Source organism: Megalops cyprinoides, chromosome 19 (assembly GCF_013368585.1).
Source record: "Megalops cyprinoides isolate fMegCyp1 chromosome 19, fMegCyp1.pri, whole genome shotgun sequence".
Lineage (NCBI taxonomy): Eukaryota > Metazoa > Chordata > Actinopteri > Elopiformes > Megalopidae > Megalops > Megalops cyprinoides.
In genome coordinates this window covers 1,586,222-1,655,762 of record NC_050601.1, presented here as the reverse complement: position 1 = coordinate 1,655,762, position 69,541 = coordinate 1,586,222, and the positions used below count along the sequence as shown (strand labels likewise).

The following is a 69,541-nucleotide window of genomic DNA, read 5'->3' as shown; positions in this document are numbered from 1 at the left end:
AAACGAATCATGAGAAATCATTGATTTTGTATGTTTCGCTTATCAGGTTTTAGCGATCGTCAATCTCTCACCAGCAGGTAGCGCCCAGCGAAGGTCTGTGTCTGCCAGCAGGATAACGTTAAATTAAAAATGATCTAAACCTTTTGACATGATTGCCCGTAGAAGAAAGAAAGTATAGGATTCTGGGCCTGCTAAGTACAATAGACTGGCTGTGGAGGAGGAGGTATGCGGTGTACCGAGTGCCGCTGTAGTAACTTCTCGTGTTTCCAAGTTGAATATCCGCTATGTGGTGATCGCTGTAGCCTTTAGGTATGCGTGCGCTTATACGACTTTCCAGTCACATTGCAACCAGTGCTCTAGTTTAACTCACTGTCTAGTGAACCGAAGCGTGGATCATTCTAATCGCCAAAGTGCCTGAGTTGAGGGAGTGGCTGAGTCTCTGAAGAGAAGCTCACACCTGCAGAATTGAGCCTTTTGAGAGAGACTTGCAGGGCTTGTGTAATAGGCGTGCACTTAAACAGGTCCAGAGAGCTGGAGAGCCCCTGGGCTACACTTGAACGGATACACTTCTGTTCTCTTGTGCTGGAAGTCGCTCTAGATAAGAACGTCTACTCAGCAAAAGTAATGCACCGCACAGAGAGGGCCGCCGCCCTGCCTTTGGGGAGGTGACCCTCCAGTCAAGCCCCAAAACCCAAATGGCCGACACGGCTAACAATGAACCGGTGCATACCGTACAGGTTTGAAGCAGGGCCATGCAGTGCATGCACTATCAGCATTTTAACAGGCCTAACAGTCAACCCGTGTGTGTTTGTGTAAGAGAGAGGGGAGAGAGTGATTTCATCAGGCAGAGGGTGAACGAGTAAACAGATGCATTCAGAGATAAAGCACAGAGTGTGAAATCAACACATCACAATTAACTAAGACTGACAAGACCAGACACAAAGCTGAACTTTACACACCACTGTGGATCTGTGCGTGAGTGTGTGAGAGAGCGTGTGTGTGTGTGTGTGTGTGTGTGTGTGAGAGCATGTGTGTGTGAGCGTGTGTGTGTGTGTGTGTGAGAGAGCGTGTGTGTGTGTGTGTGTGAGAGAGAGCATGTGTGTGTGTGTGTGTGTGAGAGAGAGCGTGTGTGTGAGCCTGTGTGTGTGTGTGAGAGCGTGTGTGTGTGAGAGGACACTGAGGACAAGCTTGGCTGTGGAAACAGGTCGCAGTGTTCGGGGCATTGTGGGGATTTAATTGACTGATTGTCAGATGAGGACAGGCCATTCATCAGCTGCCCGGCTGTGTGAAAGTCTTCCTGTTTTTACTGGTCTTTACTGGTCTGTTTCATCTTCCTGACCTCCCTGATATGTGGTTTACCTAAATGAACCTTTTTCCTCTCCTCTCTCCCTCTCTCTCAGGCTTATCTACCATGGACACTGAGATGATCCCTAAATTCTCTTCAAAAGACGAGGAAATTGATTACTGGAAGACTCTTTCCCTCAAGTACAAGAAGAGGTACGGGCAGTCTCCTCGGGCTGACAGAGCCAGGGTGCAGAAACAGGGCTACGAGAGAAGCAGTGGCCCAGTGCGTGCAGGTGTCAGACACCATCCAATCAGAATCGCCATTCAGATTCAGCTGCTGTGTTTTTAAAATGTCTGCAGAGGAGCGCTGAAACTGCAGAGGTTAGGGAGCTCTGTGCTGAGGATTGGAGCTGCCTCTCCTGGAAAGGGGGGGCTTTTTGGCAAATGGTGTTTCTCAGCAGTGGGGTGAATGAGTGGGGGGGTTAGAGGCAGGGCGGTCAGGCGTGGGAAAGGTGAGGAGATAGCGATTTGGCGCGGAATGCGCCAGATTTGGTGCGGAATGTGCCGGATTCCATCTCTGGGTGTGAGGCTGGCTCCTCACCCCGCACGGCATCACGTTCCGCTGGGTCCACCAACACACCGAAAACAGCAGAACTGATTATTTCAGACAAGAAAAGATGATGATGATGATGAGGCTGGTCACGATTTAACATGTTGTCTTCAATGAGTGTGTGTGTATATGTGTGAGGGAGTATGTGTCTGTGTGAGTGTGTGTGTGAGAGAGTGAGTATATGTCTGCGTGTGTGTATGTGTCTGATTGTCAGAGTGTGTCTGTGCGTGTCTGTGTTTCAGTGTGAGTAACAGATGGCTGGGGTGGGCCGTCTTCTGATCCAAAAACTGCACCACAGGTGATGGCACTGCTCCTGATGGCACTGATGGAGTTTGTTCAGCTGGTCCCCCAGCGTCTGAAAAGGAGACCCTGTAGGACACTGAAACGTGGGCAGTGCTGTGCTAGCCGCTAGCGCTGTAGCGCTACACGCTCATTAAACACTGTGCTGATGGTATCTGAGCTGTAGAGGTCTGTTCGGTGTCAGCCTGGCTGACGTGTTGTCTGGTGTCCTGTGCAGTGTGAGAACGCTCAGCACTGGTCTGTGTGGCTCAGCACTGCTGCAGCGCGTTCATTAAGCGAGGTCCGAACGCCGTTTAGTGCAGCTGTTGTGTGTGTTCGTTAACAGTGTTTCAGCTGTTGACCGTTGATTACAGCACCATCTGTTCGTTAAAATGAGCTTTCAGACTGTTTAGGCGTTCAGTGCTTTCCCCACAAGCTTTTCCCCGTCAGTGAGCAGTGGGACACTTGGTGCTGTTATACAGGGCGATCATTAACAGCGGCTTACCTTCTGGAGCCTGTTGCTGTAAGGTGTTACGACACAGCGCGTTAATGAAGGTGTCAGTGAACGGTGTGTTCATTGATGTTGTGTGTGGCGCTGAATGCAACATCGGGTTATTTGATGTTCAGTTTTTTTTTTTTGCCTAGACTGTGTTATGTGAATGCTGTACGCTGTTGGCTCTCAGTGTGAGTGGGAATGCTCACTCCAGGTTTGGGCTGGGTAGTTTGAAGAGAGGAGATCTCAGATGATTTGACCTCTCTCCTGACCTTTCGCTGCTTAACGTGTTTACAGGCAGCAGACCCCCTGTGACCTCTGACCCCTTCTGATCATACGCCTGTAGGGACATTCCAAGCAGAGACAGCAGGCTGTTGCTGTTTTTAGAGTTGCTTGTACCCTCCGATTCGGCAGGTCACTGACGGGACTCTGACCTCCCTGGGCATGTTGACCACAGTTCACAGAGTTTTCCCCCATCAGTCTGTACACACATTCTGAACTGTCCACTGTGTAACACGGTGCACAGGCGGAGATAGGAGGGCTGGATAAACTCAGGAGGGGCTGATTATGTCACTGTTACCTCACAGACATCCACTGCAGGGTTGTAACATTCTCTGTGGTTGCTGTAAATGGTTGTGGTTGGATGTGATTGATTGTGATTGGCTGTGATTTTGTTTGGATTGGCTGTAATTGGCTGTGGTTTTGTTTGGATTGGCTGTAATTGGCTGTGATTTTGTTTGGATTGGCTGTGATTGGCAGTGATTTTCTTTGGATTGGCTGTGATTGGCTGTGACTGTAGTTCCCAGGATGCCCGGGATGAGCTGCTGGAGTTCCAGGAGGGCAGCCGGGAGTTGGAGGCGGAGCTGGAGGCCCAGCTGGGTCAGGCGGAGAACCGGATCCGAGACCTGCAGGCTGAGAACCAGAGACTGAGGAGCGAGGTGGACACCCTGAAGGTAGGAGAGACGCACCGCCTCACCTGGCTGGCGCTACCTGAGCACAGGTGTGGAGCAGTGACCTGGGCAGCAGTGTGGAGTGCACAAGTGGAGTTCTATAGCTGGAGATTAACATGTATTTTCATGGAAGTTTAGTTGCTGCTGGGGCGGCAGTGTAGCATAGTGGTAAGGAGCAGGACTCGTAGGAGGACAGAGTTTTTGGGCTCTGAGAGTGTTGAAAATAGGCTGTCAGGATCAAGTGGTGAAAAACAGAGCGTCAGAAGGGCCTTGAGTGTTCACCTCATAAACACCAGTGTTGGGTCAGACTTCACCCCAGTACTGCGATCAGCTCATCCCACTTCTTACACCACAGGCCTCCTCTGGCTAGTGCCTACGCTTCCTGTGCCGTCCCAACCACACAGTCTGTACACCCTGATTGCATCATCTCGATGGAAGGTTCTGATTGGCTCCAGGAGCCCTAGGCGGAGCATTAGACATGTCCAACTGTGTAGGGCTAACTGGCCTTTCTTTAACCCTCATGTTTGTGCCTCTGGCTCTCTGAGGTGATTGCTGGAATGAGAAAGTGCGCTGGGGAAGCAGGGTTCAGTCCTGCAGTTTCACAGCTCATACACGCGTTCGTGCCTGAGCACTTTCCCCGTCTGTTTTCGCACGAGTAGCAGGCAGCGGCCGTGTTTCCGCTCCCAGCAGATCAGGCTGTTCTGAGGACAGACCGTTGGGCCATTGATCATGCAGGGGGTTGAAGGGCTTGTTTGAGGAGAGGGTGTTGGGGTCACGGCTCCCGCCTTCAGACGAATGTTTGAGTGAGCGGCTGTCACGTCCTGTCCTGTGCCACCCCAGGAGAAGCTGGAGCAGCAGTACGCACAGAGCTACAAGCAGATCTCCCTGCTGGAGGACGACCTGGGCCAGACCCGCAGCATCAAGGAGCAGCTGCTGAAATACGTGCGGGAGCTGGAGCAGGCCAACGACGACCTGGAGAGGGCCAAGAGGTCAGAGTCAGAGCTGCTGCAGCCAGAGCACAGTGTGTGTGTGTGCGCCTGTGTGCGTGTGTGCGCGCACGTGTGTGTGTGTTTGTGCACGTGCGTCCGCATGTGTGTGTGTGTGTGTGTGTGTGTGTGTGTGTGTGTGTGTGCATGCATGCGTGTGTGTGTGTGTGTGTCTGACAGCCCCTCTGTGCTCTTCCCTCCCCCCAGGGCGACGATTGTGTCCCTGGAGGACTTTGAGGGCCGGTTGAACCAGGCCATCGAGCGGAACGCCTTTCTGGAGAGTGAGCTGGACGAGAAGGAGTCCCTCCTGGTGTCTGTGCAGAGACTAAAGGATGAAGCCAGAGGTGCAATAATATCCCTCAATATCAAGGAGGAAATTATGGCTTTGATGATACTGTGTATGATGATACTCTGTGGGTCTGAATACAGAGGTGAGTGTGGATGGCTGTAGCAGACATGACACACTAAAGTTCATCTGAAGCATTGCGTTCATATTCTCAAGTTGGTGTTGAGGTTGAGAAGCCAGCAGAGGCCAGCAGGGGGCAGTATTCAGCTGAAAGAGTCCTCTTGGATCCTGTTTTGTTTTGGTGCATCAGTGAAGTTGGTAGAGCTGAACACCCAGTTAAACACATCTGATGTGTGATTGCAAATGCAGATGTTTAAAATTTCCTAGTTTGCTAATGAGTGTATTTAGAGCCTTAGAATATGATTTACATAGAAGAAAATATTACATATATGATGAAACGGAGGAAAGTATGTTCATACATTAATATTGGAAGGTTGCTCACAAGGCGGAGTACAGATATAAAAGAGAAGGTGTGAGTGTTTTTGCGCTCTGAGCCACAGACTGTGGTGGAGCCGCACAGCACGGCGTGTCGGGGAGTGTGTGAGGGGGGTGGGCGGAAACCGGGCTGTAACCGGGAGGAAACCGGACTGTAACCGGGAGGAAAACGGGCTGTAACCGGGCTGTAACCGGGCTGTAACCGGGCTGAAACCGGGCTGTAACCGGGCTGAAACCGGGAGGAAAACGGGCTGTAACCGGGCTGTAACCGGGCTGTAACCGGGCTGAAACCGGGCTGAAACCGGGCTGTAACCGGGCTGTAACCGGGCTGAAACCGGGCTGTAACCGGGCTGTAACCAGGCGTTCTCCCGGCAGACCTCCGGCAGGAGCTGGCTGTGAGGGAGAGAAACGTGGACAGCAGCAGGATGTCGGTCCCTAGCTCGCCCACGCTGGACCTCGACAGGACGGACTCGGCCGTGCAGGCCTCCCTGTCCCTTCCTGCCACGCCCGTGGGCAAGGGTGTGGAGAACGCCTTCCTCAGCCCCAAAGGTGACCCTTCTCTCTCTCTCTCTGTTCTCTGTCTCTCTCTCACTGTCCCTCCCTCTTTCGAGCATACTTTTTTCAGTCTTTCATTGTGTCCTTCTGCGTCATCCTTCTTTCCCTCCTCCCTCCCCTTCTCTGGCCCTCACTTTCTCTTGTGGATCTGTCTCTCTCTCTCTCTGTCTCTCTCTCTCTCTCTCTCTCTCTCCCTCCCCCCCCCCCCCTCCATATCTCTTACTCTTCCCCCCCCCCCCTCTCTCCCCCATATCTCTCACTCTCTCCCTCTCCCCCCAGCCCCCCCCCCTCTCCATCTCTCTCTCTCTCATGCATCTTTCTCTGTTCCTCTCACTTGGTTGCTACCTGGCTGCAGGCCGTGTGACCCCATCTTTGTGCTTTGATTGGGCAGCTCTGGCCGGTGGCACCGGGAGCTCTCCACTGACGCCATCAGCGAGGATATCCGCTCTCAACATCGTGGGCGACCTGCTGAGGAAAGTCGGGGTGAGTGTTTGCCCCCCCCCCCCCCCCCCGATGGAGCCGGAAGCATAGCAAAATTCTCGCTGGAACACTAAACTGTGTGGAGTCTCTGTGTCCCAGAGTGACCGTGAGACTCGCAGCAGATTGCACACGTTGTGTTGTTGTCGGTGTTGTCATGGCGACCTGGAACCAGGCCAGGCAGCTGGGAGAGCCATGTCACAGGCGTTCCTGTACAGTTAGGCTCATTCACTGTATCTGCAGTCTAGAGTGTTTTTAGGGCTTCAGGCCTGGCAACCTGTTCCTGGTATTTATAATCTCTTAGAAAAAAACCTCCTAGAATATCGGTATAAAATTGACCATTGTTGTCCAGCTCTGCCGACAGAACTACGCAAAAAATATTTTCTTTGGTCCACTTTATTCATCTCTTTTAAATCTTAATTTTGATTTGAAAACCTCAGTTAAATCTTTAAGGGTGGTAAAGATGCTGGTGGAAGCAGACAGTCAGGGTGGTAAAGATGCTGGTGGAAGCAGACAGTCAGGGTGGTAAAGATGCTGGTGGAAGCAGACAGTCAGGGTGGTAAAGATGCTGGTGGAAGCAGACAGTCAGGGTGGTAAAGATGCTGGTGGAAGCAGACAGTCAGGGTGGTAAAGATGCTGGTGCTGTGTGTGCTCACAGGCCCTGGAGTCCAAGCTGGCGGCCTGCAGGAACCTGGCGAAGGACCAGGCGGCGAGGAGGTGCCACAGCGCTGGGAACGGGGGCCTGGTTAACGGCAGCATGGCCACCTTCTCCCACACGCTCCACACCACCTACTTCGACAAAGCGTGAGTCCGCTCCCCCACGCCCGTCTCGCGTTTAACGAGGAGGTGCGAGTGGGAGACGGGTGGCTGTTTTAATGTTGCTCTGTGTCTTTGTGTTGTCCTGTTTGGCTGGTTCCTGTCTCTCACTCTCCCTCCCTCTGTGTGTGGGACAGGACTGTGAATGGCTTGGGTCCTGGAGCGCTGACAGCTATCACATCACCCCGGACTGTGTCCCCTCCTGGCATGCTGCCACTCAGCGTGTGACAACAACCCCCCCCCCGCCCCGGCCACCAACCACCAAACCGAGACAAGGGACCAGGGAGGACACCTGATGGACCATGCTCTGCGTGTGTATGGATGAGAATGGACTGGACCACACCAGCCAATTGCAGGCCCCTCACTGACACACTCACCCGTCCACAGACGAGCTGTCTCCTCCTGTGAGAGAGGGGGCGCACCTGAGCTCCGCCCCACAACTATCCCTGACAAAACAGTCTTCGGCATACCGTAGCTTCCTCTGTGTGTGTGTGTGTTGGGTTGTTTTTGTTTTAAAATTAATTGCACAATTAAATTATTTTTTCTTTTTTAATACTGTGAAAGAAACTGAACTGTTTTATTTAACTGCTTTAATATGTAATGTCGTCTGGCATGCTCAAAGCTCCATTTGTGCATGTGTGCATGTGCATGCATGTGTGCGGTGTGCGTACATATGCGTGTCCATTATTGCATGCCTGCGTGTGTGAGTGCGTGCGTGTGTGTGCGCATGTGTGGGTGTGTGTGTGTGCGTGTGTGTGCGCGTGGGTGGGTGTGTGTGTGTGCGTGCGTGGATGCGCGTGTGTGCGTGCGTGTGTGTGTGTGTGCGCGCGTGTGTGGATGTGTGTGCATTTGTGGGTGTGTGTGTGCGCGCACGTGCGTGTGTGGGTGTGTGTGCGTACATGTGTGTGTGCGTGGATGCGTGTCCTGACCGTGCATTGTGGTGGAGGTGTGGACTGCGGGTGGAGGTATGGACGGAGTGAAGTGTCCGAGTTCATGCTGTGGAAGGAGCCGTGTCCTTCCTCTCTCCCGGGAGCCCTGCTCTTCCTCAAGAGGGCAGCATCCCAGCAGCCGTCCCACAATTCCCTGATTTCCCAAATCCACAGCTGGAACTGAGCATGCAGCCAATCATTTCCAACTTCAGATCATAGGTGGGGTAACTAAACCAGAGCTGCTTCAGTAAGTATTTGTTCAAGGATAATACCTAAGTATTTCTAGGTATTATCTACCAGTACTTAAAATGTCAGCTCACCCTGGGTGATGGGGGTCTGCTAAAATGGTGATTGGCTGGATTAGACCACACCTCTGTCTGCTCACTGGCCGTCAGGCACCCCGCTGGTGACCTCACAGCCTGAGCTCTGAATGCTTCCGTTTGCACATTGTTTTGAGTGTATTCCTATAGTTCATTCGTGTGTGGGCGTGCGGAATGACCACTACAGCTTGCTGCTACACGTTAACACGTACGAGAACGGTGATGACTGAGAGGCCTGTTAGACAAACCTACGGTTTCAGAAGAACGGCAGCAGTAGCTGTACTGCTCACTTTGACCATTCTCTGACTATTTTGACCTGTGAATATGAATGTTTCACCCTTCAGAACTCGTGTTGGTAAGGTCTTGGTGACTGTGAGAACTCTGGTAGTGTTTGTGTGCCTCTCTTTTAGTTTCTTTGAGTTTTGTGGATTTGGCGTGTGGCGTATTTGTTTAGTTTTATTGGATTTCCGTTGTCTGCGTCGTACAGCTTCCCGTTCAACAGCTGCCGCTGTGGAACGGCAGGTCAAGCCCTTGTCAGCCCCAGCAGCAGTCACACGCATTTCAGAGGGGTTACATCACACTGCAGCCCTCGCTCAATCTAACCGCAAAGCGATTCGTCCTCACCTTTGAGTATCGATTATAAAAGGGGTGCTTTTTTAATGTTAGATGAACACAGATTGTGACATAAAAGGGAAATAAAGAAAGGCATATATCTGTTTCTTACCGACGATTATGAACTCAAAGTTCATTGTACTCATTTTACTGAAAGTTTTACTGAAACCGGGACCTCGATTATGTACACTTTGGACATTCATTTTGTCCACTGATACCCGCCTGTATGTCACAGTGTACAGAGCATTGGTTTATACGCATTGTTTAAGACTGTATATATTCACCTGCTATGTGGAGACTGACTTACCTGATATTTATGGCATGTATTGATTTGTGTATATTATAAATTATACATGGTTTAAAGGTCATTTATTATGATGTGGAACTGGTTGTGTATTCTGTTGACATCTGACAATAAAATAAATTTAAACCCAAGGTATTGTCCCTGGATTTCCCCATCAAATGCAGTAATACAGAACCAATACTCACAATGGGTGACAAAGCAGGACCGCACAGCTTTAATGAATGCTTTTCAGAAAGATATATATGAACACATTCACACCAATAGAATTTTTCCCCAGAGGGCACTGATCTATTGATCCATAATTTCATTTTTAAAGACTTTGTGCTCCTAAGAACAACTTCATTGGACACATTGGACCTTTTCTACCAATTTTGCAGTGGATCCAATGGGTGCAGTACCTGTTTTCTGCCACCAGGGGTCACAGTGTGTACACCGATGGGGTGAAAGTGGGCGTCGTCATTTCAGGAAGCCAGATTGTCACGACTAGACGGTCATGCTGGGATTGGGGGGGGGGTTGGGGCATATCTCTTCGCCACTCTGTGAGCTGTAAGGAGGGCTGTTTTGGGCTGTGTTTTTAATAGAGCAGGCTAGTGATATAGATACATGCTACTGAGTCAAATGCAGCATGTGGAAAAGATCAGGTCTTGTTGACAAAAGTTTCCAAGCTCACAGGGCTGAACTGTTTATCCCTCTGGTTTCGCACAGCTGGTCACCCAGACAGTCTGTGTGCCGTGCTGCTCGTCACTGAAACTGTTTTATTTTACCGTGTTTTATTTGTAGGACATATGTTAGGGAATAGGAGGTCTGCTTCACTAGTTTGGTTTGGCAGAACTGGCGCATCTTTGAGGGATACTGAGACATGCACGTATTTCCTGCAAATCCATTTTGTAACATTTCTGTCTGCAACCCAGCGAAGGAACAGAGCATAAATTCTATTATAATATAATAAGGTGATAATGATGACACAGCCTTTCCTCTAAGCCTGGGGAACTGGCCACACTGTGTGGGCACAACCTCACCTGACGCAAACCCCTCTTACCTGCACCTCACCTGGCCTATAACACCCACCCAACATGTCTGACAGATTCCAGTCAGCAAAGACATGCATCTCTATATAAGAGACTACATGTACACAATTTCATAAAGTACGTGATTTAATAAAGAAAACATTCATAATCATGACTGTAAATCATGCTGTAAAATGGTCTGTCATCTCTGGTTCAGATTCATACACTATAATGTAATGAAAAACACCTGGCAAAAACGACAATTCATTCTGGGTAAAAGACGCACACACACACATCGCCTCTCTCTCTCTCTCTCTCTCTCTGTCTCTCACACACACACAAACTGCTCATCATATGCCCAGCTTCTTCTCAATCTCTGCTCGCAGTTTATTCTTCTGGATCTGAGAAGGGGACAGAGAGAAGACGCCGTGGGGTTAACCCCTGCCCTGCTCTCAAGAGACAGGAAGCTCGCACAGGAGCGGAGGCCTTACCTTCCCCGAGACAGTGAGCGGGAATCCCTTCACAAATGTGACGTAGCGGGGAATCTTGAAATGGGCGATCTGCAGGGAGGGCGTGACAGGAGAGAAGCTCACAGTAAAGACAGGTGCTATGCTGACGACAGGACAGCACAGGTGTGTCAGTGCAGGTACAGGTGTTAGTCTGAGGTGGCTGGTGCCTCCTGCCTTACCTGGCCCTTGCAGTAGGCTTTGAGCTCCTCAGCAGAGCACTCCTGCCCCTCTTTCAGCTTGATGCAGGCACACACCTCCTCCCCCATACGCTCGTCCCGCACCCCGATCACCTGCGGGGGGCGACGGAGAGCGACAGGGGGGAGGGGGGTGGGGGGGAGGAGAGGGAAAGAGGCAGGGTCAGGGTAACAGAGAGAAAGAAAAGACCACAAATACCCATTACAAATCTACACGCCCATTCTCCAGACCTCCATCCCCCCATAAAACCACATCGTCATGGAGCTGCTAGACTGTTGTGTGTGTATTAAACCAAACGTGTTGCCTTTTGATTGGTTCGCGTCAGTCCATGGTGGAGAGCACACTGTTCTGGCTGCCACCCTAAATTTCCTATTGCTACCACTAACACCATCACCCCCCCCCATGTCTTCCTCACCTGTATCCCCTGACTCACCTGTGCCTCCAGCACCTTGGGGTGGGTGTGCAAGAACTGCTCAATTTCAGCAGGGTAGATGTTCTCACCCCCCCTGATAATCATGTCTTTGATCCGGCCTTCGATTCGGCAGTATCCATACTGATCGAGGCTGGCTATGTCTCTGTGTCAGGGTGAGAATATTGAAAGGAGCATGTCAATGTCTGCTTTGGGTAGAATTTCTCTTTACAATACACGACAGGCACACATGCATGTATGTATGCACACACTTAAGCAGTGTTAAAAGGAGTCAACACCTATGCAAAGTATGCACACACAGTATGCACACACAGTATGCACACACACACCTACCCGGTCCTGTACCAGCGGTCCTTGGCGATGCACTCCTCCGTTTTTTTGGGGTCGTCCCAGTACTCCAGCATCACACAGTACCCCCTGATCATCAGCTCTCCTGACACCCCCAAGGGTACTATCTCCCCTGAGGAGGGGTCCACCACCTTAGCCTGCAATCAGCCCCACCTTCATCATCATCGTCATCATCATCGCCATCAGCAGAACGATCATTACCATCACCACCACTGCCAACATCATCATCATCATCTTCACCTGCACACAGGTGTAGGTAGGTACACACAGCTGTGCATTGATGCAGACAGGTGTAATCAGACACAGACAGGTGTACATGTACAGGTGTAAACGTGTAGGTACTCAGACACACCTCAGTATGGTTCATGATGCAGCCCACAGTCTCAGTCTTCTTCTCCAGGTTGTCCAGAGGGTACCCTAGGAAGGTGACCGGGCTGTTCTCTGTGGTGCCGTACCCTATCTGAGCCATAACCAGGGGCACAGAAGACATGAGACAACCGCAGAGTCCGTCAGGAGCTCCTCGACCCAAACCACAGCGTGTCTCAGCTCTGTCTACGGTCCACATATCCGATGTACCTGAGCTATACCTGAGCTGTTTCCAGTCCTCCGCTCCAGGGCAGCTATATCTCAATCAAACAGCTGTTTCTACAGCAAACTGATCCTGGGTTTAATCGATATTCTGTATGAGGTTCACCACACACCCAGAGGAGCCGAACACAGTGAGCCTGTTGATCACGTAAAAACAACAAACACAGCAATGCTCACTCCCGGATGATGGGATGCAAAATGGGTGGAGCAATCACAGGTCATCACAGTGACTGTGAGAGTGTGTGTGTGTGTGTGTGCGTGCGTGCATGCATATGTGTGTGTGTGTATTTGTGTGTGTGTGTTGTGTGTCAGGGAGGTGAGCAGGACTGTAGCAGGACTTACCATCAGCTCCTTAATGTTCATGGCAGTAATAGTTTTCTTCATGATCTCAGGTGGACATGGAGACCCAGCCATGATTCCTACAGCACAACACATACATATCACACACACACACACGCATCAGAAAACACATGCTCTCATCCTGCATACACACATACACACACACACAGGCCCTCTCACCTGCCTCTACAGATGACAGGTCATACTTGTCCAGGTCTGGCTGCCCCAGCATGTCAATGTACATGGTGGGAGTGCCGTAAACAAAGGTGCACCTGGGACAGGTGGGACAGGTGAGACAGGTGAGACTTGGGACAGGTGTGACAGGTGAGAGGTGAGACATGGAAGAGGTGAGAAAGGTGAGACAGGTGAGACTTGGGACAGGTGAGACAGGTGAGACTTGGGACAGGTGTGACAGGTGAGAGGTGAGACATGGAAGAGGTGAGAAAGGTGAGACAGGTGAGACTTGGGACAGGTGAGACAGGTGAGACTTGGGACAGGTGTGACAGGTGAGAGGTGAGAGACAGGTATCAGGGGCTACCTCTCTTTCTGTATAGCCTCCAGGTTGGCCCGGCCGTCGTAGGCGGTGGAGGGAAAGACAAGCGTGACTCCATGCAGAGCCATGTTCATACCTCCTCCCACCGAACCAAAGCAGTGATACAGGGGTACAGGCAGGCACACTCGAACCTGCGGCTGGGGTCAGAGGTCAGGGGTCAGGGGTCAGAGCCGCCCCTCCCCCTACATCTACAGAGATGCACGTGTGTGTGTGTGTGTGTGTGTGTGTGTCTGTGTATGAGCGTGTCCGTGTGTGTGTATGTGTGCGCGTGAGCGTGTGTGTGCATGAGCGTGTATGTGTGCGTGTGTGTGTATGAGTGTGTCCGTGTGTGTGTGTGTGTGTGTGTGTATGTGTGCGTGTGTATGTGTATGTGTCCGTGTGTGTGTGTGTGTGTGTGTGTATGAGTGTGTCCGTGTGTGTGTGTATGAGTGTGTCCGTGTGTGTGTGTGTGTGTGTATGAGTGTGTCCGTGTGTGTGTGTGTGTGTGTGTATGAGTGTGTCCGTGTGTGTGTGTGTGTGTGTGTGTGTGTGTCCCCGTGTGTGTGTGTGTGTGTGTGTATGAGTGTGTCCGTGTGTGTGTGTGTGTGTGTGTATGAGTGTGTGTGTGTGTGTATGAGTGTGTGTGTGTGTGTGTGTGTGTGTGTGTGTGTGTGTGTGTGTGTGTGTGTGTGTGTGTGTGCAGACTCACCCTCCAGGCATAGCCCACACGCAGCCCTATGAAGTAGGCGTTGTTGACGATGTTGTGATGAGATAAAGTGGCCCCTTTCGGACTCCCTGTTGTCCCCTGCAGACAGACAGAGAGACAGAGAGATGGACACACAGACAGATCAGCTGCATGCATGTTGATGCTGTGTATTAACAGATACACACAAAGCTGTAAAGTCAACAGTGTAAACGGGATGACAATACGGTCATTACTGATATACAAGAAATCCATGTATGAGTCTATGAGTATGATGTGACTGACTTACTGGCATTGTTCATGAATGGTTTCATAATATGAATGATAAATGATGACGATGGTGTGTGTGTGTGTGTGTGTGTGTGTGTGTGTGTGGGAGCAGGGTACCGATGTGAACTGGATGTTGATGGGGTCGTCGAAGGACAGCTTCCTCTGCAGTGCCTGCAGCTCCTGCAGATGCTGGCTGCCTCCCGCCTGCATGACGTCGTCCATGTGGAGCATCCCTGGCTGCCGGCTGTCTGTCACGATCACCATCCGCAGGTCTGGCAACCTGGAGACACGGACTGCATTAGGGACGTCTGTGTGTGTGCACGTGTACTCTACATCTGAGCTTTGTATGTGTATGTATGTGTGTGTGTGTTTGTGCATGTATGTACGTACTGTATGTGTGTTTGTGTGTGTATGTATGTGTGTGTGTCTATATATGTCTGTGTGTGACATTACATTACATTATGTTACCACAATTTAGCAGACGCTCTTATCCAGAGCAACTTACATCAGTTACAGGTTCTTACAATGTTATCCATTTATACAGCTGGATATTTACTGAGACAGTTCTGGGGTAAGTACCTTGCCCAAGGGTACAGCAGCAGTGCCCCTGTGGGGAATCAAACTGGCAACCTTTCAGTTCAGAGTCCTGTTCCTTAACCACTGTGCTACACTGCTGCTGCATGTGGTGGTTGTGATACACTGAGTCAGTGTGTCAGCGGGTCAGTGCGTAGATGCCCGAGTGTGTTTGTTAGCGCTCAGGTGTGTGATCGCGGCACGGTACCTGGCGCTCTGGAAGCCGTTGGGCCCGGCCGTCTCCATCTCCGGGCAAATCTGCCGCAGCATGTCGCAGTAACTCTGCGTCTTAAACTGCGTGGGGCACACCACCGCGTTGCACTGCACCTGCAGACACAACCGCAGATCTGTGTGTGTGGTACTGTACTGAGGTCTGCGCTTGTCATGTTCCACCGGGATCTGTGTGTGTTGTACTGTACTGGGGTCAGTGTGTTGGTGCACTGTAGTGGGATCTCCGTGTTTAATTATATTGTGTATCTGCATATCGTGTGCCATATACACACTCTCTCTAACATACACATACAGTACATACACACTGTACACTGTCTCACACACACTCTCTCTAACATACACATACAGTACATACACACTGTATACTGTCTCACACACATACAGACAGTCTCTGTATCACACACATACACACACTCACACACACACAGTCTCTGTATCACACACACACACACACACACACACACACACACACAGTCTCTGTATCACACACACACACACACACACACACACATAAAGTCTCTGTATGGCATGCTCAGGTGGATGCCTCATTAGCTCCAGCTGCAGACCACCTCACTCTTACCCACCTTCCTCAAGGCAAACTCCAGCTCCTGCAGCTGATAGGCTGGGTTCACAGACACCTGCAGAGAGACACAACAGGACGATACAGCAGGTGAGTGTGTGTGTGTGTGTGTGTGTGTGTGTGTGTGTGTGTGTGTGTGTGTGTGTGTGTGTGTGTGTGTGTGTGTGTGTGTGTGTGTGTGTGTGCACACGTGTGTGTGTGTGTGCGTGTGCGTGTGTGTGAGTCCACATGCCCACTTCCAAGCCTGAACATGCCTGTCATCTACACTGCACTGTATGAGAGTCTGGGGTTTGCCCTCCAAACTGGCTATATGAAATGCTCCATTCCGTTACCTGTTCTGACAAGTGTGATCATTACTGAAGTAACAGCGTGGAAAACAAACACCCTGCCACACATACAGCCACTCCCCTCCCCTTCTCCAGGCCGCTTCCCTGAAGATAAGACATGTTCAATTCCCAATAGATTAACATTGTCATCACATTAGCACACATACTGCCCTGCTCTCCTGAGTTTCCTCTGGGAGGTGTGTGCCTGGCCTCCTGCCAGCAGAGGGCGCTCACCAGTATGATGCCAGCCTTGGCTGTGGCGAACTGGAACAGGATCCACTCGTAGATGTTGGGCCCCCACATTCCCAGCCTGTCCCCTCTCTTCATTCCCAGCGCCAGCAAGCCTGCAGCTGCCTGGTCCACCTGCAACACCACAGAACCCAGGTCAGCAGCACAGCGTACAACTAAACCCACATTAGTGCTGATCATGCACCAGAAGCCTCGTGTACCTGAACCCAGGTCAGCAATGAAATGCACCTCACACAACACACACACGCATGTACACACACCAGAAGGTGGGTAGGTTACCACATAAGCAACTAAATACTAACACACACACTCACACACACACACACACACACACACACACACACACACGCTCCTCAGTCAGCCTTGTCATGGGTCTGTATGTCAGTATGCCGTGTGTAAGAGATATTCATGTGAGGATGTCAGTGTGCCGCTGACAGCAAAAAAGGGGCAATACACAGTATACAGCTATATATGTATATACTGAGGGAAAGACTCAATAAGCCAGCTATGGAGAGAGAGAAAGAAGAAGAGAGGACGAGACAGAGAGAGACAGGGGGAGAACAGGGATGAGTAAAAAAGGCGGTAGAGAAGAGACAGATCAGAGGAGATTTAATGACCTAAATAAAACACTCAAGCATACAGTTATTGTGTAAGAGATGTGTGTTCCAATGAATGTTTAACTGGTACAATAACAGCAGCTACCAGTTATGAAGGTCTGAAGTCCAAACGCAGTCATGCACAAGCTGTACCTGCAAATCTGATCTGGTCTGTCTACGGCATCTCCCTTAGTGGGAACCAACACATGGAAATTCATTTTCAGTATGTGAAAATCCTCCATAGGGCTGCTTTAGCTGTTGTTCCCAAACTAAACAGGCTATTTCATGCACACGTTGCAAAATGACAGAGTTTTTCAAATATATTCTACAACAGTCTATTCTACAACTGCATATATAAAAGTGAAAATAACATAACAAAACACACTATAGAATCTAAATATTTTGCAGTTTTTTCAGACCACAAGATGCTCCCTTAACACACACACACCACACATACACACACACAAACATATGGATGCTTCTTTGTTCTGATCAATGATAAAGACAAGCTTCTTAGTGAGGAACTTTAGCCTGCACTGTAATGACCTTTTCTACAGCACTGTACATAGTGATGAAACAGTACCGTCATGTATGGTGTCCCTAGCTCTAACAGTCCACTATCCTTTTAAGGTTCCTTGAGTTTGGAAATTTTAAGTACATTCAACATCACCAATTATGACCTTAGATGTATATCTTCCCTGGTGTGTACCCACTTGTACATCCATGCAAATGTGTGTGCGTGTGCGCATCTGTGTGTGTGGTGTGCGTCTGCGTGTGTATGTGCATGTGTGTGAGTGCATCTGTGTGTGTGCATGTGCGTGTGTGTGAGTGTGTGAGTGTGTGTGTGTGTGTGCGTGCGTGCGTGCGTGCGTGCGTGTATATGGGACCCATGACGGTATAATTCTTGCATGTATGTCAGCATTTCATTGCTGTCCTCTGGTGAAAGTACAGTCTGCCAGGATGTGCAGCTCCACGGCAAAACTGCTTACTCTTCCCCTCAGGTCAGTGTCATCCTGTTCTCCACATTGGACTTCCTGTTTTCACGCTTCCTGTTTCTTTGTGTGAGTGTGTGTGTGTGTGTGTGCGTGCGTGCGAGCGTGTGTGTGTGTGTGTGTGTGTGTATGTTTGTAGTGCTGAGTGCTCTTGCTCTGACAGGGTCAAGGTAGTCTGAACCTCCCGCGCGTTTGGCAAGCCCCGGCGTGAAGCGTACAGCGCCGTGTGAGCGTGTTTGTGTAGGCAGACCAGTGACTCAGAGTCACAGCCACGGAATCAGGATCTCAGCCATTGAAGGGGGCGAACGAGGGGCACAGTTTGAGGATGAAAAGGAGGAGTAGGAACAGAGGTGAGGAGGAGCAACGAAGTTAGACAGAAATGATATAAGAAAAGACTGAGGCTGAGGAGGAGCAACGAAGTTAGACAGAAATGATATAAGAAAAGACTGAGGCTCAGGTGCAGGTGCAGAGTAATAAAGGTGCAGATCTGCAGGCCCCAGGTGCAGGTACGGAATAGTGACATGGGCGGGGGGGCTCACGTCTTGCTGAAACTGTGCGAAGCTCTTGCGCAGGCCGTCCTGCAGGAAGACGACGGCCTCGCGGTCCGGCCAGCGCTCCACGGCGCTCTGCAGGGTCTGCCCCACCGTGGAGGACTTCAGCGGCAGCGAGGACGTGCCGTGGACATAGCTGGTGGTGACAGACGGCACGTTGGGGGAGCTGTCCACATGGAGTGCACTGGGGGGGGGAGGGAGAGAGGGGGGGTGGGAAGGAGAGAGAAATGTGTCTGAATTGAGGAAAACTGAAAGGTTAAGGGCTGGGCAAGTTAAAATCGCAGCATTACCACATTTTTGGCCCATGTTATTACCCCCTTTCATCTAAGCTCTGAAGAATGACAGAATTATTTTATTACACAGGAAAGTGCCAGAACAAACACAAGCTTCAATCCACCAGTGGACTTACACCAGAGACAAAAACATTTGGCCATGTATCAAATTAAGCCATGAAAGCAGACTCCTTCCCCCGGAGGCACGGCTCCAGTCATTGTTGGTGTAATCTGTGTCACATTGACAGAGCCACGCCCTAAGCACAATGACCTGAGAGAGAACCAATACCCACAATGCACCTGGGGAGACACGCTGGGGCAGTGCCACCGGTATACAACTGTAAGAGCCCCACGTCAGCGCTGTTCTCAGCCCCCGAGAGATGCACTACTGTACGGTCAGTGGAAGCTCTGCGCAAACTCTGCGGTTTAAAAATTACTTGCTCAGGAACAGGGGGTCCAGAAATCAAAAAGCCACCTGACCCACATGAAAACATATATCATATATTACATGAGCATCTTACCATTTTTATTTTATTTAATTTATTTTTTATTTTTATCTTTTTTATTTTTATTTTATTTTATCCTTTATGTCCTTGATGATGATTGAGCTTTTCTGCTGGCTGTGAAACAAATTGCCCCCTTGGGGATAATAAAGATACTTTGACCTTGATCATATTTTTGCCATTTAACAGACACTCATACCCAGCATGACTTACATTACAGTCTTTCATGCTATCCATGTTACCCATTCACCCATTTATACAGCTGGCTATTTACCGAGGCAGTTGTGGGTTAAGTACCTTACCCAAGAGTACAGCAGCACCGCAGTATCTGATTCGATTCCCCAGCGGGGAATCAAACCAGCAAACTTTTGGTTACGTTTCCTGCACCTTACCCACCATGCCACACTGCTATCTGGGTTCAGAGTTGGTGGTTACTTCACTTAACTGCGGCCCGGTCAGGCAGCCCTGACATGCAATGCCTGCAGTGTTACGCGAATCAGCAGACTCCCGTAATCTCGCCTCGCTGTGGGAGGACTCGTGAGGACAAGCGGGCCTATCTGCTCGAGTCCACTGGGGGAGGCCCAGGAGGAAACACATTGCTCAGGGCGGGGAAATGATAACAGAGCTGGTAATATAGGACGTGCCAGCAGGACTGAACTCTGCTCAGCTGGACAGATATGGAGGGGGAAAAAAAAGAAACCTGGCCTCTCACCTGGTCAAATACCAGCGTGTTCTCACTGCTGTCTCACTGCCCGAAGCCACCCGTTTTACAACCAAAATCCTCTACATTCTCCTCCCTGTTCAGCCAAGGGTCGGCGCCAGGACAAAATACACAGGGTTGCACTTGCAATCGACGGAGGTGCACAAAAAGTCATAAACGCAATGTACCCCTAAGCAAGCCCATAGCGCCAGGCCTGGTTCACCCCCTGTTGATAAGACGGTCATTAAACAATCAGCCAACTATACAGCTACAAAAAGACTCTTGTCTTTTCAGACCTGGCATACAGCTGGATGTGCAGTGTCATCCATCAAATATGGATGACATAATAACACATATATTTAAATGTTATAATTTAATCCAAATGGAATTGTGTAGGGCAAAGTGGTATTGTTCACAAATGATAGCGATGGACCACCAGTAACCACGGGAGGCGTACAGTGGCATTTATTAAAGACCCGTCGTTCAATGGTCCAATCCTAATAATGATAAAAATGTGTCGGGGAAAAATATAATAAGCGGGATTGCAAGAGGAAGAGCACACAGATGGGGTGCTGTTGATGTGCCGGGCGGTTACGCATTCTGCGGGGAAGACGAACGCGGGTGCAGGTGTCTTCCGGAAAAATGAATACAGGTGTTTCGCTGGATTCTCCCTCTCGCGGTGCCTCCTTCCCTGGAAAGAAAGGCTCATGCACGGTTTTATTTGCTGCGCTCTCACGGGTCATTTTCAAAAAAAGAAAACCCCATTGCCTCGTTGGCTTTCATGATGACCTCTTTCAAAACTTAAGGTGCATCAGGCCACACCTGATCAGTAGTCAGTAGCCGATCGTCGTTGAATGATGATCACTTGGGCGTTAATGCAATTCTTTTCGGACTTCTCATATTTAGCCGTGATTATAGATTTTCATACTCAGGAAGAGATTGATCAGAGTTCGCGTCAGCGCAGGGTTAGGCTTTTACCCACATTTGACATGCGCGTCAAATGTGGGTAAAAACTTGGTGGAAACTCTGATCCCCCCACTTCTGCACATACTGCAATCACGCCATTCTGGGTAACTGCTCCCGACTGTGATGTTAAAAGGCACGTTTAACGGCGGCGCTTTTTAACACTCCTCCGCCCCTCATTTCATCGGAACCTTGATTGACTGCTTGGTAATAGCACTTCTGTGGAAGAGACCCCTTGCGTGACGGCTTGGGGAACTGTCTCTAGAGGGCTGTGAGTAGTAGAACTGCCACTTTACTGAATCGTCACAATGAAGGCACGCTGCTTGCTTTTCAATGGTTAAGTGTTTAGAATATACGTAAACATGATGGAAAATGCAGTGGACATCGTATTAGTCTACTCTTCTCAACTGATTAATTGCATTTTTAAAACAATAAGCACGTCGCTGGGCCTTTCATATACATATACATAAACATATATAAACATATACATATACATAGGCCTATACAGCGACTCAGCTGCGCCCACCTGAAAATTATCCAGAGCGTCGTCAAGCTATCTTTAAAATCCACAAGAATGTTTTTTTCTTTTCAAATTTTTTGCCTTTTCCGCAGCTCCACCCCAACCCCCACAACAGTCGGTAAGAATTCCTTTGGAATATTTTGTTCGAAAGCAAGAAGTAGTAAGCAAAGGGGCGTTTTCAAACTTTTCAATACTTCAATGTACTTAAGTCTTCACGTCGCTCATGTTGGTTTTTATCCACAAAATAATTACGACTATTCACAACTAGAAAATCAAGTAAACATTGCCAGCTCGCTCGTGTCTCAGCCCTGCGATTTAAATTACAGTCGTTCACTTTTCACGCTTACCGACCACCGAGGCACTCCAAGCTTGTGGGCTGGGACTTCCAATGGGTCTGCAAAACTTGTGCACACTTGGAGAACCGCGCACTGGACCGGACATGCCTTAAAAGTATCCTGGAGGACATTGTTCGAAGATTTATTTATTTTCAGTCCGACAAAACGCCAAAATTCAGATCAGGGGAGATCACACTGCAAAATATGTGGAACAAATCAGAGGTACTTCCAGCTGATTAGTTGCAAGTCAGATCCTTCCAGAACAGCCCCGTGCCTTTTGGAACCTTTCCAGGGGAAAGCAAAATGAACAAGGTAGCGACGTAGTTGCTTACCACCCGTGTTCCTTCTCTCTTATCACCCTCGATTTGGGGACAAGACTCACTGGTAAAGTGCTCATTCGCGCTACGACGTAAACGTAACCAAGAGGCGTGTTTTTAGAGTTTTCGTCATACTGGCTCGTTATCGTGCAAAATCTAGTATCCTTAAAAACTCCTGATTGGATCTTACAAGCCTCGTTAAACGCCCAGCTTGCTCTAATGGCATATATATAAAACACATATAGACAGATATCAGATGAACGTCAGTTTTTGTTTCGCTTTGAGAGGACACGTTTTAGTAAAACTTTGCAGGTTCTGATAGAAAACCCTCTTAGAAATGGTCCCTAAAGCCGACTGCGTAATTTTATATTTTAGGACTGAAAGCTTGAATGGTACACAATGCTCACTCACTGGTGTGGGAGTGTTGTTAGCCTGGTCTGACACTGTTGCTCGTTTAAACTGAATGGATACACTTAGGTTCTATTGTGCTGGAATTCGCTCTAGATAACAGCGTCTGCTAAATGAATGTAATGTAATATAATGTAATGGGAATGACGCGATCGTGAGCAGCTTACGTCCACATTAGGAAAATTAGTTCAATAGACTGTCTCAATGTCGCTTATCTTTAGGATATTGAAGGTGTGGAAAAGGGCCACAGTCCCTGTTTGTGTACACAACCCCCACCTCTCACAGACCCTTTGTTTACGACTTAGTTGTAACCTGCCCAGACCAGTCCTGCTGCTCCCCTTATCAGCAGGACCCCCACAGGTAACCTGAACGCTGACTAGCCTGAACCTAGTTCATGGGTGAAACTGCCCCCTCAGTTTCAGAAGGAGTCATGGTGATGTGAAGCACTTCCTGTTGGATATGTCAGGGAAGTACAGTTACTTAGATTCCAATAACCACAAGGCTGTTGAACTTTCGATCTCAGCAGAAGTCCAGTGATGGCCTCGCTAGATCTAATGAAGAGGAAGATATACAGAATACTGACTACAGGAAAGTGTATAAAGGTGAAGCTGGTGTTTTCTGAAATAAAACTCATTATTTTTTAACAATTTGACTTTGCTCATGATCAATCCTTTGTCCCCGGCACTAGTCTAGCTGGTTCCCCCGAGGAGCCATAACTCTGGTCTCTGGTTACATGCCTGCCACGGTCTCTCAAGGAACCCCCCACCTGCCCATCACTTCACCCCGGGCTCACTTGTCACATCCGCCTCATGCATTGACCCTCTCAAGGAGATCCTGAACGGGCCGCTTTTTCCTTTGGCCTGGCCCTCCGTGTCCAGGAGTCTGCAGTCGCCTGAGAGCAACTGTAACTTATGCAAGTTGCTCTGGACAAGAATGCCTGCTAAGTGACAATAATGTAATGTAATGTAGCTGTAGAGAGGCTGTCTGGGCCCCTGCTTGGTGGAAACTGCTCAGAACGTACATTCAGGTGTTAGGATCCTGTACGTGCTTGTCCACACCCTGTGGTGACCACCCCAGAGAACCACAGGCTCAGGGACCCGAGAGGGCGAGGAAAGGGGAGGTTAGACCCCCACGTACCTGCATTCCTGCTCACCTGCACAACATTCTCAGTGCTTGGCTTCGTGCTGGCATTTCTGCTCATTGGGCTATGTTTAGACATTTTAACTGCGTGGATGATATGTGATCATGGGCAGGTCAAGAAAGCTGCACAAAGTTTGAAACGACTTAATGATTTGGCCCCAAGCTACGCCTCAGCAGAAAAACAGACAGTTTCTGACAGAGCATGTTCAGAAAGAAAATGTTTCCCACTGAAAAACAATGGCTTGGAAATTGTGGGATGACCCACAGACATGCAGGAATTCACCGCATTCCTACGTTTCATATTCTTTCGATGTATATTTCTGGTGCCGTTCACGTTAAAGATTGTCAAAAGTTGGCCAACATGACATGTTTTGCTTCGTGCTCCTTACGTAAGGCCTGAGCTGAACTCGTGCACTGTTTCAGCCGTGGTGAAGGCAGAGTCTCTGACACCGAGGCCGTTACAGGACAGATATGCTATGCAACAGCTGTAATCTAGCACAGCCAACGTTTTTTTCTTTTCTAATTTTGCCCCGGGAGCTCCTGAGTATGCGGCTCAACTCATGACGATAACGATCTTTTAAAAAATCTAACACTAAGTATATACCGCCATCTAGCGCGCCCAGCAGTGATCTGAACCATATGGTCTCGACTATTTTTCAGGTTTTCTTGCAGTCCGTACTAAACATTGCGGGACTTTTTCTGGTTAAAGACAAGGCTGAGGGTCACTGGATACACAGGCGTCATTTACGCTGGGGACATGTCCCCACCACTTTTTCGTCGTGGCCCATTTCGTCTCCACCGCTTTAAAAAGGTTTGAACAAGTCGAACCCGTCATTGTTCCCAGCACTTTTCAGAACTCGTACGTGTTATTAGACAGAGAAATAACAATGCATTACACTCACATCTCATTAGTATATCTGAATTAAAAAAAAAAAAAACTTTTAGATGTTAAGCATCCTACGAGAACGCAAATCACCAGGAAAAGAAAGGAAATCAATTTCACCCAGAAACTGTGGCGTGTTAATGCTGGACTGTTCTAGAGGTAAATGAGTTTCACGTTGCCGCTGGAAATCCGACTCTTGGCACGCGCTCGGCCCCTGAACTATTTGGCACGGGCTGGGAACACGAGCCCGACGAGGCCCGTGCGGACCAAACAGATGTTGCAATACTACCATGACGTCACAAGACGGCGCACTTTGACCGTATGACGCAAGGCTGCATACAGGGGCCTGCAGAAAAGCCGAGTGTAGCGGCTTTATGATGTTTGCGTTATTGCAGTGATGACGGGACACTTTCTCTCTCTGGATATGCGGCTGCAAAACATATGTCCTCACACTCCGGTGATTAAACTGTGGTTGTTGGTACAACAATCATGTGCTTTTGATGTGAAAAGAATAACAACAGCTGAATTAAATCACAACTTTAATACAAAACTCAGTGTTACATAAATAAACCATTGATGTTAAAACTATTTTCATCCGGTGTAATAAAAATCACTATTAAAATATATTTTAAAATATGTTCTCTTCACTTCTGTTAAGGCATCTAAAAAACATCTCGCACAGAGGAAAGCGTAAAATATGCCATTTACAGGGTAAATCCTCACATTGTGGAAGGGTTTGCCCCACGGGAAGTCCTCACATTCACGCAGCGTAGTTACCACCCGCGTAACTTAGCCTTACAGTACTGCTACGATGCGGCGAGCCTGGAAAAAATACAGCAATGTCACCGAAGCGATATGCGGTAACTCATGAGGCACAGAAGTAAACCGCGTTAGAAACTTTTGAATAGATTCAAGTGAGTAACAGAATCTGTGTTTTAAATCGTTTTAGACATAGGTTTGTCAAAGATGCAATTTCATATCTCACATCTAGTCAAGACAAGACAAAGCATACCACATATGGTTGACTTTTGCAACCGAATTGGGTGATATTTTCGATTTATAATTCCGTGAAAGGCTACTTACTCAATGTGTATGAGCTTGGCTATAATTCTTCATGACACTGCAACCTATTCCTGTGACTAGTTCATATCATGACATGAAAAGAGCCATTTTGAAAATAGGTCTGTTTAAACCAAAATACACGAAGACCTGCCAGACCAACATGTTGAACCAGTTTAAGTTTAACCAGCTGAAGCACATTTAAGATGGTCCTCTCACTGCGCTGAGCAGGAACCCTTTTCCAGCAGAACCGGCCTGTCTCCCAACACCACCTGCTCTTCAAACAACAGCAGCTACGTCTTTGGACAGAGAAATGGAGGGAGAGACAGTGGGGGAGGAATTCTAACACAATGAATGTACAAGTGCACAACACATACCGTGTGAATGTGGGTATGTGTGTGAGCGTGCACCACCTGTGTTTAAAACAACAGTGGATGTGTCTTCAGACTCTGTGAACATATGTGGTCATGTGTGCATTTTAAGTTTGAATTCCGTCAACATATTTGGAATCTGTGCTTGTGCACATAGTGTGTGTTTGTGTGTGTGTGATGTGTTCGTGTGTGTGTGTGTGTGTGTGTGTGTGTGATGTGTATGTGTGTATGTTTTGAGTATGTGTGTGTGTTTTGTGTATGTGTTTGTTTTGTGTGTGTGTGTGATGTGTGTATGTTTTGTGTATGTGTGTGTGTTTTGTGTGTTTGTTTTGTGTATGTGTGTGTGTTTTGTGTATGTGTTTGTTTTGTGTGTGTATGTGTGTGTGTATGTGTGTGTGATGTGTATGTGTGTGTTTTGTGTGTGTATGTGTGTGTGTGTGTGTGTGTGTGTGTGTGTGTGTGTGATGTGTATGTGTTTGTTTTGTATGTGTATGTGTGTGTTTTGTGTATGTGTTTGTTTTGTGTGTGTGTGTATGTGTGTGTGATGTGTGTGTGTGTGTGTGTCTCCTCAGACGCTGGTGATGTACACAAACTCAGTGGGCTCCAGGCCCCGGGCACCCTGTGTGGGGACGCTGCTGTAGAGGCAGTGTGTGGAGAGAGAGAGGGCCGGCCTGGGTGGGCGAGCGGGTGAGCCGGGTGAGGAGAGTGAGGGGGGCAGCTCCTTCTCCTCCCCGTGTCTCTCTCTGTCCAGCCAATAGAAGGAACCCATGAGGAAGAGGGCGGCGGAGACCACAGACGCACTGCAGGCATAGAAGACGTAGGCGTACTGCCCAGTGCTGTCCACCAGCATGCCTGGAACAGAGCAAAGGGAGCAGGGAGGGCCGTGTCAGGCAAGCCTGGGGATCGGGCCTGCAGGCGGTGCTCGGGGAGAGGGTGCTGCTGGGATACCCCACCGTGACTGCACGGCCAGACTCCCGTCGTGCTGTCTGCAGGTGGCACTGACATTTGCGTTGCCATGGCGCAACTGACGGTGTTAGGCGTCATTCCCAGGCAACCCCCCCCCCCACACACACACACACACACAACCCCCAACGCTGTGAGGAAGGGGAACGGTCTGTCCTCTCCGAGGGCTCGGTGCTGCCCTGTAATCCAGTTCACACTCACACGCACACACACATACACACACACACACACACACACACACACACACACATACACAAAACACACACTCACACACACACACACACACTCACACACACACATACACATACACAAAACATATACACATACACACACACTCAAGCACACACACACACATGCACACATATACACACACATGCACAGAACCATACACACACCCTGCAACCCCCCCACCCCACCCCCGCCCCCTGTACCCGGACGCACCTGCGAGGGGCGGCCCCACCAGCAGTGTGGCACTCTCCATGATGGTGAGCAGGCCGAGGGCGGCGGGGAAGCGCTCCATCTCCACGGTGTCCATGAGCACAGTGAAGAGCAGCGAGCCCACCACGCTCATGGAGAGGCCAAAGGCCAGCGCATAGGCCAGCAGCGCGGGGAAGGAGCCGGCCACGCCGCACACCACGTTGCTCAGCCCGTTCACCAGCAGGGCGGCGGCGAAGGCGCGGGCGTACAGGCGGCGGCGGCCGCGCAGGCTGGGCAGGCCCAGCAGCAGCCCCGCCAGGGGCCGGGCGAAGACGTTGACGAAGCCCAGCGCGGCCAGCAGCAGGGCGGCGCGGGCCGGCTCCACGCCGCTCGCCGTGGCGTACGGCACCAGGTAGATCAGCGGCACCACGAAGCCTAGCATCATCCAGGTGACGCCCAGCGTGAACGCCCGGTAGCGCCGGTTGCTGAGGAAAAGGTCGAAGGCCATGTGCCTGCGCAGGAAAGCGAACAGACAGTCCAGCACCGCCCTCACCCCACCCTTCAGCCCCTCCTTCTCCCGGGCCGACAGGTGCCCGTTGGGCTGCGGGGACCCCGCCCCCGTGCCCCGCCCCCGGCCCCGCCCGCGCCCCCCCACGGGCCTCATGACAGCCCCGCACACGCAGCAGTTGAGTAGCAGCGCCCCCAGCACCAGGAAGCTGCCCCGCCAGCCTAGTCGCACCAGCAGGAAGTGGGCGAGCAGCGGCAGGAAGCACAGCCCCAGCGCCGTGCCCGTGGACGACATGGCGTTAGCGAAAGCCCGTCGCCGCACGAAGTAGTGACCCATGATCGTCACCGCCGGCTGGAAGCAGAAGCAGAAACCCAGACCTGCAGACAGGGGAAGCATGGAAATAGTAGGACATCTCTCCCCGTTACAACATCTCTCACTGTTACAACATCTCTCACTGTTAAAACATCTCTCACTGCTCACTGTTCAGTGCATCTCTCACTGTTAAAACATCTCTCACTGTTAAAACATCTCTCACTGTTCAGTGCATCTCTCACTGTTAAAACATCTCTCACTGTTCAGTGCATCTCTCACTGTTAAAACATCTCTCACTGTTAAAACATCTCTCACTGTTCAGTACATCTCTCACTGTTAAAACATCTCTCACTGTTCAGTACATCTCTTAATATTAAAACATCTCTCACTGTTTAGCATATCCCTTACTATTAAACCTTCTCTCTGTTCCACCCATATTTCATCTCCAAAAAATGATCTTTGGCACATCTGCTGTTTCTAAAGACACCATGTCACCATTTGGCACATCTTTGATGAAATAACTTGTTTGTTCATGTTTGTTCATGAGGCGGTGTCTTGCCACACATCTCAGGAGAGCCTCCGTGACCTCTGACCTGTGACGACCCCGGCGGTGATGTAGAGCTCAGTGATGGAGCGGGCGAAGGAGCTGGCCGCCATTCCCGCGCCGCTCATGACTCCGCCCACCATGACGGTGGGCCGGCAGCCAAAGTGCTCCACCAGCACACTGCACAGGGGGCCTGTAGGGGACAGAGCAGCAGAGAACTGTAGAACTGTAACTATAAACCATAATAAAGGCCTTCTATTGTTCACTACAAATCACACTGAGAACTGTAACTATAAACCATAATAAAACCTTTTACTGTTTACTGGAAATCACACTGACATGACAGAAACTATAAGCCGTAATAAAAATCTTTGATTGTTTAACTAGAAATTGCACCAATAATAACAGTAGATAATCTGTCACCCACCCAGTGGGAGCAGCCATGTTTTTAAGGCTTCTATGCGGATTGAGAAATCGGCACGTCTTCATTGGCAGGCCACCCCTGAGAACAGACAGCGCAGCCAGGAGCTGCGTCTGCGCTGTTTTAACACACTGCTGCGCAAATGCGACTGCGCAGCCTGCAGACTGAGGACCTGCGCATCACAGAGCGCTGGGAGATTCCCTTCACCGCCTTCTTTTCCTGCTCGGAAATGCTCCCGCAGAACCAAGTGCCGTGTACATTGCGCTAAGAAAGCCATTGTGGTGGCCCAAGGCTCTTTGGTCTTTCAGTAATGATCTTATTCATGTAGAACTGTCACGCGGCTGCCTCTGAGATGGGCTAACCGCTGTGCTAAAGGGGTAACCGCCAGGCATTTCAATTTGCACAGGACTTGAAAAAAAAGTTTCATTATAGTCAGTGGTGTTTTTCCACAGTGCCACTGCAACATTTCAGACACAGCTCTTTACATTACAGGCATTTAACAGATGCTCTTATCCAGACTTGGATGTTATCCATTTACACAGCTGGATATTTACTGAGGCAATTGTGGGTTAAATACCTTACCCAGTGCCCCAGCAGGGATTTGAACCAGCAACCCTTTGGTTACAAGGCCTGCTCCTTACCCCTGTGCCACACTGCTGCCTTTGCTAAGGAACCGTACAAGATGCACGACTATAGCATGGAAAACACAACACGGCAATCGTGGATGTCAGAGTGCGTCACGTGGGATCTTCAAACGATCGCTGAAAGTGGCTTTCAGCTTAGGCCAAACCGAGCGGTCAGAAACGAGAGGGAAGAGAGGAAGCCGCCTCAGTCCCGGGGAAGGGACTCCGTCCACGCGGCCTGTGCCACGACCTCAGCCTGACTCACACAGGCCGTTCCTCGTACACTCTCACAGAGGTGTTCAGAGAACTTATCACCTCTCCTCACACTGTCAAAAATCCAAACAGAGGCGTCTGGGAAACTCCCAACTGCAGTTGCTCGGCTCCCACAGCCACCCTCACCTCCTGCTGTTCGACCGTGATAGCCCCAGCTGTCACATTATATGTCCTCGTCTGAGGGCTGCTGGTCGGTCCTGCAGGACCTGAGTGACTCAGCAAACATCCAGCCAATCAGAGCTGCATGGGAACAGCTGAGGCAGTGTGGGAGACACTGTAAGCTATAAATGAAAGTGACTTTTTCAAATTATTATTCAGATTGTTATTTTTTTGACACATTGATACAGTGCATGCATGTGTGTGTGTGTGCACATGCGCGCGTGAAAGCATGCGTGCATGCGTGTGTGTGTGTGCATGTGTGCTTGCATGCATGTATGTGTATGCGTGTGTGTATGTGTATGTAGGCACGCATGTGTGCGTGTGTGTGTACGTGTTTGTATGCATGTGTGTTTGTCCGAACCATCACTATGCGTATGCAAAACCTGGCCTCTGACCCAGTGACCCTGTTAGGAGAATCACTCCGAGCACCGTCTGTATTATCAATAAGCAGGCTGGAGGAGTGACCAATGAGGAAAGAGCAGCGGGTCTTCTGCCCGGCTCAGGGCTCTGAGTGGGGTTATCGCTGTCTGAGCCCCCTCCCAAAATGCAGAACGTCAGTAGAGCAGAATGCACACCAGCAAAGGATGACATCACTGATCACATGATGCCATCAGAGTGTCCCACCAACCAGGCTGTCTCTCCCTCTCAATGTGATACACGCAGGGAAAGTGGAGAGAGCTATCAGAGCAACACACCAACCAGGCTGTCTCTCCCTCTCAGTGTGATACACGCAGGGAAAGTGGAGTAATCAGAGCAACACACACACACTACACATAGTACACATCTCCTGCAAAATGTCAGGGGCTGTCATGTCTATAATTGTGTTGGATTTAGTTTAGTATTTTTTATGGAAATAATGGGTGTTTCTTTGTATCAAAATAGAAAAACACTGCTAGAAATAGAAGTATTTTGAGTTGTGGGAGATGATGACTGTGTCACTTCTTTTATATGGGTGTTTATCTCTGTTTCCAATACACTATTCCCTCTTGCTTGGCTCAGTCCAGAGCACCCCGTATCCAAGCTGGGGTCATTGGCAGAAATCCATTTAAAAATTGCAGGGACAGTTTATATTTAAATGAACAGAAATTGTCCCTGTCATTTTGGTTCAGCTCAGCATCCCTTGTGCAGCTGAATTACATGATATTATTTGCCTTTGCACATGTAACGCTTTAGCATCACTCCACTGCTAAGTAGTTTACAAAGTTAAAGGCAAATTCACGATACTTTCCTATGCTAAAAAAATTAATTGTTGGCAATACAAAAATGCAAAAACCTCGTGATGGAGGCGCCCCCTACCCCCAGCGTGCAGTACTGCAGTCATAATGGATGGCACCCAGGAAGTCTCTGAGTTGCTGGCGTTGAATTCTGTCTGCAGGTCCGTGTAAAAGATGCCGATGCAGGAGGGGAAGGCCAGGGTGAGCGCCAGGTCCACGATGGTGGCTACCAGAACCACCCAGCCCCAGCCCCCATCCGGCGCCTCCTGCTGGCCGAGGCGGTCCTTGCGCTCCCTCGCGGCGTCCCCCTGGGCTGGCGGGGGCCTCCGGGGCTCCAGGTCATCTGGCTCCTCCGAATCGCAGTCCGCAGTTTCCCTCGTCCTCTCCTCATCCTCCTCTCCCACTCCAGCCGCATGCAGGGAGGTCCTGCTGCCAGTCACAGACCCCTGCGACGTACAGTCGCTGCCTCGCCTGTAGGGGGCGCTGTAGCCCTCACTCTCCCTCATCCTCTATGCCAGCTCCCGGTTGCCCACTGCTCCCCTGGTCTGGTCAGCCGGCTGCTGTGCCTGTCTATCCTTGACCCTGCCTGGAGGTCAAAGTCGATTAATAGTCATAAAGTCACTGCCTCGCGCAACACCGGCGGCTTGTTCACGCGGCGGTTCTGAGCAGGCGCTGCGCAGATCCACAGATCTCTACGTCATCAGGATGGGCTGCAAATCGGCACCCACGATTTCATTTAACAGTCTGCATAAAATTATTTTGCGTGTGATGTAAAGTGATGCTGGTGAACAAGCAGCCAGTGGGTCAGAGATAACCTGGATTCATATTTAACTTCCTCATAATCAACGGTCTCCTGCGGTCTTTACGGCGTTAGGTAAAATCCGTAACACAGCACATATCATATCAATCTCGACACAAACCACAGGTCGAGATTAAAACAGATACAACCGGAACATTTTCTTTTAATTTTTTTTCATACAGAAGCTATAACCCACCGCGTCAAGTAACCTATGGAGAAAAAAGAATATCCACATAAAATAGTCTTAATCCATAATTTATCGTCGCTTGATTTTTGCGGTTAACATTCTGTTTGATGTTGCATCAGGTGGAGATAAGTCCTCGTGTGTTACCCGCAGAACTATCGCATCATATAGCAAATTTCAGATGTCCTTCCCGGAACGGCATGGTTACGGTTTAACTGTAGCTCTTCATTGGTCCGACTCAGTATTAGCCACTAACCCAGCATGTCCCAATCGCATTCGGGGTTGCGTCACCCTCCCATAACGCGGAATCGCTGTCCCGTCAAATAGGCTACTACAGAATTTATGGGCAGCGAAACGCGCTCTCAACTTTCGCGGACCTCTGACTGGCGGACAGCCACGGGGAGCAAATCCCGGCGGGGCGGGCCTCTCAAATATGCACCGCTGTAAGGAACCGCGTTGGTAATCTTCTTTTTTCATTATTATAATCCCTCAGCCTCGCATTCTCCTCGGCTGCTTGACTTTGTAATTAAAAATAAGAATCCCCAAGGTCATTTGATTAGTTCTTGTGCATAGGAAAAACGGTTTCAGCGTTTCTGGGGTTTTTTCCCCTCAGCATTTAAATGATTGTATCCTCAATTCAACTAGCCCTTTCGCATGTTGTCTCCATGGGAACGCTCTGCCTGGTCCACACCTGCACGCGCCACGGGGTACCCGAACGCAATAAATCTAAGTAAACCAATGAGAAGGAAATCGAACAAGAATCATCAAGCCAACCATCAAATAATTTACATCTGACAACAAGCGGCGGTGTAAATCGAACAATGTTACTCATAACTCATCTTGGGAGGCGCAGTATCTGGAAATAAAGTAGAAGTAGCATGTAGGATATACTTACCCAAATCCACTGTTCCAGTGATCTCCCTCCTTTGCAAACGGCTTCTGTTGGCTAGCCGGGCTCTAAACTCTCGAGAAGTCACAGCTGCACTTGACTAACGTGTGCAAGAGCAGCCCCGTGGCTCCGCTCGCTCAGCGGAGCTCGAATACAAAGCTCGATGACACAAAATGACACAGCTCGACAGATACAGCACTATTAGCGAGCTCACTTCTGTGGGCAAAGGATTAGAACAAAGAACTCGTGACAAGAGGGTCGTGGATACTTACAATATAGTCTGATGGAGAGGAAAGTTCAGTTCAAGGCAGCGCAACTAAGGACATTTGAGTCCGTAATTCTGGACGGATAATAGGATCCTCCTCACAATGATTACTTTGATCCTCTTGATCAAACGCGCTGAAACTTAAGTGCATCACCCTGTCGACTCTTGAGTTTTAAACGGGTTCCAAAAAGCCTAGCGCACCTTTACCTGCCATGCGTCCTCCGATTAATTATCTGAGGTGTAACTCCACGCCTTATTGGTACTTAAAGTTATCTACAGGGAGGGGAATGAGCTCGATGTCAAAAAAATCTGGTGCAATGACCAAAAAGAGTACAGAGAAAGGTCTGTCATGTCCTTAATATAATTATCGTTGCTTTTTTGTTATTCTAATATTATTCTTCTAGATTCTTCTAATGTGGACAGGTAGGGAACCCTGCGAACCTTACATTTAAGTTGCCTGCAAATACTTTATTACACCTGGTTCTCTGAATATGAAATCATGGAGGCCATACTGAAATTACAGGAACACAGGCTATGATGAATTACATAAAGCAAAATGAGTTGTTTTTAACAATAAAATATTGTGAATGTTGCGGCTTTGCCTGAGACCTGTCCCTTCATCAAAGGTAAATACAGGTGTATCAAACCAAGTGTTCCTAAGATGGCACCCAGACATGCTTTAAAAATGAGATGTCCGAAAACCAGTACATGCCATAAAACAGGCGATGGAGATCTGAGATTATACAAAACCAGGCAGGTTTAGGCTATAACCCTCTGCTGCTGACATCTGTCTGATGTCATTCCAGATTCAGCGGATTTATACACGCAAGACACGAGCAGGAGAGGTAACATAATGGCATATTCAACAGAGCTGAGGATAACAATAAAAATACTAAAATAAAAACTAATAAATGATAATAAATAAAAAAACAGTCAACAGTCAACTCTGTTGTCCATCTCATCCTTGGCACAAAGCTGGGAGCCTGTAGCCCTTCCACAGGGGGGGACAAGGTGTGGTCAGGAAAAAGAACCAGCCACAGACCCTTTACTAACAAAGGGGGTACCGTATCTGGAATCGGTGCACCCTATCCCACGCACCCCAAGATGTGCTTCAGCATCAAGGGTGGATCCAGAGCTTTCACACAGGGCGGCCAGGGTGGGGACCAGTGATAATTTCGGGGTGTCCGATTATGATTGGCACTGTGGCAGCTGCAGTTGAGCTATGAAAATAGTTCTGCCTTAAAATCAGGGTATCCAACAGAGGTGCTGCACGTCAGGGCGAGGTCACCCCATAGGACCATCCTCACTCCAGAATAATCAGTTCTGAAGTCGCTGTAAAACACATGTATAGGAAGTTTACGGCAAAGGCACAGTTAAGCTGCAGTGAGGATGTGTGGGGACACTCCTGCTTAGAGGTACCTTCCCGAGGTCCATGTTTCAAAATGTCAACAGACAATTTGCATGAGAGGAGATTCAGTCCCACAGTGTCTCGGTTTAGTTCCTGCCATTTGAGGGAGTGCTGGTTGCTGTCCATATCAGCCCGTGTCCCAAAGCTGCTGGGATGCGCCAAGTTACCAGGATGAAACAGCTGTGTAGCGTAGCATCCCACACCAAAACGTGATGGTTAGCTGAACCACCTTCACTTTACAGCCGACTGGCTGCACGTCCCCCGGTTTCCTCATTCAGTCTCTGGAGGAGAGAAAAGATCTCAGGTTATTGAGTACAGGGGCTGGCTGCTGGGGTTACTGATGGAAGAACAGGAAGAGATACCCTGCCCTCAACTTCACTCACACCCCTGACCAAATAAAAACAATAAACATGCTATAAAAGAAAACATGTACGTTTTCTCTGTTTATTTTTTGAAATTGTATACTTTAATCCTAATATGATTGCACAAGGCAGGGTCATATTCTTTCCAGAAACCTTTTTTTTTTAAATCCTCCTCTGGCATGATTTCACTCATAAGACACTTGCTGTAGAGTTTTTATGAGGTTCAGGCACTCCTGATGGGAAATCTTGGGAGTATTCCTTACAGCAGAGTTATTCAGGGTTATTCAGGTGCTGTTTGCTTGTGAAATGCTTTCTCGGGTTTGAACCACAAATGTTCCATTAGACTGTGATCTGGAAACTGAGATGAAAATAAGATTGAAATCAATTAACATTTAGTGCTCAGTTAACCGTTTCTTTGGAGATATGGATGAATACTTTGGATCACTGTCAATTTGGAATGTCCTTTTTCAGCCAAGTTTGAGCTTCTTGGCAGAGGAAGCCACGTTTGGCAAAATGTACTTGTGCTTGTTGAGCTCACGACTCCTTTCATTGTAACAAAGTCCCATAGATGCAAAACAAGTCCAAAACACAATACCCCTATCACTGTGTTTCACAGTCGGTATGTTTTCTTTTTTTAATCAACATAAGCTATACCTTTGTATACCAAACATGCTTTATGTAATATAAATATTAAAGTGTAACATTTTAAGAATTGTTGAGCAAAAAGATGCGATATGTATATTTCTTTTAGGGCATTTTCCCTATTTATTTAGGGATATGAATAAGTATGGAGGGCACTGTAAATATAAATATGCAAAATGTCATGAGAGGCTCAAATGGCTGTTAGAAGTCTGTGCATATTACAAAGTGCTAGCATCTATGAAATGGTATCCCCTATTTCCAAATGTCTTCTTCTTCATATTCTATTTGCAGTGCCGTTAAAAGTGGAAATCCTGTCCGGCTTTACGTTTTTTCTCTTTTAAGATTATTACAGAGAAATCAGTAAAGACCATGTCATCAGCGAGACGCGCATCTATTCCTCTTCACAGACACCCTGAAACACACCCTAATGAGTTCACAAGGCACCAGCCAAGGCCATTAATCTGTGGGTTCTGAATATTCATTACAAGATGTTGCATAAAGAGAAAGTGCTTCCTCAGTCAGATGGACATATATAAACGCACTACGGCTCCCGGGATCAGAAATGCTCGAATTACAGAGCACGACTTGGGTTTGAGTCTCCCGCCACCGCATGAGAAACAGATCGTCTTCATAAACAATCTCTTACAGCAAAGCAATGTGTTCTCCTGCTTTCAGGCAGGAAAATGAATGATATAATAAGGAATATCACAGACGCAGTAAGACCAGATTAATCAAACTGCACAAGGGCTGCTGAGCAGGTCTCACTCAGCTGAAGTTCTGCGTCTGCTTTTTTCCCTGGGGATTAAGGGCAGCGTCTCCGCACTCTGGCAGACCTTCAGATGCCCTTTATCGCTTGGCCAGAATCCGCAGGAGGGTAGGATTGCTCTTAGCTCAACCCCCTGCTGCCTCTGCTGTGTCATGTCTCCACGGCCGCTGGATTCACACCAAGCTCTTCATATAATGGTTTTTATAATATATAATGGGTTTTTTTTTTTTTTTTTTGAACAGTGCCCTGTGGAAAAAAGAACTCATCCTGCTCTTTCTGCAGATGTTTCAATTCCATTTCTGTGAACACAAAAATATTGTAATGAAAACACTAGTTTCTGTTAAACACAGCATTATATTTTAATATAAAATTGAATTATTTTGTTATTTATAGCATCACATTAAAGATGTTACAAAAACAGCATCAGTAGACAAACTGACAAAAAAAGAAAAAAGACAGTCAAAAACAACAATCAGACCAAGACAGTCGAGTTCCATAATATTGAGCCGAATCACCATAGACAAATGGCTTGGTTTTTTTTTTTTTTTCCATCAATGTTGTGCAGATTCACTGATGTTCACAGTAGGTGGATGGACGATATGGTGGGCTTAGGAGGATGAGCCATCCAGATGACTTACAGACCAGTGCATCTGAACAGCATCCACAAAGCACTGATCAGCATTGATCAGCAAAGCCCCACAAAGAAAAAGACCCTCTGAAAGAAACACTGAGAATCAATAAACCACACTTCAAACACTTCTCCTGCTGAAACCTTAGTGTTTTAGTACATGTGTTTGAGTGGGAATGCATGTACTCATGTATGCATTTATGTGTGCATGTGCATAGGTGAGCAAGCTAACCATGCAGGTGTTGACACTCGTCAAACAGAACGGCAGAATGTACCTGGGTTCAGGCGACTTGTCTTAAGGTAGCACGAGGATGACTTTTTGAACATGCCTGCAGACCAGAGAGTGGCTGGCTATTCTCTCTCACTCCCTCCATTAAGTGCAAGTCTGTAGACTTCATGTCCAGGGAGATACAACTTGGCACTCTAAATCTGAGGTGCTCCAATCAACATCTTCCTCACAATGGCCGATGGAAGCTGAGGTCAATAGGAGGCGCCTGAAGATGAATGCAATCAACCTGCTATGGACTTCAAATCCCATCAGCCACTCTGCCGACAGAGGCTACCCAAGGGGTGCCCAGTACTGCCTCTGAGGGGCCTATTTCATTGGGTCTTCATTTAACCAATCACATTCTCTCAGAGGTAGGAAGAGCCTTCAGGCTGACAGAAGCTGGATATGGCTGAACTTTCAGACTGTAAAGACAATGCTCTCATAACCTCTTGGCTGGAGAAATCAAACTGTTGTCAGAATTTTGCAAGTAACCAGTGACCCAGGATTTGACTTGTAAATTTCAGATTAATTTCTCACATTGGAAATAATGTCAACCTCATTAGATCTGAGCGCAGGAAGCACAAGAATGAGTTAATAACATTTTATCTGCTGAGGATGGAAGAAAGTGATGTCACTGGAGTGTATTCAAACGGTACAGTTATGGAAGGCAATAACAAGTTTCAAAGAAACACAAGATGATATAATGTATAAAAAAATAAAGAATTATCAAAGCAAACCAAGGCTCCACTGCAATAAAGCATGTCTAAAGGTGCAGAAGAACAGACTGATATGGTTTGTCTTATCTGCAGGTAAAACCTGAATCTGCCAGGAGTGACTCAGGTAAGACCGACCACATTTCGAGCAGATATGCCTGGAGGTGAGGCACAGGTGTGTCCAGATGAGGAGGTAAAGCACAGGTAAGACTGGGTTTGAAGGCTGTTTATGGGACATAAAGAGGCACAGGAATGGGGGGCGTGGCCCACCAGAGAAAGGAGAGGAAACGAACAGAACAGGCTGGCAAGCAGCAGGCACCATGAGGACATGAAAGGCCAGGGAAGAAATACTGCACCAGCAAAGGTCAAAGCAGCAGATCCAGGAATAACCAGCACACCCAACCGAGCACGCTCCAACCACGGCCAGACGGGGGCTCCCACAGACTCCTCTCAACCCAAGAACATCACGCCAAACAAAACCTCTGGCACAAGTGTCATTTTAAAAACAAAGAGCAGGGCACAACTCCAACTCCAAAGAATTGTGTTTAAAAACAACAGATTCTGAACATGTTTCGTTGCATCAATGTGCCCACATGACCAGCTATGCCTTTGCCTGGCACACTGCACAGTGAATACTGGGAAATGCATGTTGAGAATCACTCAGAAAAGTGGATAAAATAATAATTAAGTTAGCCCGCTGGAGCTGCACCTCCCCCTTCCATTCCCACAGACTGTGTGGGGATTGTGCGGAATCAGGAACTCATTCAGCCTTCGGGTAAAGACTCAGGAGATTTTCTCCAGACCACAGCGCCGAGCCGCTTCCTTTCACCAATTGGCTGAGCCGTCTCGGATTCTGCGCACCGGACAGAACCACACACCCCACAGGTGCAGAAAGGTCTAATGATTAAAGAGTTGAACTGAGCAAAGCAGTACAGTGACACGTGGCCAGGGCTCTTTGCAGAAGCTGCCCAATGGAGCGGCACAGCACAGCACATACATACCAACGTACCCTCCTTCCAAACATAATAATAAACAATCTGAGAACCATGGCCACACTATCCAACCATCCCTCGACATCACCAGCGCCTCACCTCCAGGTTAAACTCTGCTGTGTCAGTTGCACCTTCTGGAAGAGTAGTTTGTGTTTAATATGTACACAGACGCTTTAGATATATGTTTATGTGTGCATATTTGTATGCACGTTTTTCATATTGTATAGGTCATACACACACTGGCATGCACGGTCATTGCAAGTGTGTTTCTTTTTTCTGTTTGTGATGTCAGAGACACTGTCGCAGTTCAGTCACTCCCAGAAATGCTGGGCCTGAAACCACTACCTTCAGCTGCCCCCAGCAGAGGTAGGGTGGGTTTTCTTGAGGCCTTTTGATTGGCTCACCGACAGACAGCTGAGCCAATCAGCATTTGGCGTGACCTGCAGTGGGGAGTTCTGTTTGTCTCTGTCCTCCTCTCCACACCCGGGACAGACGGTTATTCTGGAGGGGGAGGGGGACCGTCTCCGGCAGCCCTGAGGGAAACCCCTGGAAGCAACATGACCGGAAACGCTTCTCCTTGGCCGTCAGCAAAGGAGCTCAGCGTATGATGCTGTGGCTGGCCATGAGGATGATGATGGTGATGAAGGTGATTATGGTAAACATGAAGATGATGATAATGAGGATGGTAAGAATAATGATGAACGATGAAGGTGATGATGAGAATGATGGCGATGCTGATAGAGCTCTGACTCCAGGAGCAGAGCGTCATGGGATGGCAGGTCAGTCAGGGCAAAGGCCCGCACCATCATGTGCTGTCTGTCCCTGGCCACAGCAGCAGGTCTACAGACCCACTATCATCATCATCTACTCCTTCATCATCACCCATTCCTTCAACATCATCAACGTCATCGCCATCAGCACCATTGTCATCATCATCATCATCTCTGCCATCTTCCTCATCATCATCATCATCACCAGCAGCAGCAGCAGCAGCATCAACAGTGATGCTGGAACACTCAGTGATAAGGTTAGTGACAGAAAAGCGTTTCTGTTAAACCCTCCCCTCCCCCTCCCCCGTCCTGTCCTCTCCAGCTGAGCGAGTGTCACGCAGCGGGTGGGGGGGGCTGGGGGTGTATTGTTGACGTGGGGCTGTATCAGGGGAGAGGTGTAGCGGTGCATCAGTGTCCATGCTGTAAGTCCAGTCTCACATCCGTGAACCTCGCTCCTGAAGAATCTATGAGGGAAATGATGTATTTAGTCCCAGCATGGATGAAGACAGACACACAGACAGACAGGCAGACAGAAGGAGGGAGGGATACTCACTAGCCTTGGTTTTAGCTTTTTAGTGATATGTTTTATTATACTTCAGACTTTTACTTATTCGTTAATTCATTCTTATAGGTCTAAATTGTGTGTCCATGTACAACAAACACAAAAATTATACAGAACAGTGTGGTGTAGTGGTAAGGAGCAGGGCTCGTAAACAAACAGTTCCAGGTTTAATTCACTGCTGGGGCCGCTGCTGTTGGACCCTTGGGAAAGATACTTAACCCAGAATTGCCTCAGTAAATATCCAGCTGTCCAAATGTGTAACATGTAAAACTGCAAACTATGTCAGTCACTCTGGATAAAACCGTCTGCTAACTGACAACAATGTAATGTAACTTTACAAAAGATTTATAAAGCAGCTGTTTAATTTGAAAATTTCGTATCAACAACATTTTTCCTTCAACTTAAAATTCTACTGTTATAACTATGCAGTCATTCTACATCTGAAATGGTATCAGCTTGCCAGCTACATAGACAAGCAAGTAATAACAATTCAGATATTTGATCCCTTCCTACAACACAAATGCAGGGTTTTGTGGCAGTCAGCGTAAGTGAAAAACTGCTATAAGACTATGATCAAACATATTAGCTTGCTGACCTTTACAATACCATCAAATTCACAACTGTAAATCACTAGTTCTAGTGGGGTGAGGAGCTATACAGTTAGCTGACATTAGCTAAAAACAATACAGAAATACGTGTCAATGTGTCAAATGTTCAGCTGGTGTGCTGGGGACTAGCTAGCTCCTTTCAGTACAGTGCACTGGTAGTACAGAATGCTCAACTCTACAGCCTGCTGTATGCTGCTACTGCCACCTACTGGCAGGAGAGAAGAAAGCGCTCACCGTTTCAGATGAATGAACCGTACTGTGCAGACCTTAAAAAAAATTCAGCAAGGTGCATGTTTGGCATGTTACCGGATAGAACTTCACTGCCCGAAACTTCACTCTGACACCACAGCTCAGAGCATGTAAACATATACTGTATCTGCATTTACATACATAACAAACAACGACTATAGAATACAGCTAAGGCACAGAAGTGTCTGAGACCTGCTGAGTCCCGGGACGCATGGAGGGGAAAACCTCCGAGACCACAGACGTCTTACGAGACATGATAGGAAGGGGAGACCCCTACCACAGACGTCTCAGCCCTGGCTCTCACCTTTGCTTTCTCACTGGGTTCGATGACGAGGCCGTTGGTGGAGTTGTTAAGCTCCCGGGACACGACACACAGGAACTCTGCCTGGTCCTCGTTGCCATAGTTATAGGAGGAGCCAATGCTGATGAGCTGAGAGGGAGAGAGGGGTGACAGGTGGAGGGGGAGAGCCAAGGTGAGAGGACCCCGAATTCTACTGGATTTCCCAGCGCTCTTTGCAACACCGGCACACTCAGAGTGAGGGAGAGGCGCCTGAAACGGGTCCACCCAGACAATGATCAGTTGGAACACATGGCAGGAACGAAACCCTACAGACGCTCCTGGCACAGACTGATTGGTAAGAGCTCATAGTGTGCTACAAGCACAGTGCTGTGTTGTGTAAAATAACTGGATTCAGACGCCCCTGCAGTGCTACCTGCTCAAACTTCCAGCCGTCAGACATGGTGGAGACCATCTGGGTAAGCTCCTCCTCCTGACACTGCAGGACCCGGTACACATGCTTCACTGGGCCCTGAGGACACGCACAGTGTTAATACACACACACACACACACACACACACACACACACACACAAACACACAGTCTTACTGCATGAACGCAGATACACAAACACACACACACACACACACACACACACACACACACACACACACACACACACACACAAAGTTTCTGCACTCGCACACACATACACACACAATACTAATGAGCACATACACCACTTACTGCATAAAACACAAGCATAAACTCGCATGCACACACCTGCGATGTCCTGTTCTCATTGTCTCGTATCCTCTCCTTGACCATCCGTACCAGAGACGCAATGTTATAGAACTCCGCCTCCTCCAGGACTCCTGCAAGAGACCAGGAGATAATCAGGTCAGAGGTCACAGGTCAAAAGGCAGTACAAAATGGGACGACACCCTCGCCCAGAAATTCTCTCTGCCTCTCTGTCTCAGGCAACATTTATGAATATTGACCCCTCTGAAGTGTCACTCACTCCAGTTCCCTGTGCAATAACACCTGTGTCTGCATGGTGCTCCAGAGCACAAGCGAGTGTATGAGTGAAGCATTGACTACCCAGGGGAGTCCAGAACTTATTTCAAAACTACTCCCTCTTTCCCAGTGGATCCGTGTTACAGCCTGATGTAACGGAACTGTGTCTGTTACAGCCGTATATAATCAGTCTGTGCTTGTTACCGCCTCATGTAGTCAACATGCTTGTTACGACCTCATGTTACATTACATTACATTCATTTAAGAGATCCAGAGTATACATTCAAATTGAATGAGAAAGTGTCAGACCAGTGAGTGTGAGCATAACAGTATGCGAGCACTAGTTAACACTAGTTAACAACTACCTAAAGGACACGCACACCCACACATCAGTCACAAGATAACAGAATCACATTTCGAAACGACACGTGTTCATTATGCAATAAATGTGTTTGTTACAGCCTTACATGATGAATTTCTGTGCTTTACAGTGTGTGTAGCTACCTTCCTCTGCCAGGTCCTTGTTCATTATCAGTTTGCCGTGGCGCAGATAGTTCAGCACGGGGCTGAAGTAGGTGGGGTCTCTGTCGATCAGGTAGGCCCCTGTCTCGTCCTGTGACACAAGCCAAAGGTGCTTGACATAAAGGATGTGAAGAGACCCCCCCCCCCCCCCCCCCCCCCATTCCACCCTTTCTCTCGTTACATTGGCTGGAATTCACCAACATCCCCCGGCTTTATATGTGCTTCGGTACTGTGGTCTCCCTGTAAGGGGTTGCCTAGTGACCCAGTTCTGCATTCAGGGCTCCCAGAGTAAGTCTGTCACACTTGGAGCACGCAAAATGTGCATAAGCCCCTTGAAAACCGGTATCTGCACATCAAAAAGGTAAAGCATGCTTCAGGGAGAAATCTTACAGCAGACTGGATAAGTTATAGGCCTAGGTGGTTCCTGTACAAGCACATAACCTCACCTTGAAAAAAACTTCCACTCAACTACATGTTATGGGCACAAAATTGTTTACACAGATAGATCTTGTGGCTTGCTACCTGGCCTCTTGACGAAACTCAAAACAGTCATGCAAGTACCGTCATAACGAATAGCTCGGACATACCCATACGAACGCGTTACAATTAAGCTTGGTTTAACAATAGTAAATCACGATCCAGATCTAACTAATCACAACTAGTCTAAATAACAGGACATTCCTTAGAAAGTGTGATACTTCGGTTTTCATTTATAACGGAGTTAGCACAGACAGCGATGTGAGTGAACGCCCAACATACTGCATGTCCGAAGTTATTTGAGAGACACATACTCACCTTATCCGAGTCAAGATCGGGATCATCCTGGCACAGTCGGTACAGGAAGGATTTTGGATCTCTGCTCAAAGTCTGCTTGGTGGTTACGAAGTAGGTTCCACCGACATTAAGTCGCACCCATCGAGAGCCGGGCTTCTCGGACGGGGAACTTTGGTTGTTCTTTTGGGGGAAGCCGGGCATCGGCCGGGCCGACACCCCAGGACCGCACAAGCCGCTCCGAGCTGGCATCATCAGAGCAGGCGAGGCAAGTCGAACTGATCGAGGCTCGGTCTGTTCTATAGTACCAGTACCACTTGGCTCCATGATCTGACTCTCTGCGTCTCACATGCACAGCGCACGATGTGGATTATTTCCACAGTAGAATGCAAGTTAGCGAGCTAACACAACTCAGCTGTCAGCGGTGCTGGACTCCGTGTTTTTAACAAGGGGCTGCGGAGACAGCGGGGCGTTATTGTACGCATTGGACGTGATCAAATATGCTGACCGAAAAATTAAACTATTTTTTCCCAGTTTCTTGAATATGAACGGGTAGAAAAATACTTCTGCAAAAACGGTGTGCTTCTGACAGACCACTCAGTATGCTAATTAACAAGCTAAATGATAAAAGCGAAAAAAATAAGAATTGGCAACAGAACTTCCGGGTTGCCACAAACCAGATTTAAATTAAAATATTCCACGATTCAAGTGTAGTTAAGGAAAAAAATACAACAGACAGGCTAGCTGATGTTTTAAATTTGAAGGCACACCCAACTGCCACTCTGTAACGCAGCTACTCCAATAAAGCTCGCTCACGTTAGTGTTAATGTTGTGGAATCTGAATTTCTTCCGTGTCAAATGTATCCTTTAGTTCCAGAAAACGACTACATATGGCCAAAACATAAACACACGATCGGCATGCATTCCGCATATATGGACCGCTGACATATTTATGATAAAGTATACATGAAAAGTTGAATTTATTTTGTTTTCATTCTTCCACATGAATGGTTTACTTTGCACGCCATATTTGTTGTGGCGGTAGCGACTTTCGTTTCCGGTGCCCCATCGCCTTCTAATATTTTCAGGCGGTGGTATCGGGATTTCCATAGTGTTAGGAAGTACTGTTTAAATGTGATTTGCAAATTTGCTTTGCTAGAATTGAAAAGTAATTAAAGTTTGTTATTATGCTCTGACACTGTGGCCAGTGGGCTAACAGGGTACCTGCAGTCAGTGGTGCTGTTGCTAGCTAAGGTGGCATGATGATCAAAACCGCTCTGCAGAAATGTAGCTGAGAGATGAATTTTTTTAGCAGGCTAACTGTACTGAGTTAGGTGGACTCAGTCGATAGCAAGCTAGCACTAGTACACTGACCTTATATTTTAATCAGGAGAGCCAATGTTACCAATGTAAGACATTGCAGTAGGTGTATTGTTATCGTCTCTTCAGGGCAATCCTGAACAACACAATTATTTTAACACAAGTATTTTCTTTTTAGAAAAGTGGCTAGACCATCTCATGTTTTAATGATACGTTTTCTCTGTAGCTGCCTGGTTATCTAGCTAAATATGCCAGAAACGACCAATATGGCTGTAAAAAATGGTAGGCCTATTTAACCCCAAGAATTAGTTCATTATTAGTAATTGCTGATAATAACCAGTAGATATCGTAATATTTTCAATGACATGGACAGTGACGTTAGAGTCACTGTCATGCAGCTGCAAAGCGCCTGCTGTTATGCAGCTCAAGGAGTTGCATATGGTAGTAATACCTCCTGAATTAGGACATTAACTCCTACAGACCTCCCTCCCACAGGTTCATCCAGAGCTGAATTTCACACCACCCAGCTTTTACACTACATTACGTCATTTAGCAGACGCTCTTACCCAGAGCGACTTCCAAATAAGTGCATCACTCTGTCAAGAGTCGTTATCGAGAAGTGCTACAAGAGGCCAGTGAGATACAAAGTTAAGTGCTAAACTAGTTTAGAGTGCTGTTACATGATGAGTTAGAGTGCGCAGTTACCGTCCACTGACTGGTGTTGGCAAGGAGAGCGGTTTGGAGTCCAGACATTACACTTTCATGTCTCTCCTCACACTGAGAAGGATGGAAACGGCTAACCGGTTGCTACTCTGTTTCCCACTTGAATTGGATAGGAATAGGGACTGACGTTTGGGTGGGAATTAGATGGGGGAGGGTTTATATAGTTGGTGCACTTGAGTGGAGTGGGGTTATGAGCCCCACGCTTAATTTTATATAGCCCACATATTACGCGTGCTTGTTACAATTAACATATTACATTTATTATAGATACGGCTGTAGAAAAATGGTATTGGTGATATGGTCCCTTGCATATCACATTATGCTGAGCCGCATTGACCGCGGTCCTCGGTTTGTGAGCAGCGAAATAATAATTCATAACTGCAGAGTGATCAAAACAAACAAACAAAAAACAGCCTGCGGGAGGTGTCCCGTCAGACTGTGTTCCCCCATCAAGGCTAGGATTAGGGTTCGGGTTTACGGTTCCTGTTATGATTGGGTTTGGGGTTTAGATGACCGCTTCAGGGATAGAAAGTACGACATAGCCCACTGGAGAGAGCGCGTGAACAAGCATCCCGATGTGGTGGAAGAGGAGGGGAACCAGATCAGGTGCGACACCGGGTCTTCTGGAAGGGGTGCGGGGACAGACCTTCCCCTGTGCGTTTGCGACTGAAGTCACTGCAGCCATCCTTACAGCGTGAGGGTGCACCTGAGCACATCCACACCAACATGCAGCTCCCCGGCTTTTCATTTTTAATCGTTATGGAAGCAATTTCATGCAATTTTCATCCTGTTGTATGTCGATCCATTAACAATTTACTTTTTTTTTTTTTTTTACAATACATTATTTTCTGTACATGAAAACGTTCGTTGAAGACGCGTTATCAATCTGAAATCATTAAAAAGATACCAATAAGACAACCCAAGGATGGGTTTGTGGACCTACTCGGAAAAATGCGTCTTAAGGTTATTGTGGAAGTATTCCAAAAGAGACCTGCTTTCGCCTTGCCGTTTTCCCCTCAATCGGCGGCTACGCGGTCAGGCGCAACCGGAAGAGTGTGGAAAGGAAAGAGAAACTTGAACTTCTGACTGCCGGTCTTAATCGACGGACGGATTAGCTGTGAATCCCCTGAAGAAAAAGAAGAGAAAAATCGCGACAGAATAAGTAGGTAAGAGTTTGGGGCAGGGAAATAAAGCTAGACCTGGGTGATGGGTGTGTCCTGGTGTGTTAAGGAAATTTGGGTTTTAAACTCGCGGTTAAAAACGTTTGACGTTGACCTTGCTACTTCACTACGTATGAAACGGCTTAAAGATCGGACATCAGTTCACATCCCTTGCTGTGCTGCCCGTCGCCGAATGGCCAAGCAGGACTAGACGATGAAGAACATTACCTGTTTGTTTCTTTAATGAAACATTTTAGTACATAGAGGTTGAGAAGTCCTTGCATGCTTCAGGATGTATCCAGCGTGGTTGTTAATATTCAACTTTGTTATTAATAGGTTTTCCACATTTTGGTCTCATTTTCGTCTCATTCGTGAATACGTACGACTGCGCAGGATTCCAGAATAAATATGGATAATTATGATAATTGATAAATTGATATATTGTCCAGTTCTGTGTTATATACAGAAAAAAAAAAACAAAAATTCCACTTTGTGATGAGTGAGACTGCACCTGCACGCTGTGCGCGTCGTTGGCCCCTCGCGGTTGAAGTGATGGTGTAAAAATCGGGGGTGGACCCCGCCTTTGCGTTTTTACTGGCAAGTTCCTTAATTTCAACAATGCTAATTGTGGCAAACGCACTTACAGAAAGATTTGCGAAACTGCGTACAAGAAGATTAGGGAAAGAGCAGAGACGATACTATCTGATAGTAGGAGTCAATACATAATATGCTTTATTCTGTTCAATGTAGAGGGTAGGTGCAAAATGAAGGTTTAGGACATAGCGAATGTGTTTGGGGGTATAGCGTGAATGCTCAGTTTATGGTGTTACTTAAAGCAAGATGCAGTTTGAACAGATGAGAGATTAAAGAGGTAACTGAATACAGTGTCGTGGCTTTTCAAGTTGCCAGGACAGCGATGGTCTACAACAGCGCAGTATTATATTATGTTTGATAGTGTATTTGATTGCTTTAGATCGTTTTAAATCAAACAATAACCACTGTTGTGAAATGTATGAATGAAATCAGAGCTAGTGTGTGTTCAGGAGTAGTCCAGGTGTCATTGTATGTTTAATTAAGGGGAGATTCTAATATGTGATGATGTATGCATTAAGTAAATGAGACTGTAGCATGTGCCGGAACAGTATGTGTTAAATTGAGGGGGTATGTGGCATTTTATGGTAGGCTATGTGTTTTATTGTGGGGGTCTATAGTGTTTGGGGGGCATGTGTTTTATTGTGGGGGTCTGTAGTGCTGGGTGGTGTGTGTTTTGCATGCAGGCTGATCAGACTCCTGTCCTGGTCCCAGATTACGGAGGAGAGAGAGCCATCTCTGACATGAGTATTTCTGGGGACAACAAGACTCAAAATGGAGTCCCAGAATCAGAGAGGTGAGAGGATCACTCCACCGACTGCATGTGTGCGGGTGTGCGTGGGTATGTGGGTGTGCGCTTGTGTGGGTGTTTGTGTGGGTGCTTGGCTTTAAGAAGGATCAAAATAAGATACAGACACATCACCTTGTTCCCAGGGTCTCACTGCAGATGTCAAAGTCCCCAGCACCGAGCTATGTGTCTGTGAAGAGTGAGAAGTCCATGGAGCTTCCAGTCAAGTTCAGCAATAGATACCTCCCTCCTGACCCACGGTGAGACCCCCCTGCTCTCAGTTTTAGGGTTTATTCTGTTTTGATAAGTACCCTGGAGTCTTCATTGACCAAATCTGATCTGAAAGATGGCACTCCCTGCTGGAGTTCCCTTACTACTGGAATTCAAGCTATGTTCAGGAAGGAGGTTAAGCCCAGTGTGAATGTAAAACTTAGGTCAATTATTATGTAATGTTATTATGGAACACAATTCGAATTTAGATATCAAAATACTTACAGATACATAGTTACGTGTTCTATATTCTGTTTATGTTTCAGGATGTGACAGAAAATTGAGTCAAAGAACAACAAAATACAATACACATTTGCACATGTTGTATGATGACACATTTCTCCCTTTGGTCATTAATAAGGAACAAGAAAATCACCAAGGAAAGTCCTCAAGTGTTGAACCACTGTCCTCTTACGTCTGATTCAGAAAGACTGGGTTCATCTGTGTTTCTGATATCAGTCTCCAAAATTGGAAAAAATGAAAATAAATGCATGGATTTGTTGAAGTCTTCCCTCTGTTCCCAGACTCCAGCCACAGAGGTCAGAGTCCCCAGGATGCAGCTGGGTATCTGTGAAGAGTGAGAAATCCATGGAGCTTCCAGTAAGGTTCAGCGATGGACACCTGCCTCCGGATTCGCGGTGAGAGCGCTCGGCTCACGGCGAGGGAGTGGGTGGCTGAGCTGTGGAGCTGTGTGTGCTGGCCATGTGTGGGCTGGCTGGCGGGAGGACCCTTCTTCAGGCTGAGACGAAGAGCCACGGCGGCTTTACTGCTGTGCTTCCTGATCTCCCCTCCCTCTCCCTTCAGCTCAGCTCAGACTTCACACCAAATGACCACAAATGCTCCCAAATGTGTTTTAAAGGGTTTTTGAAAGTCAGCTCTATCTTTCTACCCCCCCTTTCCTCTCCTGCTCTCTCTTTCTGTTTCTCTCATCCTCTCCTTCCACCACTCTCTTTTCATCTCCCTTCTCTTTCTCTTCCTTTCTCTCTCTCTTTTCCCTCAATTTCTCTCTCCCTCTCTCCCTTTTTCTCTCCCTCTCTCTGTCTTTCTCTCCCTCTCTCTCCTTCTTCAGTCTGCTGTCAGAGCTCCAGTCCAGGTGTGCAGTGTGTGAGCAGGTGATGAAGGAGCTGGTCTCTATTACCTGTGGACACAGTTTCTGCAGACAGTGCATCAGCAGCTACTGGGAGCAGTCTGCTTCTGCAGGGCACTATGCCTGCCCCCAGTGCAGGAAGAGGTCCAGAACTTGTCCCATGCTGCACGCACACACAGCGCTGGCTGGGCCTGAGCCCCAGCAGGAAGGGTCTGATATCATCAGAACAGGTGAGCCTTTGTTTTCAGATGTTTACTTGGAAATGCAGTGTTTTGTGCTCTTAGGTGCGGCCGTGATTGAAAATTTTCCAAATTAAATATGTAATGGACAATTATTAACTGTTCATTTAGTCAACAGCGCTTTGAAAGCTGGAATCATTTGATGTTAGATCTCTTGTTACGGTGGTTGTATGTGATAAGACGTGTACCTGAACATTTTTCTCAGAATTTCAATGTTATCTTTAGCCCGTAAAGTCAAATCTTAATGAATGTAGAAGTGGCTACAGAAGCTGACAACCTCGATCTCGTCAGCATTTACGTCATATCTTACTTGCTGATATGTGAGTTTTCACCACTGAAAATGAACTGAACTTGTATTATATCAGAGGCTATGCTAGCTGTGATAACTGGTGCTCTCTAATGTTCAGGTGCAGCAACAGCACAAGGAATTTCCAAAATGCATAGTGCATTTTGTTGAAATATTCTTTCCCAGAGTAGTTTATTTAACAGATTTTAAGCTTCCCTTCAAAACAAGAATTTATGACATTTTTACTCTTAACATAAATATTAAGGTCATTTTTAGATTAAAAAACTAAAATGCTGAGGAAAAAGTGTGCTTGGTTGAAGCTGGCATGTTTGAGGTGACACTGAAATGTAATAGCAGTAGTCTGCACTGCTTGAAGGCCTTTCCTTTCCCATTGTTGTTTTCCGGTGTGTTTAATGCTACTGTGTCTCCTAGCAGCCCAGGAAAAGCATCGATCCAAACTGAAAGAAAAATATGGATGCATTTTTGAAGGGACTGCCAAGCAAGGGTACTACACTCATCTGAGAGAAGTTTACACAGAGCTCTACATCACAGAGGGGGACAGTGAAGGGGTCAATAATGAACACGAGGTGTGGCAGATTGAGACAGCATCCAGGACACAGACCACACAAGACACTGCAATCAACTGCAATGACATCTTTAAACCCTCACCTGGACGACAGAAGCCCATCAGAACTGTGCTGACCAAGGGGATCGCTGGCATTGGAAAAACAGTCTCTGTGCAGAAGTTCATTCTGGACTGGGCAGAAGGAGAAGCCAATCAGGATGTTCATTTCATATTGGCGCTTCCTTTTCGCGAGCTGAATTTGGTGAAGCATAAAGAATTCAGTCTGACGGGGCTTCTTTACCACCACTATCCAGAAATGAAAGATCTTGGCAATATTGAGTCTTATAACCTCAAAGTTTTATTCATCTTTGATGGTCTGGATGAGTGTCGACTTCCTCTAGACTTCCAGAACAATGAGAGATGGTGTGATGTAACAGCATCAACATCAGTGGACATGCTGCTGACGAACCTCATTAAGGGGAATCTGCTTCCCTCTGCTCTCCTCTGGATCACCTCCCGGCCAGCAGCAGCCAATCGGATCCCCTCTGACTGCATCCACCAGGTGACAGAGGTACGAGGGTTCAATGATCCGCAGAAGGAGGAGTACTTCAGGAAGAGAATCAAAGATGACAACCTGGCGGAAAGAATTACCTCACATGTAAAATCATCCAGGAGTCTCTACATCATGTGTCACATACCAGTGTTCTGCTGGATTTCTGCTACTGTTCTGGAGATAATGCTGCATGAAGCAGACAGTGAGGAAATCCCTAAGACTCTGACTCAAATGTACACACACTTCCTTCTGATTCAGACCAATCTGAAGAACTGCAAGTACCATGGAAGAGGCGAGGTGAGCCCCAGAAAGCTCTCAGAGGTGGATAGAGAGATCATTCTGAAGCTGGGGGAGCTGGCGTTCCAGCACCTGGAGAACGGCAATCTCATATTCTATGAAAAGGACTTGAGAGCAGTTGGCATCGGCGTCGCAGAAGCTGTGGTGCGCTCTGGGGTGTGCACAGAAATCTTCAGAGAGGAGCGTGTGACGTGTGGAGAGAAGGTGTACTGCTTTGTGCATCTGAGCATCCAGGAGTATCTCGCTGCTCTGTACGTGCTGTACTCTCATCTGAGCAAGCGGACTGACGTGCTGATGCCCCCGGGCGGGAGGAAGGCCCGAGGCGCGTCTCTGTCGGACCTGCTGAAGGGGGCGGTGGACAGGGCCATGGAGAGCCCCAACGGGCACCTGGACCTGTTCCTGCGCTTCCTCCTCGGGATCTCGCTGGAGTCCACTCGGGCTCTCCTGCAAGGACTTCTGTACAAGGGCCGGGTGGAGACGGGGTGCAGTGCGGACAGCCTGGGGGACGTGGTCCGCTACATCAAGGGGCTGAAGAGGAAGGACCCCTCCCCCGAACGCTGCATCAACCTCCTGCACTGTCTGAGCGAGGTGAACGACACCTCCCTCGTGGGGGAAATCCGTGCCTTCCTGGGCTCGGGCGACCGGTCTGGGAGGCTCACGCAGGCACAATGCTCCGCCCTGGCCTTCGTCCTGCTGATGTCCGAGGACCCGTTGGGTGAGCTCGACCTGAAGGCGTACAACACGTCGGGCGACGGCCGCAGGAGGCTGGTCGCAGCCGCGAGGAACTGCAGGAAGGCTCTGTGAGTAAATGCGAATGTATGAAGTTCACAAATGTGATGATGATTTCAAAAATGCATTTGCAAACATGGAAAAAAGGATAGATGCAGGGACCAAAAAAAGGGGTTGAATTTATCCTCTCCAGTTTTCTGACCGTGCATTCAGTGTGCAGGTTAATGTGATTGTTATAGCTGTTATTTGAGCAGCATTGATTATTCAGATGATGATTTTTGCCATCGTTGTGATTTTGCCCCATTGCGGTCACTGACACGTCCTTCTTTTGTAGAATGAACCACTGCAGTCTGACAGGAAAGTCTTGTGAAACTGTGGCCTCGGCTCTTCAGTCAGCTAATTCACAGCTGAGAGAGCTCGACCTCAGCAACAATCACCTGAGAGACGCAGGAGTGAAGCTGCTCTGCACTGGGTTGAGGAGCCCACACTGTAAGCTGCACACATTGAGGTGAGGGGTAGTGACTTAAATAATAAAACGTGCATTGAATGCATTTCATTTATTTTACATCTAAATCCTGCGCTGGACATAGATGTCTTTTTTATGCCTAGGACACCAGAGGTAGAGCTGAACAAGTACAATCTAGCAGAGAGCTGCTCCCTCTGTGTGTAATGCCCTGTAATGTCATGTTGTGTGGGATGAGCAGAGATCTTCAGTACCTCTCTCCACAGGCTGTGTTTACATCTCAAAGAGATCTGTGTGTGCGTGTGTGTGTGCATGTGTGTGTGTGCATGTGCATGTGTGTGTGTGCGTGTGTGTGTGTGTGTGTGTGTGTGTGTGTGTGTGTGTGTGTGCGTGTGTGTGCCTGCGCGTGTGCGTATGCATGAGTGTATTTAAATAATGAGCAGCGATCTTGTCTCCTTTGCTCTGCAGGCTGGGCTGGTGCAGTCTCACAGAAGTAGGCTGTGTAGATTTAGCTTCAGTTCTGTGCTCACCCCACTCAGAACTGACAGAGCTGGAGCTGAGAGACAATGACCTGCAGGATTCAGGAGTGAGAGCGCTCTCTGCTGGGCTGGAGGACTCCAGCTGTAAGCTACAGAGACTTGGGTATGACAAATACTCATGAAACATGAGCCCGGTGGTTGGGAGGCCAACAGATGTTTACTGAACAGATATACAACTGTATATCCGTCTGTCCTCTGCACATTTGTGTCTAGGACTTTACAGAAGTTAAATCCTATGTCCAGTGCTAACCACACCAGGTTGGACATCTGTCCAGTGAGCCTGTGATAGAACCATGAAGCTGTGTTGGCTGGGAGGTCAAATGCTATATGAAGATGTGCCCTCAGAGGATCGTAAACATATCACAAATAATCCATTTTGGTGCTGAGGGATAACTCTCTCTAGTCACTATTCACAATGTGAGAAATTAAAATGTTAAAGTTTTGAAATTATATTTTATATTTTATTATCTTAAATTCTTTACATTTGTTCAGAGACCTATACATGCTTTAAATTGATAATCCTCTGTAGAGACAGACACGACTTAGTTTCTGCTCAAATGGGCTTGAACAGAAAGCACAGAAACCGTAATATGCCATATTTCCTTCTTTGCAGGCTGTCAGGCTGTCAAGTCACAGAGAGAGGCTGTGCTTCTCTGGCTTCAGCTTTGCGCTCAAACCCCTCACACCTGAGAGAGCTGGACCTGAGCTACAATCACCCAGGGGAGTCAGGGGTGAGAGCGCTCTCTGCTGGGCTGGAGGACCCCAATTGTAAATTGGAGAAACTTAAGTAAGGACAGGTCTCTTCTTACAACAGTGTTGTGAGTTATTTGATGTTATTCCAGCAACAATGATAACAATGGTGACAGTATATGGCTATCGTAACAGATGTATTGTGGTTCATATTTATGCTATCCTTGTAGTACTCACAATATTTCATCAACAGTAATACAAAAATATAAGTGGCAGATGTGTTACATTCCTCTTTTCTCTAGAGGAAAACAAAGGTAGTACACAGTCCCTCATTCCTCAAGGCCAACACATCACTGACTCAACACATCATTTACTCAACACATCATTCCGCTCAACACATCACTTACTTAACACATTTACTCAACAGATCACTGACCCTACACATCCCTGATCCAACACATCACCAAATCAAACATTGCTCTAATAAAATTTTGAACAATCTCCAAAGCAATTTCCTCACATGCTTTTGGCTTACAATGCGCATGGGCAGTTGCTTCTTCAAATGTGGGCGTGGTTAATGCTGTTTATACTCGCACTCAGACTGCGGGAGCTGCCTGTTTCCTTTCGCAGATGTGGCCACTCAAGGTAGAGCGGCTCTCAGTTTCCACACTGCCTTTCACAGCTCAGCTGCTCTCACTGTTCCTTTGATTTTCCTCACAGTGTGGACCACGGTGGAGAGCACAGGATCAGGCCAGGCCTGCAGAAGTGTGAGTGTGCTGCCTGCAGAGATACTAGCATGGCTGAGGTTTGGAGCTCAGAGCAAAGGAAGGGAAGGAAAAGTATCTATAGCACATGGTCCAGTGTCAATCTGCTGTCCATCGACTTTCTGATCGATTTCTTCCCTCTATTTTCAAGTTTAACAAGCGCATAGAAAATGTCAGGGAAAACTAACGCACACTAAACGTCCTGACTGTTCCAGATGACCTGTGATTTAATTTCTTCCCCTTTTGTCTGTTGCTTTTCACACTGTTTTTCCATTGTTTGTCGGTGTTTGTGAAAGCTCCTCATGTTAAACTAATGACTAAATCTGGTAGGTGAAGACATAGGTAGGGCTCTCTCCTGCCTACAGGAGTCCCACAGTAACCTTCCTCTTGTCTGCAGATGCCTGTCAGCTCACGCTGGACCCCAACACCGCACACAGAGAGCTGTCTCTGTCTGAGGGGGACAGGAAGGTGACGCGGGGGAGAGAGGAGCAGCCGTACCCTGATCGGGCCGAGAGGTTCGATCAGAGGAGGCAGATCCTGTGCCGGGAGGGTCTGTCGGGGCGCTGCTATTGGGAGGCGGAGTGGGTGGAGGGCGGGGCAGCGATCGGGGTGGCGTACAGACGTCTCGAGAGGAAAGGAGCGGGTGACGACAGCCACTTTGGGCTCAATGCGGAGTCGTGGAGTTTGGATTGCGCGTACAGCAGCTGCTCAGCCAGACACAACAGGAGGCGCATCGAAACGGCAGCTCCGCCCGCCCACACAGGCCGGGTCGGGGTGTTCCTGGACTGGGCAGCTGGTGCCCTGTCCTTCTACAGAGTCTCCCCGAAAACGGTGACCCTCCTACACACGTTCCACGCCACCTTCACCGAACCCCTGTACCCTGGGTTTTATGTCACAAGCTCGTGGTCCCTGGGCTAGAGGAGGGCATGGCCTGCATTCCGACGGAACGCATTAGTAGCCAGGAGCACCCTCGTTCCTGTCCAAGCACAGTAGTTCCAGAGCTTCATAATTTTGGTTTGGTGTACAAATATATTTTTATGGTACTCTCAAAGCATTTTTTAATTATTAACTCTTGTTAGTGGCTAGATAAAAATATATATGTACATAAAGAACAAATGTAGTATGTATCACTTAAATGGTTCCAACAACTCAACAAACCATAGAAAACTTTTTAGTCAAGATTCAAGTGTTATATAATATAATTCTCAGACACGATCGCTGGCTGTACTGATCCCTCAGTGGTGGAATGAGCTCCTTACGAAGGTCAGGACAGCGGAAGCACTGGCCATCTTCCGACGCAGACTGAAGATCCACCTCTTCAGCCTGCATCTCTTTTCCACTTCTGTCCCCACCACCTGATAGCACTAGTATTCAATATTTATTTTACGTGTGGTATTGTGATGTATTTTGGATTCTGCGTTCTAGGGACTGTTGTATCGTAGTGTACTTGGCTTCTGACAGATTGCACAAGTTAACATGTGGTAGGGCTTGAATAGTGTTATGCTCATAATCACTGACCTTGGAGTGTTGTTAGCCTGGTTATTTAAATTGAATGTATAAACTTGTGTTCTATTATGCTGGAACTCGCTCTCGATAAGAGCGTCTGCTAAATGTAATGTAATGTGATGAAGTGTGAATCATAACAGATGATTCCATGAAGGGATATTTCCAGCTGTTTGGCTATTATTGACGTCAGTCTGGGTTTCAGGAGCTGTGATACCAAGTCATTGTAAGGGGTCAGGTACAGGTGAGCCCGGAGGGGCTTTGAGTACCATCCCCACGGCACTGCTGCTACTGCTAGCTTGCATGTAGCATTTAATACAGAATTGTGTGGGATCAGGGCCAGCTGATGGGTTAGCCCCTCTCTCCCATCAGAGGAGAAAGTTTAGTTTATTTGCATCAATTTACTGTTCACATCTGAATTGTGAAGGTAGCCATGCCTCTGGCACAAGGAGCAAGACTGCACTTGGGGTGGCTGTGGTAAGGAGCAGGGTTTGTAATCGGAAGGATGGCAGTTCAATTCCCTGCTGAGGCACTGCTGCTGTACCCTTGGGCAATGTACTTAACCCAGAATTGCCTCAGTAAATATCCAGCTGTATAAATGGGTAATACGTTACAATTTTTACATAAGTCGCTCTGGATAAGAATGTCTGCTAAATGAAAATAATGTAATATCTACTGGATAGAGCTGAACTAGAGTCCAGACTTGCTCCAAGAAGGAAAGTACGACATTTGCCTCTAGGCAAAAAGCACTAATCTTTCCTTGCTTTTGTAGTATTTTGTGTAGTGTAGGTCAACAGGAAGTGATTGGTGCTGCAGAATGATCTATTGTTTTGCAAGGAGCTCACCAAATGTTTGTATGTCTGTGTATGTGTAAGGATGTTTAACTTTGTTGCTTATATGTTTTGATATTTTCAGATATGCTAAATGTGTGTGTGTGCATTACTCCTACAAAATATCAGATATTTATTTTTCCTAAATGAAGTTAATATATATTGTCATTTGAATTGGATGTGATGTCTGACTTTAATTGTATCTGTGTGTTTGAATTTTACTTTCTACAGCTAACAGGCATGTCTTTAAAAAGTTATATTATCATTATTGTAGTTTTAATATTTTCATAACACAGACCACACAAAAGAAAAGTATGCAGGTATAAGGATAACAATAGGATAACTGCACACTTTTGGGTGATGAAAAGTTTTGTTTCAATGTAAAGGACAGTGATTTTTAAATAGACCATAATTCCTCATCATGATATACTCTGTGCAATCAAACCCAGATTTGTGTGGCTATATGATATTTAGCCACTGCTAAGTGATATTTAGCTACAGCTAAGTATAAAAAATGACATCAGTAAATAGTGCCTTTGACCCAGACTAACTCAGGCAGAAAAGGTCTTCCACTCCAGTCTGATTTTCTTCCAAATGACATCACAGTGCTCAGTGTGGAATGAACAGTGTGGATGTGATTTAAGTGTGAGAAAGACGTGAATGTGATTTAACTGAGAAATATGTGGATGTGATTAAGCATCAGAAAGATGTGGATGTGATTTAAGTATGAAAAGGAGTGGATTTGGATTAAGTGTGTGATTTCATGGGTGTGGTAGCTGTCATTGGCGTGAAGGATTGTAGTAAAAATAAGAAGCATTCCTTATTCCTTCAGTGCCTGTAGAAGTTTCTGAGGTTATGTTGGGAGTGCTGGAGGGTTGAGAGGGAATCTCTCTGTCATCATATTTAATAGAGCAAACCTCACACTCCTCCTCCTTCCCATCTCCCCTCTGTTTCACCCTCGAGTTCCCGCCACAGCAGCGTACTGACGCCGTGACTGATGGCCCCACGAAGCAGCTGCATCTGTCAGTTCGGTGCGGATGCGTAACTGGTACTGCATGTTTTTGCACGGTCTCTCATCTTAATGTGATCCTTACTGCTTCATAAGGAAAATGTTATGTTCTGTGACCATGATTGTGAAAAAGTCCAGCGCTAACCGCTGCTGTACTGAAAGAACATGATTCTGTAAATACTGGACAAACCCAGTTATTTGAAACTTCATTGTTCCACTTCATACCTAGATCTTTGAGACATGGTGGGAGAAAAGCCATACTTTGGGAAGGATTGTTGGTGTTTTATTGAAAGCTAGTGTCTTGTTTTGCGCACTTTGATGGAATAATGGAACACTACCCCCACAAAGTATTTAATGGGATGTACCCAAGCTGCCCAAATAGCATATCAAATCAAAATGTTGGGTCTTCACCACAGGTGCCAGCAACAGCAGCAGGAGCACAGGCTCGTCACTAGGGGGTGCTGTTGTAATGCAGACACGGATCTGTATAACCGCTGCACTGATTCTGACCACAGATCACATAACATAGTTCTTAAATTCTGTTATTTCGTGGGTTATTTTACAAAAGACAGTCTCCTGGTGAGGCTCTGTCTCTGAGTATATGGGTTTGTTTTCGGGTTGAGTGTATGTGCAATGGTGTATATGTATGTGTGCGAAATACCCGGTGGCAATCGGGGGGTCCCCCCTACCCGTATACCTGTTTTCAAAATATGGGAGTTTATTTCGGTGGGGGGGTTGTGGATAGTAAATAGATAAGTAAATAAATATATGTATGTGTAGTGTGTGAACTGTGTATGTAGATTGTGTTTCATAAACGATCTGGCAACTTGGGTAACGTCAGACAAACAAGCAAAAGTTATAATTCCGTGTATGACGATTATTCATAATAAAGTTTGCTGGGCACGTCTTTTGACCACAACTTTTGAATCATTGCAATGAAAAACAAATACATTATTTTGTGTTTATTTTTCATACTAAGTGGGATGTAATGTCAGCCCTTGGAGACAATGCAGACATTTGCTGTGATTTCAAAACCGGATTACTCGACAACGCTTTGTCGCACAGAGAAACAGCTAGTATCATCGGAAGGGGTAAGTTCTGAGGTTTATTTTGATATGCGGTATGGTAGGATATGCGGTATTTTGTGAAGCGATAGGGACTTCGTGACTTATTCAGGAGTGTGAAAACGGGTGAAGAAATTAGTAAAGATTTTGCAGAAAATTCTTCTTTGCAGAAGTTTGATCTGTCTTCATAACGTGATTACTTCAGTATGTATGTGTATGTGTTATGTGTTCCATATCTATGCAATGGCGAGTTCATGAGTAATTCAAACAAGAGTAATGGGTGTGGAGATGGACGCAGAGCTGTATGCAGACTGTAACTGTGATTTTTGTAAATTCAAAATGATTTTTCTCGCCAACACTTTTACCCCTGTGAAATTAATGGCAATGGCAACACTGTCCTATGTAACCAAGATATAAGAGATAAATAGAAAGACGTGATATTTTATATTATATCTGCATCTATCTATATCAATATCACATATGTGGTAAATGGCATAGAGCATTTATGAACAGGTATTGCATTTTGGGTGATCGTTGGGATAATAATGACACATTGCCTAACAGTCTGAAACAGTCGTTGCCCCTTTCGGTAAAGGGTAAAGGATTCTCTGTCGCCATGAAGGAGAATTGTTTAATACGTTTATTTTTTCTGCATCTGGCAGAGATTGTTGTGGTCACATTAGATGCCAGATGCAAAAAAAATAATTAAGATAAGATAAAGGTAAAAAGTAAAGGTATTTAAGACGTATTACTACTAGTGCTTCTGACGGCACTGATTGCGGTCGGCAGGCTAGGCTAGCGCTGGGATGGGCTGGAGGAGAGCATTTCGTGCGCAGCTTCGGCGCTGGTGGCGCTGGTACCGCGGGCGCCCGCTCGGCCAGCTGGGGTCGCTGTTGCTGCGCCTGTGCCGCTGCGCCTGGCCGGGCGGGGCCGGCGTGTGCCGCCTGTGGGCTTCTGTTTGCTCCCAGTCACTGTCGGCTGGTGGCATGGTTGGGTTCGATCCCGGGTTGTGGTGCTTGGTCTGCGTTCAGGGTGGGTGCTTTTACCGACTGAGCCACTTGTGATCCCACCCACCCTCCTACCTTCCTGGGATGTTTTTAACTCTGTCGTCAGTGGTTTTGGCCCTCCCTGTTCCTCTTTGCGACTCGCTGGCTGTTTAAACACACTTTGTATACACAGCGTTATCACTGCTCACGGTCTCAGGGCTGGTGGATTGTACCACTCCCACATAAGCTGTCAAACCGTCAAAACGGTGTTTTCTGTTTTATATTGCTGAGTTCGCTCAATGAAGGAACCATTCAGTGCACTTTTCATGTCCTTCTCATGACTTTCAACTCCTTTCTATTTCCTGGAGTTTAAACGTTTTTTTTTAAGTGTATCTCCACTGCATGTAATGACTTGCAGAATGCAGATGACTGGTAAAGATCTCGGGACACATTAATATAGATCCAGAGTGACAGGGTCTGGTGTTAATATTGTAATGTTAAGACTTAACAGGAGTCCTTCTATGGCCTGTCACCCTAAACTGAAGGAGGATTTGTAGAATAAATGCTAGAGTATTGATCTGTGGAGAGATGATCTGCTAAATCTTTGAGCTGCTCATGTTCAGGGTCTCATTAAAAGGTCGTCGTGAGGAACCCTGGGTGCTTCATAAAAGCATTATGAACTGATCTGAGAGCGTGCTCCCTGCGGTTCACGTCACCATGGTAATTAGTAAGAGGTCGGCATGATGCTTCCCATCTTCAACATTTTTTAAAGATTTTTCCAGAGACCCCCCCCCCCCCCCCCCCAATTTTGCTGTTGAGGCTTTAAGGGGGTCTCAAGTATAAATCAAGGGGTCTCGGACCCCCCGAGACCCCCCCGTATTTCGCACCCTGTAATGCGTTTATGCATGTGTGAGTGTGTGTGTGTGTGTGTGTGTCTGTCTTTCGGGTTGAGTTTGCTGTACATGCATGTCTGTGTGTGTGTGTGTGTGTGTGTGTGTGTGTGTGTGTGTGTGTGTGTGTGTGTGTGTGTGTGTGTGTGCGCGTGTGCGTGGTGTGATGAACAATCACATACAAAACAAAATCCGGAGAGAGCAGTCTCACTGCGAATCCTGCACACAGCAAAGAACAGCAGCCATCCCTGTCTGCTCCCCCATCTCTCTCTCTCCTGCTCGATCTCTATCTCTCTCTCGGTTTCTTTCCCTTCCTCTCTATCCCTCTTTCTCTCCCTCCCTCTCTATCCCTCTCTCTCTCTCTTCCTCCCTCCCTCCTTACAGGCCACTGTAACACACAGGCCCTTTGTTCTGGTAGCTGTTTGTGTGCCCAGACCAGCGATTCTCGATCAGGTGTCCCGCAAATCAGATGATGAGTCCAGTAACCTGGTTTATGATTGGGTACAAGCAGATTGAGGAAATGAAGAATTCCCTTTTCTTTCTCTTTCTTGGCAGAAAGAGGAGTCAACCCACAAATCACACACACATGCAGAACACCCACAAATCACACACACTCACACAACACCCACAAATAAATCACACACACTCACACAGAAACCACAAATCACACACACTCGCACAACACCCACAAATCACACACACTTACACAGAAACCCACAAATCACACACACTCACACAGAAACCACAAATCACGCACACTCACACAACACCCACAAATCACACACACTCAAACAGACAGTGACATGCACACACACTCACGCACACTCACTTACAAATACACACACACAGTTAATGTGCGTGTGTTCATAAATCATCTTGAGTAGTTATGTGTGTACATACACACCTACACACACACACAAAGGAAATTAGGAAAACTGTGGAGGCAGATATTCTGAAAGCAACTTGCATGCATCCAGGACATTTTACAAGACAATCTAGAAATGCTGTCATTTCAAAATTCTAAACCTCATTGCCTTTGATTTTCCTGAAGCACAGTCTGTAGGGCCATGACCCAAACCCCAGAAAAGCACGAGTTTACAAAACCCGTTTCCTCCCTGTGGAACCCAACAATGGAACCCTGACATCATGAGCAACCAGTCGGCCTGGTAACATGGCCAACCGTTGCCATGGGGCTAGTTAAATGGCACTCCAGTTTCTGGTGGAATGTGCGTGTTTGTGTGTGTGAGTGTGCGCGTGTGTGTGTGTGTGAGTGTGCGCGTGTGTGTGTGTGTGTGTGTGTGTTGGAGGTTATTGTAAAAAGGGTCACTGGCAGAGTGAAATCTTGCTCTTGTCAGAGAAAAACAAAGGGCAACATCTACACACAGGGCCATATGAGGAGACACATCAATGGGAGACTCTGTGTCACTGCTCTGTGTTAACGAAGCCAGGAGACTCTGTGACCCTGCTCTGTGTTGCCTGAACCAAGAGGCTCTGTGTCACTGCTCTTGTCAGCTTGTCAGCTGTGCCAGGATCCTCTGAGTCCCTGCTCCGTGTGTCATTTTGGGCGCTGGGCCACTTTGAAAATGAACAAGAAAAATGTATTAACATCAAAATAAGTGTATTTACTTCAATTACACTACATCAGCTTTGAATACAATGTATCCAAAGATCAATATATACTGCGCATTCCAGAACAACAAGGTTATGTGACGTCACAATATTCGCTGTGGAGGAGCAGGCTGGGTGTGGCAGGGCCTCTCAGGGCATGTGGCGTGGGTGCCGGGTGCGTCGGGGCTGAAGAGCAGCGGGTTTGTGGGGACGGGTGTGGTGCGTGTGGCGGGCGCACGGCCTCGCAGGGTCACGGTGAGGGAGGCCAGGGGCCGCAGGCAGCGGGGCGTAAAGTCAACACATTCCTCGCATTCCTCCCCTTCCCCGATTCCGCAGGCCACTCAGACGTCCCTCTGTCCCCGTCTCTCCCCCCCTCTTCGCGCGCGTGGCCTCTCCTCCCCGCTCCTGCCAAGTGACTCTGCAATCTGCTGGCGGGGCTGGGTTCGGACAGAGCCCGCTTTGTTCCGCCCCGGATGCGCCCCGAGCCCGCTCTGCGGTCCGCCCGGCCGGGAGAAGCCAGCGCAGCTCTGGCTCGGATTTTCCTGAATGCCTCGATTGTCAAAGCGCCACCGAGGCCAGACTGGCTGAGAGGCCCGCTAACGAGTCAGGCAGAACAACGCCGGCGATTCCAGAGCACAGAATGTGGAACACTGCTCAGCTTCCATTTATGACCAGACTACCACTGCTGACACTGAATCACAGAAGAGGGTCAATAGATATTTCTGCATTAGCTGGGCATGCCTCTGTGAATACCACAGGCTCTGAGAGGTTTTCACCCTTTAAGAGTCTCCACTTCCACACCAGGCTTGTCTCACAGCTAAATCCTCTGCACCCTCCCAGAACTGCTCAGGTTCAGCAAACGCAATCTTTATGAATTCTGCTCCACTTCAGTTCATATAAATATGACACAGGAAAGTGACTATAATTTAATTAAATACATTACATACCTGCTTATTAGGTCTCACTAAAAGGAGTAATGATCAGTGCAAAACATTAGGGTGTGGAGGCCAGGGAAACACTCTAATCTGGCAGCAGCAGCAGCAGCAGTAACAGCAGCAGTAACAGCTGCAGCAGCAGACACACACACACACACACACACACACAGGATGTGTTGTGAGAGATGGGAGATGGGAGGTCTGTCCGCAGCAGTGATGAGGTGACGGCCAGGTCACGGTCCCAGTGTCTCCAGGATGTTCAGCACACACTCCAGGCCTGTGAGCCAGGGGCACGCGGTGAGCAAACAGACCAAACACAGGAGTTCTGCCTCAGGGGAAAAGACCCCCGGTGAAGGCCTGCCCCCTGCTGTTGCCATGGGAGCGCTGTTTGCATTTCCCAGCTCGTCTGACTCCCGTGGTGGGGGGGCACACAGACACCCGCTTCACGACACGATTGGTTCGATTGGCACTCTCAGAGAATCTCCCCAGCAGTGGTCAGTGCCTTCTATGTCTCACTCCTTTGTCAGAAAATGTGCTTTTGATTCCCCAAGTGGAAGATAACCAATAGTAGAAGGACAGAAGGACAAAATCTGATGGACACGCCCACAAACACCCACTGACACACGCACACAAACACGCAATTCCAGGAAAGGGTTTTACTCGCTGGAAAAGCAGACAAACTTTACAGTTTACCAGTCTGAAAAAAATCACAGGCTGATATCACACTTTTTCACAAAAAAATGACAAAAAATAAGAGGCCAGTTGTAGCTTTATACATTTCTGTCATAAGAAACAAGTTCAAAACTTTTTACATCAAGCTTTTTACAAAGCAGTTGGGACTTCCGTTTCAGAATGTTCTTTCACAGTGAACGTTCCGGCAGGGTTGGCTGTTGGTTTTAGAGAAGCACAGTCCAGCTGACCCCACCGCTTGTATACTCAGGCTGGTGGGAACGCCTGCCCCACCCCAATCCAACCCTGTGTGGGTCAGCCCATGGCCGATGCTCCACCTCTTCAGGGGAAGCCTGGTTTTAGTCCGGTTCTGGGCCCAGTTTCAGTCCGGTTCTGGGCCTGGTTTCAGTCTGGTACTGGACCCGGTTTTAGTCCAGTTCTGGGCTCGGTTTTAGTCCCGTCATAGGCCCGGTTTCAGTCCGGTTCTGGGCCCAGTTTCAGTCTGGTTTTTGGCCCGGTTTCAGCCCAGCTCTGGTCCCAGTCTCAGACCGGCTCTGGGCCCAGTTTCAGTCTGGTTTCAGCCCAGCTATGGGCCCGGTTTCAGTCTGGTGCTGGGCCGCTTTCAGTCTGGTTTTAGTCCCGTTCTAGGCCCGATTTCAGTCCAGTTCTGGGCCCAGTTTCAGCCTGGTTCTGAGCCTGGTTTTAGTCCAGTTACGGGCCTGGTTTTAGTCAGAGTTTTTAGCCTGGTTGAGACGGCTCAGTCTGTTTCCACCTGGCAGGGGTTGACCCCCTGCTCCTGGGCTTCCCTGTAGAGTTTCAGGAAGTCCTCGTACCGCTGGGTACACCCCAGCCACGCCTCCCCAAAGCGTACCGTCCCCGTCAGGAGCAACTCCTCGCCCTCCCCAAAACTCACCCCGCACTGCGGCGGCATCTTCACCCGCCCCATCCAGCGCCACGGCTGCCCGCCCCCTGGCAAAAACACCCGGCTCTTCTGCCTGTACAGCCAGGTGAGCGTCACTGTGACAGAGAGCTGCCCCGACCGCTGCTCCGCCCCCTGAATACTGCCCCGCGCCGCTGGGGGGGGGGGGGAGAGACAAAGAGGTGGATACAGAGAGAGAGAGAGAGAGACAGAGAGAAGGAGAGAGATAGTAAGAGGGGGAGGGAGAGGGAGAAAGAGAGAGAAAGAGAGAGAGAGATACGGAGAGATTGGTGGAGAGAAAAAGAGGTTAGTTTTCCCTGGTCGCTTAATCCTCAGTCAGATTCTCAAATGAATGGAAAGCCAGCTGAGCCTGAAGTTGAGTATCAGCTTCAAGCCGACTAACTACTCACCGAAATCACTGGTGCAGACGGCCAGGAGGACCTCCTCATCACTGCAGGGCTGGCAGGGGTCTGTGGGGCACAGGCAAGACGGACTTAGAGCCACGCCCATCTCCACCTCTAACACTCTCACATCCCTACTCTTCACACACCTGCAAATCTGTCACATTCATAGCACCAGAGCAGCTACCCCACAGTGCCGTGATCAGTGTTTTTTAAATCAGGGTGGATATTATGGTTATGGTTGAAAATGTGGTTTAAATTGACCCCTGTGAGGGGTGTAGGCAGGAGCTGGACCCCAGGTTCGGCCTTTCGAGGTTCGGCTGGTTGCTGCCATCCTCAGCAGCACTGAGAGCCAGGCCACGCACAGCTCACATGACCAACATGAAACGGGACCGCAGGAACATGCCTCTCCTATTCCCGGCGCGCCCAGCTCGGTTCAGAACCACTTCAAACAGAGAGAGAGACCCTGCCACATCTGGAGAGATACACACTCATTCCACCCTGACAGAGAGAAACCCAACCCCAGCACGGCTGCATGTGTGTGTGTGTGTGTGGGTAGTGGGATAACTGAACCAATGTGAGGACAGTGTCTCCACAGTCGACCGCATTGAGACACAGGTATGCACCACAGAACAAAGCAAAGGAAACTGGACGCAGTGACACCTCCCCTCTCTGCCACACCAGCCAATCACGCGGCGCCAGAGGCGAACATGTGACCCCCTCGTTTCAGCAGAAGCAGCAGATGTGGGGTTGATGTCAGTCATTTTTAGTCTCAGCTGGGGAAAAAATCTAAGACTCCTGCACATTTGCTGGCTTGTGAGCTGTGTGGTTTGGCTGGTGTCCCGCAGGAGGGAAGCTTGTTAGAGGAAGGAGCTCTGATTCATGGCAAGGCCCTTCCACACAGCAACCCCACTGCTCACTGCTGGGGAGTGTCTCACACCACTTTGTGCAGCCACTGGACTGTGACCCACTGGACCTCCCTGCTAACGCTCCCTCTGCTCTGCTTCAGAGCAGTTTACCCATGCAATCTCACCATTTCCTCACTGCCTGAACAGCGACACCTACTGACGGGGCTGCAGAAAACCCAGAACCAAATCAGCCAATCAATGTTTTGCCGAAGATGCTCAACAGAACCAAGGGCGTGCAGCTGCCAGTCTAAGCTTTAAAGGTGTTCATCAACAGCAAGGCAGAAACCAACAAAGCCTGTGAGGTCATGGCTTCAGCAGTGATGCTGCTACACACTATACTACACTACCGAGCAGCCACTGGGGCCAAAAAAGACGACTGAGGCTCTCTCTGACCTGTCAGTGAGTCTGACCCTTGCCGGGCGTTGACCAGCTCGTACTGGAAGGCGGTGATCCTTCGGCTGATGTCCCTGTGCAGGATGGCCTCTATGAAGAGCGCCCCCTCCTGGATGCCGAAGCAGTGCACCTGTCCCGTGGCCTGCTCCCTCTCCGTCAGCAGCAGCCGCAGGGTTCCGGCCCGGTCCAGGTAGACGTTGGCGCCGCGCGAGTCCTCCGCGGGCTTGATGCAGACGGTGAGCTGGTCAGCGGCCGGGGACGCGGTGTTGGGCCGCAGGTTGACGATGATGGCCCCCGTGGGGTACAGCCACTCCAGAGAGCCCTGGGAGCAGCGCAGGTACACCTGCTCCACATCCCGCGCGTGTGACTCATGTGTCAGGCCGCTGGGAGACACAGGGGTGAGAGAGAGCAGACAATCACTGCACTGCACACACCTCACCCACCTGACATAAACCACCAAAATAACACCTAATTATTCATAACAATCAATTAACAATATGAATTATTACTTATTACTATAATATTTATAACGTGGACTGTGGAATGTGGAAATGGCCTAATATTGTCTGCCCATAATTATAATGCCATTAATAAAAATTGTGAATAATGGTGGCTTTTATCTTCTTTCCCCCCTTCAAGCAACCCCCTCTTGGGAATCGTTAATCATACATTAGTCTCGTCTCTCTGCAGAATTTTTTTAACCAAGCAGAAGTGCTGAACCCAGCGAGACACTGGCCCGGGGACAGGAGGGCAGGCCTCTCCCCACAGCGGGCAGGGCACAAGCGTAAACAAAGAAGCTCACTCACAAAAATGGCTCAGCAGTTCATCCCACTGATACAGTGGGTATTACATAAACCATTTCAATGCACTGCCAACAGAAGCATCCACCATGGATGCATCTACCATGGAATGCGTGCGGAGATTAGATACGATCTCAAATCAGACTAATCTCACCATGTCTGAATTCCGCCTGAGTCCTATCGGTTCAGTTACAGAAAAATATGTTGCGTGTTGCAGCTCACAGGAACTCAGACAACTCAACTGGATTCACAAGTCATGCTTGATCTTCAAAATTTTCTAAATTGAGAAAAAGCATGTCCCCCAGTCCCTAGTCTGTAGGTGATTTGTGAGTAACAAACTAAATGACGAATAAGTTACCAATGAGACAGGTCACCAAGTGGATACAGAGAGAATTTGGTTCTAGTGCAATCTACGTTTCTACGGTGACGATGGAAGTTACACGCGCAGCGTCAGCATGGCAGATAGAGAACTTAATATATGGTCATAACAAAAGGAATATCTATTAACCTATTAACTGTCTCTCAGATGAAAAACAAAAGACAATGTGATGCTTATTACAAACGTCATGTCTGCTTCTCAATAATAATAATGCACCGACTGACTGTCTACTCATAACGATAATGATATTTTAGTATTCTCTATGTTGTGGAGCGGACCTGAACTAAATGCCACTAAAAAGGACTTAATGCAATTACGCATTTCCTAAGTAGTTCATCAGCCAAAGACTGACTGAAATCATACTTTCAAAAAAGTCTGTACTAACAAAAAAAGAATCACGTTTCACATGGTGCACTGCAGAATTGGAAAGAACTTGAAGTCGTGCGGGTTAAAAGTGTAAGGTTCATTTTAAAGTTATGTTTGTAAAAAGGTTTGCTTCTGGGTGTTGATGAAGCGGATAAAGCCGCTGCTCGCCGCAGTGTGGAAAGACTGCGGTTAATATCTCCCCGGTCCGGCGCGCGAGCCCAGGCGCGCGAGGCCAGGCGCGCGAGCCAGGCTGCCTGACCGATCACGTGCGCACAGTGTCGCGCGACTCAGAGCGCACAAACACACGCGCTTCTGTCACGGTCCTGCAAGAACGTGCCGGGCGAAAGCCAGCTTTAAAAGCGTTTAAAATAGACAGCTTCAACCTACAGCGCCTCAGTAAAACTGGACAATTCATATCTGTCCAAGTGTAACAATTATCAACGAATTCCTATGTATGGTATTCAATGCAGAAATATTTTACATTTGAAGTCGGTGGCTGAGTAGGCGAGAAAACATCTGCCGTCCATCGCACCAGACAGTATTTTAATTTAATCCTCGGAGAGAAAAAATCTTCCATGAAATACTACTCGATACAAGTGGACTCATCATCTCTGGCAGCATGAAGACAGGGTGTAGACACTCTACAGAAACGTGATCACATTCCTGTCTTCGGCTGTTTTTTTTTCTTTACGTCAACCTTTAACAGAATTTTTTGTGTGCTATTACAAAAGTTTAGCAGAAATCCGCGCAGGCTAACGGCCTCAGAGGCCAAATGCCTCTGAAACAGAACACATTTCAACCAATTC

At 47.9% G+C, this 69,541-nt stretch overlaps 6 protein-coding genes and 1 long non-coding RNA gene across 8 annotated transcripts in view; 3 read left to right on the top strand and 4 right to left on the bottom strand.

Annotated features, from left to right (window-relative positions):
• Nucleotides 1-7,915, top strand: part of LOC118794056 (nuclear distribution protein nudE-like 1-B) — an 8,664-nt gene extending 749 nt beyond the window's left edge. The window contains exons 2-9 of the mRNA XM_036552199.1: nt 1,401-1,497; nt 3,466-3,619; nt 4,457-4,605; nt 4,810-4,946; nt 5,759-5,932; nt 6,330-6,421; nt 7,074-7,219; nt 7,369-7,915. Coding sequence (XP_036408092.1) covers nt 1,412-1,497; nt 3,466-3,619; nt 4,457-4,605; nt 4,810-4,946; nt 5,759-5,932; nt 6,330-6,421; nt 7,074-7,219; nt 7,369-7,459 — 1,029 coding nt within the window. The 5' untranslated portion in view covers nt 1,401-1,411 and the 3' untranslated portion in view covers nt 7,460-7,915. The remainder of the gene's footprint in view (nt 1-1,400; nt 1,498-3,465; nt 3,620-4,456; nt 4,606-4,809; nt 4,947-5,758; nt 5,933-6,329; nt 6,422-7,073; nt 7,220-7,368) is intronic.
• Nucleotides 7,916-9,819: 1,904 nt separating this feature from the next.
• acsf2 (acyl-CoA synthetase family member 2) lies at nt 9,820-18,710 on the bottom strand. Its single transcript, XM_036552759.1, has 16 exons — nt 18,706-18,710; nt 18,404-18,599; nt 16,262-16,390; nt 15,706-15,759; nt 15,099-15,217; nt 14,435-14,597; nt 14,054-14,149; nt 13,351-13,502; nt 12,993-13,084; nt 12,816-12,892; nt 12,238-12,345; nt 11,871-12,022; nt 11,541-11,682; nt 11,092-11,202; nt 10,895-10,963; nt 9,820-10,804 (listed from the first exon to the last, which is right to left on the bottom strand). The coding sequence occupies exons 1-16, from the start codon at nt 18,708-18,710 to the stop codon at nt 10,754-10,756; spliced, it is 1,716 nt and encodes a 571-aa protein (XP_036408652.1). The 3' UTR covers nt 9,820-10,753.
• A 7,723-nt stretch (nt 18,711-26,433) lies between these two features.
• On the bottom strand, nt 26,434-31,826 carry LOC118794494 (monocarboxylate transporter 6-like). Its single transcript, XM_036552758.1, has 4 exons — nt 31,403-31,826; nt 28,680-28,823; nt 27,291-28,151; nt 26,434-26,738 (listed from the first exon to the last, which is right to left on the bottom strand). Exons 1-4 carry the CDS (start codon nt 31,824-31,826, stop codon nt 26,455-26,457), a joined length of 1,713 nt encoding a protein of 570 aa, XP_036408651.1. The 3' UTR covers nt 26,434-26,454.
• An 8,471-nt stretch (nt 31,827-40,297) lies between these two features.
• LOC118794057 (BTB/POZ domain-containing protein KCTD2-like) lies at nt 40,298-44,676 on the bottom strand. The gene is made up of 6 exons (XM_036552200.1): nt 44,037-44,676; nt 43,224-43,332; nt 42,486-42,577; nt 42,139-42,234; nt 41,730-41,855; nt 40,298-40,470 (listed from the first exon to the last, which is right to left on the bottom strand). The coding sequence occupies exons 1-6, from the start codon at nt 44,337-44,339 to the stop codon at nt 40,441-40,443; spliced, it is 756 nt and encodes a 251-aa protein (XP_036408093.1). The 5' UTR covers nt 44,340-44,676; the 3' UTR covers nt 40,298-40,440.
• A 2,467-nt stretch (nt 44,677-47,143) lies between these two features.
• On the top strand, nt 47,144-48,776 carry LOC118794060. Of its 2 annotated transcripts, none has more exons than XR_005005728.1 (3): nt 47,144-47,221; nt 48,493-48,602; nt 48,740-48,776. It is a non-coding gene; the product is annotated as an uncharacterized LOC118794060 (long non-coding RNA). The 2 variants fall into 2 exon arrangements; XR_005005727.1 differs by having other exon boundaries at nt 47,148-47,221; nt 48,521-48,602.
• A 629-nt stretch (nt 48,777-49,405) lies between these two features.
• On the top strand, nt 49,406-55,993 carry LOC118794491 (NLR family CARD domain-containing protein 3-like). Its single transcript, XM_036552753.1, has 8 exons — nt 49,406-49,501; nt 49,933-50,180; nt 50,911-52,690; nt 52,954-53,127; nt 53,551-53,724; nt 54,235-54,408; nt 55,032-55,078; nt 55,473-55,993. Exons 1-8 carry the CDS (start codon nt 49,452-49,454, stop codon nt 55,991-55,993), a joined length of 3,168 nt encoding a protein of 1,055 aa, XP_036408646.1. The 5' UTR covers nt 49,406-49,451.
• Nucleotides 55,994-64,740: 8,747 nt separating this feature from the next.
• The window catches only part of LOC118795057 (meteorin-like protein), a 6,908-nt gene continuing 2,107 nt past the window's right edge, over nt 64,741-69,541 (bottom strand). The window contains exons 2-4 of the mRNA XM_036553408.1: nt 67,191-67,573; nt 65,899-65,958; nt 64,741-65,643 (exon numbers count right to left, since the gene is read on the bottom strand). Of these exons, the coding sequence (XP_036409301.1) occupies nt 65,327-65,643; nt 65,899-65,958; nt 67,191-67,573 (760 nt within the window). The 3' untranslated portion in view covers nt 64,741-65,326. The remainder of the gene's footprint in view (nt 65,644-65,898; nt 65,959-67,190; nt 67,574-69,541) is intronic.

Bases quoted from the DNA above. Each gene is read 5' to 3' on its own strand.
- acsf2 (XM_036552759.1), bottom strand. The intron at 15,760-16,261 runs GTGAGCGCCCTC...GTCTCTCTGCAG, and splicing joins CCAAGGCTGGCATCATACTG to GTGTCTGTGAACCCAGCCTA. The intron at 14,598-15,098 runs GTACCGTGCCGC...CCGTGTCTCCAG, and splicing joins AACGGCTTCCAGAGCGCCAG to GTTGCCAGACCTGCGGATGG.
- LOC118794494 (XM_036552758.1), bottom strand. From the start codon at position 31,826: ATGAGGGAGAGTGAGGGCTACAGCGCCCCCTACAGGCGAGGCAGCGAC. The intron at 28,824-31,402 runs GTAGGGGGCGCC...TGTCCCCTACAG, and splicing joins TGCAGTACTGCACGCTGGGG to GCCCCCTGTGCAGTGTGCTG. The intron at 28,152-28,679 runs GTCAGAGGTCAC...CCCTGTCTGCAG, and splicing joins CACCGCCGGGGTCGTCACAG to GTCTGGGTTTCTGCTTCTGC.
- LOC118794491 (XM_036552753.1), top strand. From the start codon at position 49,452: ATGGAGCTTCCAGTAAGGTTCAGCGATGGACACCTGCCTCCGGATTCG. The intron at 50,181-50,910 runs GTGAGCCTTTGT...GTCTCCTAGCAG, and splicing joins GTCTGATATCATCAGAACAG to CCCAGGAAAAGCATCGATCC. The intron at 53,725-54,234 runs GTATGACAAATA...CCTTCTTTGCAG, and splicing joins TGTAAGCTACAGAGACTTGG to GCTGTCAGGCTGTCAAGTCA.
- LOC118794057 (XM_036552200.1), bottom strand. From the start codon at position 44,339: ATGGAGCCAAGTGGTACTGGTACTATAGAACAGACCGAGCCTCGATCA. The intron at 42,578-43,223 runs GTAGCTACACAC...GGTCTCTTGCAG, and splicing joins CAAGGACCTGGCAGAGGAAG to GAGTCCTGGAGGAGGCGGAG. The intron at 42,235-42,485 runs GTGTGTGCATGC...GCGTGTCCTCAG, and splicing joins ATGAGAACAGGACATCGCAG to GGCCCAGTGAAGCATGTGTA.